Below are 68,480 nucleotides of genomic sequence, written 5' to 3'. Positions count from 1 at the left end.
TTACCCTCACATTTAACCTTTGAAGCATGTAAATGACACCCTCTTCTGTGCTCCAACCAAGGAAGTAACGGGAAGGCACTGAGGCTCTCCTCAATTTCTTAGCAGAAATGGAATATAGGACCTCAAAATCTAAAGCTCAGCTCTGTCAGACTTCAGTAAAGTACCTAGGTCCAGTCTTATCGAAGGGACGAGAGCACCAGGTAAGGAAAGGATTAAGCCAATTTCCTTTAACAGTTAAGGGGATTCTTAGCCATTACTGAATTTTGCAGACTGTGGATACCTGGATGTGGTGAAATACCTCGCTCTTTGTACCACCTCATAAAAGAAACTCAAGCAGCTAATACTCACTCCCTAACTTGGAAACTTAAAACTCAAAAGCCTTTAACCAGCTAAAACATGTTGGGAGCAAGCCCCCCAAAATCTGGCCATAAGCTGGCTGCAAAACTGGCCATAAACAAAATCTCTGCAGCACTGTGACACATTCATAATGGCCCTAACACCCAAGCTTGAAGGTTGTGGGTTTACAGGAATGAGGGCAAGGAACACCTGGCCCACCCAGGGCAGAAAACTGCTTAAAGCCATTCTTGAGTCACAAACAATAGCATGAGCGATTTATGCCTTAACGGCATGTTCCTGCTGCAGTTAACTAGCCCAACCTATTCCTTTAATTCAGCCCATTCCTTCGTTTCCCATAAGGGATACTTTTAGTTAATTTAATATCTATAGAAACAATGCTAATGATTGGTTTGCTGTTAATAAATATGTGTGTAAATCTCTGTTCAGGGCTCTCAGCTCTGAAGGCTGTGAGATCCCTGATTTCCCACTTCACACCTCTATATTTATGTGTGTGTGTCTTTAATTCCTCTAGCGCCGCTGGCTTAGGGTCTCCCTGACTGAGCTGGTCTCAGCAAAAACTAGTATTACTTAAAACACCAGTCCTCAGTCTTCTCATAGGGAAGGCATTTAATCTTTATGTATCAGAAAAAAAGGAAACGGCCCAGGGAATTTTAACTAAGGCTCGACGTCCCGCTCAAAAGCCAGTGGGTTACCTAAGCAAGGAACTTGACTTGGTGGTTAAAGGATGGCCAGCCTGCCTCCAAGAAGTTGCAGTGGTGGCTCTGCTTGTGCCAGAGGCCACCAAGTTAATCATGGGAAATAACTGTTTTTTTCGTTTGTTTGTTTTTTTGAGATGGAGTCTTGCTCTGTCACCAGGCTGGAGTGCAGTGGCATGATCTCGGCTCACTGCAACTTGTGCCTCCTGGATTCAAGTGATTCTTCTACCTCAGCCTCCTGAGTAGCTGGGACTACAGGCATGCACCACCATGCCCAGCTAATTTTAGTATTTTTAGTAGAGATGGGGTTTCACCATGTTGGCCAGAATAGTCTTGATTTCTTGACCTTGTGATCCACCTGCCTCAGCCTCCCAAAGTGCTGGGATTACAGGTGTAAGCCACCAAGCCCAGCCAGAAAATAACTGTTTAGACCCCACATAATATAGCAGGACTGCTATCCTCTAAGGTAAGTCTCCGGCTAACAGACAATCGCCTCCTCAAATATCAGGCTTTGCTGTTAAAGGGATTTACAGTCCAGTAAAAACCTGTTGTTGCCTGAACCCAGCCACGTTCTCCAAAAGTAAACTGGAGAAGCTGAACATGATTGTCAACAGAGAGTGATGCACACCAGTAAAAAAAAAAAATGATAAGGATCACTGTTTATATTATCTGTAAAGTTTTAATTAATGAAGAAGAATTTTCTGAAAGAGCACTCAGCTTAATTAAAAGTGGATACCCAAGTTATAGATGTACTTGAAACACCTTTATGTTTTTCTCTTCTTAGATCTTGTTTTTTCTGGAAAAGTTTTGTATCTCAGTCAACTGAATTACTTTTCTCCACTCTGTCTTGTCAATCTTTATGCATGCATGAAAGGCTCAAGGATGACTTCTGGTGGCCTTGGACTACTTGAGAAAACAGACAAGGTGCCACAGATTCAGTTTGGGGGAAATCTCTGTTTTCCTCATGGAACCCCAATAATTAGAGATGGATAAATCCCTCTCAAAATCTGTTTTTGCCTTCAAGCTATGCCTGTTTATTAGGCCCCAGAAACTACATGCTTTCATAGCCTTATTCTTAAAGGGCTCCACCCTGAGCTTCTGGATCTTCTTCTGTCTGTCTGTGTAGTCATATATGTGTTGTGTGATGTCTATAAAAAAGAGCTCTAATTGATTGGTTTATAAGCACTTAGATAAATGTGTTGTTGTTGTTGAGACAGGGTCTTACTCTGTCACCAGGCTGGAGTCCAGTAGTGCAATCTTGGCTCACTGCAACCTCTGCCTCCCAGGTTTAAGTGATTGCCCTGCCTCAGCCTCCCAAGTAGCTGGGATTATAGGCACACACCATCATGCCTGGCTAATTTTTTGCATTTTAGTAGAGACGGGAGTTCACCATATTGGCCAAGATGGTCTCAATCTCCTGACCTCGTGATCCACCCGCCTCAGCCTCCCAAAGTGCTGGGATTACGGGTGTGAGCCACCGCACCTGGCCGATCAAATATTTTTTGAAAGAATAGTAAAAACTGTAACTCCTCTTAGTTCATGTGACTTTAATCTTTAAAACTAAAACAGTCTTAGGGATTATTGGTAAAACACAAATATATTCAGGATGTAAATATGTGGTCTAAATTATGCAGGTCAGATACTAGGTTTGCTAAATGTTTTAAGATTGTACTGCTCCTTTGGCCTTTAAGAACTGTTCAACTTGCCTGCTTCACAATGGGTAAAGTCTGGGGACATATGGAAGTAACCACGCACCTAACTTATTCTGGAAGGAGTTAAACTTTATCTGCACCTAGCACATAATTAAAACAACTTATCAGGTTTTACATTAAAGTTAAAAATTGCTAAGAGGTAGGGCCAGGTGTGGTGGCTCACACCTGTAATCCTAAAACTTTGGGAAACTGAGGCAGATGGATCACGGGGTCAGGAGATTGAGACCATCCTGGCTAATGTGGTGAAACCCCATCTTTACTGAAAATACAAAAAATTAGCCTGGTGTGGTGGCACGTGCCTGTAGTCCCAGCTACTTGGGAGGCTGAGGCAGGATAATCGCTTGAATCTGGGAGGTGGAGGTTGCAGTGAACTGAGATTGTGCTACTGCACTCCAGCCTGGGTGACAGAGCAAGACTCCGTCTTAAAAAAAAAAATTGCTAAGAGTTACCATTATGACCTGTAATTGAGACTACTGAAATAGATTTACATGCAAGGTGTGTAAAAACAGCAAAATGTGTTTTTTATAAAAAATTATAAGAAGGCATGGCAATGTACATTTTGCCTAGGGATAAAGAATTTCTTAGTAGATAAAATACAGCTGAAGGTTTAAGCAAATTGGGGCAAAATTGCAAGAATTAATCTTGCAAAGGAAACTCTGTGTGAACATATTGACAAAATTCAAAAGGGTATTATATGATTTTCTGTAAATTGAGCATTGATATAAAAGCACAAGAAGTAATTCTCAATGCATGAATCTACTCTAGCAAAATTTGTAAAGGGTTATAAAAGGTTTGTGAAAATCTCACCTCATTGTCAAATTGGTTAAGATTGGATAGAACTGCCTATAAGGTTTCATTAAAAATTGTGGTTGACATTAATAGTACACCAATGTAAGGGTGAAATTTGGCTTTCTCTCTCTTGAACATGAAAGGACACAAAGATAGATGTGTACCCGCCCCCCACCCGCTACACCCTTGTTCTGCTCTCTAATCTTTGCACATACCAGAGATTTCGTAAGTTCTGTGAGTACCTGGTTTTCTGCACGTACCAGAGATTTTGTTTTGCACATACCAGAGATTTTGTAAGTTCTGAGGCGAGGTCACAAGACGTGTTTAAGTAAGATAAACTCTTGCTGCCATAAACCTGCTCTCCCGCCTCAAAGTTTGAACCAAAATATCAGAAATGGCAGGAACCAATCATAGTTAGCCAAATCGCCTTGTTCAAACACTAGCCAATCATATATCTGATTTGTATAATAACTCTATGCCCACTTTTCTTAGACTATATAACATTGTTCGGAGCTGAGTGGGGGAGCTCTCCTGCCCGTCTCGTTTCACGAGCGAGGGAGAGTTCCAGGTTCAAACCTGTAATAAAGATCCTTGCTGCTTAGCTTTGACTCTGGACTCTGGTGGTCTTCTTCGGGGAATAAACGGTCTGGGCATAACAAATGGGGGCTCGCCCGGGATTTCCCCCAAGCCCACCAGACCCCCAAGTCAACGGATCTTAATCTGTAGGTAAGCCGGCTTTGTCACTGTCTCTGTCTTTGTCTGTCTCCCTGAAATTTCGCGAAATCCGTAATCTGTAATCTGTATTGGTCTGTTCTGTAAGTGGCACGGTCTTGGCGGACGCGCTAGAAGACAGCCACTCGGGACTGGTGGGAGACGTTCCCCAGTGCCCATCTGGGGGCCTCCATCCTTGGTTGCCCCGTCTGACTCAGGTCGGAAGTCCGACACGCGCTCGCAAATGCTCATCGTTATTACTGTCTGTCCGTTATTGTTAAGTGTTAAGTGTAAGCCCAAAACGAAACATAAAACCTTTTCTTCCCCTTCCAGGACCGGACCTGTCGGATACTCCCCTCTGCTTCACACTCATTTTCGTCCCCCCCTTCTCTTTGTAGGAGCAGTCCAAAGATGGGCAACAACCAGAGCACGCCGCTCTCACTCCTTGTTACCAATTTTAAGGATGTGAAGGCTCGGGGGCGTAACTTAAGCATAGAACTAAAGAAGGGAAAGCTAGTTACTTTCTGCCGTTTGGAGTGGCCCTCTTTCGGTGTAGGGTGGCCCTCCGAAGGAACTTTCTGTCTCTCTATTATTACTAAGGTAAAAACTAAGATTTTCCTGCCAGGGCAGTCAGGACATCCTGATCAAATTCCTTATATTCTAGTGTGGCAGGATCTTGTGGAAAACCCACCACCCTGGATAACTCCATTCATCCCTGAGCCCTGCAAAGTCCTAGTAACGCGACCTACAAGACAAAAGACTCCCTCTGCTCCCTCGGCCCCTGTGCTGCCGGACAGCCAGGACCCCCTAACGTTAGAACCCACATTTCCCCCACCATATCCGCACCTTATCCCGCAGGACCCAGTCCCCCAGGGTGGTGCTTCCGTAGAGGGAAACCGAGAAGCGGAAGCAGCCGAGAGCGAAAAGTAACCTGGGGGGGCCGGCCGGCCGAACACGAGGCCGCGTACAGCGGGACCAAGCTTCCCGACTCCCTGACTCCACTGTAGCCCTGCCTCTCAGAGAAATAGGATCGCTCGATGATACCGGGCTCTCCCGTCTCATGTATTGGCCTTTTTCCACCAGTGATTTATACAATTGGAAGTCCCAAAATGCTCGGTTCTCAGATAATCCCAAAGATCTAACCTCGTTGTTAGACAGTGTCATGTTTACTCACCAGCCGACCTGGGATGACTGTCAACAGCTCCTCCGAATCCTGTTCACAATGGAGGAGCGGGAAAGAATCCAAGTTGAGGCCAGAAAACTGGTTCCAGGAGATGACGGCCAGCCAACTGCAAATCCTGACCTCATTAATGCGGCTTTCCCTTTGACCTGGCCCAGATGGGACTACAACACGGCAGAAGGTAGGGGACGACTGCTCATTTATCGCCAGACTCTAATGGCGGGTCTCCGGGCTGCAGCTCGCAAGCCCACCAATTTGGCTAAAGTATATTCTGTGTTACAAGGTAAGACAGAAAGCCCCGCTGTGTATTTAGAGAGATTAATGGAAGCCTTCAGACAGTTTACCCCTATGGACCCGGAAGCACCGGAAAATCAGGCAGCGGTAGTAATGTCCTTTGTAAACCAGGCAACACCAGATATTAAAAGAAAACTCCAGAAATTAGAAGGTTTAGAGGGAAAGCAGATTCAGGACCTCCTTCAGATGGCCCAGCGAGTTTATAATAATAGGGATACTCCAGAAGAAAAACAGTTCAAGGCAACCAAAGAAATGACCAAAGTCTTAGTAGCAGCTTTCCCCCAGGCAGGAAATGGCCAAAACAGAAAGCAGAAAAAGCAAGGCCCTAGGCAAGGATTAGAAAAAGATCAGTGTGCTTATTGCAAGGAACGTGGCCACTGGATTAAAGACTGCCCAAAGAAACGGAGACCAGCTAACCCTACCTCCGTACTCGTTACCCAGGACTCTGACTAGGGAGGACGGGGTTCGGACCCCCTCCCCGAACCCAGGGTAACTTTGCAAGTGGAGGGGTCCCCAGTTCGCTTCTTGGTCGATACTGGGGCGGAACGCTCAGTCCTAACCAAACCAATTGGAAAAATGTCTAAGAAAACATCCTGGGTGCACGGGGCCACAGGCATCAAAAAATACCCCTGGACAACCCAGAGGACTGTAGACTTAGGAACGGGAAAAGTCTCCCATTCCTTCCTAGTCATCCCAGAGAGCCCCTGCCCTCTACTAGGAAGGGACTTGCTGACAAAGATGGGGGCCCAAATCCACTGTGAGCCAGAAGGGCCCAAGATAACTGATTCCCAAAACAGGCCAATATCTATCCTGACTGTCACCTTAGAAGATGAGTACCGACTCCATCAAGAGCAAAAGCCCCCCGATCAGGGAATTGACTCTTGGCTCCAGCGTTTCCCTGAAGCATGGGCAGAAACTGGGGGCTTGGGGCTAGCTAAACATCGACCTGCCATATTTGTGGAAGTTAAGCCAGGGACGGACCCAGTTCGGGTTCGGCAATATCCTATGCCCCTGGAGGCAAGAGAAGGAATTACGCCCCATATCCGCCGACTCCTAGACCAGGGAATCCTACGGGCTTGCCACTCATCCTGGAATACTCCACTGTTACCTGTTCGTAAACCCAACAGTACGGACTACAGGCCAGTACAGGATTTAAGAGAAGTTAATAAAAGGGTCATGGACATACATCCCACTGTGCCCAATCCATACACCCTTCTGAGTGCCTTACATCCCAAAAAACAGTGGTATACCATTCTTGATCTAAAAGACGCTTTCTTCAGCCTTCCTCTGGCTCCCAAAAGTCAAGAACTCTTTGCATTTCAATGGACGGATCCTGAGAGGGGCATCAACGGTCAGCTAACATGGACCAGACTGCCACAAGGGTTCAAGAACTCGCCAACCTTGGCTGGGCGCGGTGGCTCAAGCCTGTAATCCCAGCACTTTGGGAGGCCGAGACGGGCGGATCACGAGGTCAGGAGATCGAGACCATCCTGGCTAACACAGTGAAACCCCGTCTCTACTAAAAATACAAAAACTTAGCCGGGCGAGGTGGCCGGCGCCTGTAGTCCCAGCTACTCGGGAGGCTGAGACAGGAGAATGGCGTGAACCCGGGAGGCGGAGCTTGCAGTGAGCTGAGATCTGGCCACTGCACTCCAGCCTGGGTGACAGAGCGAGACTCCGTCTCAAAAAAAAAAAAAAAAAAGAACTCGCCAACCCTGTTCGATGAAGCCCTTCATGAAGATCTGGGTGAGTACCGGCGGCAACACCCTGAAATAACTCTTTTGCAATATGTTGATGATCTCTTAATAGCGGCCAGGTCCCCGGAAACTTGTGTTCAAGGGACTGAGGACCTCCTGAAGACTCTGGGGGAGCTAGGCTACCGAGCCTCAGCAACAAAGGCTCAGATCTGCAAGTCGGAGGTAACTTATCTGGGGTACCTATTAAAAGGGGGGCAATTCTGGCTAACCAAAGCCCGAAAGGAAACAGTCCTATGCATCCCTAGACCCCAGTCAACACGGCAAGTGAGAGAATTCCTGGGGTCGGCAGGGTTCTGTAGGTTATGGATACCCGGATTTGCTGAGTTAGCCAAGCCCCTATACCAGGCAACAAAGGAACGGCAGCCCTTCAATTGGACGGAAGAGGCTGAGCTGGCCTTTCAGCAAATCAAAACTGCCTTGTTATCAGCCCCCGCGCTGGGGCTCCCTGATGTCTCCAAGCCCTTCCACTTATACGTGGATGAAAGTAAGGGTGTTGCAAAAGCCGTGTTAACACAGTACCTAGGCCCCTGGCAGAGGCCAGTTGCCTATTTGTCAAAAAAATTAGATTCAGTGGCTGCTGGCTGGCCACCCTGCCTCCAGATAATCGCGGCGACAGCCCTAATGGTCCGAGACGCTGATAAACTTATCATGGGGCAAGAGTTGCGCGTTATAACCCCGCATGCCATTGAAGGCGTCCTCCGGCAGCCGCGGGACCGATGGATGAGTAACGCCCGGCTCACCCACTATCAAGGACTGCTGTTAAACCCCCTCAGAATAACTTTTCTGCCCCCAACCTCTTTAAACCCTGCTTCACTGCTGCCAAATCCAGACTTGGACGCCGCGTCCCATGAGTGCACTGAGATACTGGCTCAGGTGCATGGGGTGCGGGAGGACCTGCAAGATCGTCCGCTCCCCGACACAGAACTCACCTGGCTCACTGATGGCAGCAGCTACGTCCACCAAGGCCAGCGGTATGCAGGAGCGGCTGTAACGTCAGAGACTGAGATACTTTTTCAGGATGGACAGAAGCGTTCCCAACTAAGAGAGAAACTGCTCAGGTTGTAGCAAAGAAAATTTTGGAAGAAATCCTCCCCAGGTATGGCTTTCCCGTCCAAATAGGGTCAGACAATGGACCAGCCTTTGTTGCTAAGGTAAGTCAGGATTTGGCTTCCATTCTGGGGGCAAATTGGAAATTACATTGTGCTTATAGGCCCCAAAGCTCAGGACAGGTAGAAAGGATGAATCGGACTCTGAAGGAGACCTTAACTAAATTGACCATGGAGACTGGCGCTAATTAGGTAGTACTTCTCCCCTACGCTCTGTTCCGGGCCCGAAATACCCCTTACAGACTAGGCCTCACACCATATGAAATCATGTATGGCAGACCCCCACCCCTGGTCCCCAGTCTAAAAGATGACTTACTCAAACCTGAAACTGAAAATGTCTCTGAGCTCCTGTTCTCCTTACAAGCCTTACAGAAAATTCACCAGGAAATTTGGCCCAGACTACGAGAACTGTACGAGGCAGGACCTCCGCCAACGCCTCATCCGTTCCAGCCGGGAGACTGGGTCCTAGTCAAGCGCCACTGGCAAGAAACTCTTCAACCCAGGTAGAAAGGACCACTGCAAGTACTCCTGACTACTCCCACCGCTCTCAAAGTAGAAGGCATCGCTTCGTGGATCCATTACACACACGTCAAACCAGTGGACCCAACATCCGACCTTCTCGAGCCGTCTGGAGCACCGGTTACATGGACTGTAGACAAAGCTAAGAACAATCCCTTAAAGCTAACCCTGCGCCGTCATCCCATAGCCGTAACCATGTCTAGCTTACCTATGCTTTTATGCCTTATGCATCTGACTCTCCTCACTGCTGCGCCGTCTAATCCCTATGTCTGGAGGTTCTGGCTCTATGAGAACAAAACTCACCCCGGGGAAACCCCCCAAGCGGGTAAACTGCTAGCTAGCGCAGACTGCCCCCCCTCAGGGTGTAATACTATAGTTTACCTCAATTTCACTAGGTTCCAGATTGCCCAACCAGCAATACCCATGATCTGTTTTGAATATGATCAAACTGAATATAATTGTAAAAATTATTGGTGGCACCAGAGTGCAGGTTGCCCATATAGCTACTGTAAGATGCACTCTGTCCGATACTGGAGAGAACGACAAGGGTGGTATTTTTACAAAACTGAGTCTCCCGTCACTTACACTTGGATAATTAGAGACCCATGGGACTCTCGGTGGACAACCCCACAACATGGGGGAGTATATTACTCATCAACTAGTACCTGGCCCAGTAGCCATTTATATCTGTGGAGAAGTCTAGTCCAGATTCAACCCTTAATCCACACACAAATCCACAGGCAAGAAACCAAGTTATCACAAGACTTGCAGCCCTTCTCCTGGCTAACTCTATTACGGGAAGGGCTAGCATTTGCCAACCTCACTGGTTTAGGCGACCTGTCATCTTGCTTTATGTGTGCAACCCTAGGAAGACCACCATTAACGGCTGTTCCTCTATCCTCCCCTCCCACAAACTATACAGGTTTTAACTCATCGATAGTCACGATACCCGATGTGGCCCTGTACCGTGACCCATACCAAAAGAAATACCCCTATTGTTATTCGGCATTTAGCAACAGCCTCTGTAACCAATCGGCTACATACCCTAATAGTCCCATATATGCTCCCCCTGGTGTGTTCTTCTGGTGTAATATGACTCTGTTAAAAACTCTGTCCAAAAGCATCTCTGACGGACAGTTGTGTATCCCTGTTACCCTAGTTCCCCGACTGACACTGCTAACCCCGGCAAAGTTCATAGGCTGGGCAGGGACCGCCCCAACTAAAACTGCGCGACATAGACGAGCAGTTTTTTTTTTTTTTTTTTTTTTTTTTTTTTTTGACGCGGAGTCTTGCTCTGTGCCCCAGGCTGGAGTGCAGTGGCGCGATCTCGGCTCACTGCAAGCTCCGCTCCCCCGGGTTCACGCCATTCTCCTGCCTCAGCCTCCCGAGTAGCTGGGACTACAGGCGCCCGCCACCTCGCCCGGCTAATTTTCTTGTATTTTTAGTAGAGACGGGGTTTCACCGTGTTAGCCAGGATGGTCTCGATCTCCTGACCTCATGATCCGCCCGTCTCGGCCTCCCAAAGTGCTGGGATTACAGGCTTGAGCCACCGTGCCCGGCCTGACGAGCAGTTTTTCTACCACTAATTGCCGGAATATCCTTAACCACCTCTGTCGTCGCAGCAGGGTTAGCAGGAGGGGCCCTACAACACTCCATGATAGAAAACGACAAGCTGTTACAACAATTCTCTGTTGCTATGGAAGACTCCGCCTATTCCCTAGCCTCCCTTCAGCGGCAGCTCACCTCCCTAGCACAGGTCACCCTTCAAAACCGCAGAGCCTTAGACTTACTCACGGCTGAGAAAGGAGGTACCTGTATGTTCCTCAAAGAAGAATGCTGTTTCTATATAAATGAGTCAGGGTTAGTTGAGGAAAGAGTCCAACGCCTACACGAACTAAGCTTAGAAATGAAAAAGCAACAATTCACTACAGCTGCTAACAATTGGTGGAGCTCTTCAATGTTTTCCCTTCTGGCACCCCTTTTAGGCCCCCTAATGTCTTTACTACTTCTATTCACTATAGGCCCCTGTGTGGTAAATAAAATTTTACAATTTGTCAGAGAAAGGTTTGACACCATCCAGCTAATGGTCCTCCGTAGCCATCACCAGCCTCTCCTGCACCCAGAAAGTGAGGCTATATTATAAGACTCTGGAAATCCAAGATTGGACATCCAGTTACTTATGAGAAGGGGGAAATGAAAGGACACAAAGATAGATGTGTACCCGCCCCCCACCCGCTACACCCTTGTTCTGCTCTCTAATCTTTGCACATACCAGAGATTTCGTAAGTTCTGTGAGTACCTGGTTTTCTGCACGTACCAGAGATTTTGTTTTGCACATACCAGAGATTTTGTAAGTTCTGAGGCGAGGTCACAAGACGTGTTTAAGTAAGATAAACTCTTGCTGCCATAAACCTGCTCTCCCGCCTCAAAGTTTGAACCAAAATATCAGAAATGGCAGGAACCAATCATAGTTAGCCAAATCGCCTTGTTCAAACACTAGCCAATCATATATCTGATTTGTATAATAACTCTATGCCCACTTTTCTTAAACTATATAACATTGTTCGGAGCTGAGTGGGGGAGCTCTCCTGCCCGTCTCGTTTCACGAGCGAGGGAGAGTTCCAGGTTCGAACCTGTAATAAAGATCCTTGCTGCTTAGCTTTGACTCTGGACTCTGGTGGTCTTCTTCGGGGAATAAACGGTCTGGGCATAACAAACACAATTTTCATGTAATAGTAACAGCTAATGAAAGGTTTTTGCTTTTTCAAATTTTTGAGTCATCATTTTGGCAAAATAAATAACATAGTAATCTGGAATTCTATTACATAACATCAAATATTTTAAGCCTGTTAACATATTTAACAGACTTCCACAAATCAATTGTCTTTCCTGACACCTAGCTTTTGGATGCTACAGAGGGCCCCCGGGGGCATCTAGAAAAGAGGTAAGCAGGATTATTTGACATGTTTAGTTACATGGGATTGCCAAAATGATGTCTAATCTTCTTCAGGTTATATTTCAGCAAATACTGTTAATATGCGTTCCAAAATTGCACAGGATTTTGAAAATTCTAATGTCAAAGTATATGCTATCAACCACAATTAAGGTTGTTATGTTAAGTTATTGTAAACCACAGAGATAACCAAATTTTTTGGTCAATCATGTTTTTGACTAACCACTCTGGACATTTTGTAATTTACAGACAATTGTTATCTTGTTTTAATCCTCTTCAAAATATGATTCATAATCAGATGTAGGACTTTAACATGTATTCTTAAATGCAGGTTTCTGATAACTGAAAAACATACAGGACTCATGAAAAGCTAAAATGTTTATAAATATCAAGCAGAACAACAGTTAACAGAATAGGCTGAACTAATAGAAAAACTGAAATAATATTTTTGACTTTCTCTTGGAACATTGCTGATCCTTGTTTTGTTTTTCAGAGTCAAGGAAACCTCTTTTGAGCTAGCTACAGCCTTTAACAATAGAGTAAGGTTTACTTCTGTGAACAAAATTTGGAACATGTTTGTTTCTCTCTGCCTTATTTGTTCTTTAAGGACCACTGCAACATGGTCTTGGGAATTATACTTCAAGAAGCCTATAAGGTTAAAGGATGTTTATACTCACAGTGATATAGGAATAGCACTGGGTGGTTGCAGGATGATGGAAAAGTTCAAACAATAAATAAAAACAAGAACTAGGCAAATAAACCACAGGATAACAGAAAACCCAAAATAAGAGAGAGAATGGCCAAAATCCCAGTGGGGATGACACGTCCATGACTCTTCTGGGCAAAATCAAATAAGAGAGAAAGGGGGCAGTAACCAGGTGCATCCGTGAATTTCCCTCCTTTTCCAGAATACGTAATAATTATTCCACTCTCTAATTAAAGAAACACTCAAAAAATAGGAATGCTGTGTGGTCACAGGAGAAGGGGGAAAACATCATGCTATTAAAACTAGCTACCCAAACAAGGGGACTGGGCTGATGAGACCTTAACAAACTGGACGGGCGCTAGGCTGCCCCATGATGCTAGATTTGACCCATTTCCTACCCCATACCTAATTATACACTTATCGTCGCATTAAATCACACATCCACCAGTGCCAGGCCAAGCCAAGCACGCCCACATTTAGTATAAAGATGGTTGGAACCCCAATTCTAAGAAATTTCCATCTTTTCCTAGAAAAACCTCATGATTATTCCACCCCCTAATTAGAAGAGCCCATAAAATTAGAAACCCAAACTCCATTGTGCATGACCCGCTCTCCCTCCTTCGTCCGCACTTCCCTCCTCTCTTGGGAAAAGTACACTCTTCTCAGAAATGTGTACTTTTCCTTCTCAATAAAAGCTTTTCGCCGTTAGCTTCATTTTGACTTGTCCCCGAATTCTTTCTCGCAATGGTGTCAAGAAGCTGGGCTCCGGAAGTGGGGGGGTCTCACGGCCCCTGGAGACCTTCCCGAGCCCTGGGCAACACCAGTCCTCCCAGAGGACGCAGACGTCCCACAGAGGGAACCCCATGAGCACGTCCCGGGAGTGGCTCCACACAGGAACGGGGATCCAGATCGACGCCAGTCCCAGGGACAGTGCCTGGGGTCAGGGTGGAGGATGACGCAGTAACCAGGCGTAAGATTTTACTGGTACATGGGAATGTCACTGGGTCACTCAGAGGAGGCAAGCAGGGAACCTCGAGGCAGGGCCCCCTTTATCAAACTCGCTCACCTGGGTGCCTGGGCGAGTGCTCACAGCCTGCTTGTAGGGACGTTGAGGCATCCGAACAATAGGAAGTTTTAAAAATGTACAATCCAGTGTGTACACTTGCTTCACTAAGATCATCTGAGATATACACAATCATGGTGTGCATCATAAAAATGGAAAAAGAGCCAAGCCTGGCCCGTCACCGGACAAGACTACATTACCCAGAAGGTAGTGGGGCGACGCGTGCGCCGGACCAACGTCGGCACAGGAACAGGCGTGACAGGCGGCCGCGACACAGGGGCGGGACTTCTGGCCTCGCTGGCTTGGACGTTTGCGGGGTGGTGCGTTGGTCCTCACTCTCGGAACTGTGCTGGGAAGGATGGTGGGGAGACTGGGGCTCACCCGCACCGTTGTAGGACCCTGGGTAGGGTGTTGAGTCCGTGGGAGCTGCCCCACGCGGCCTCGTCCTGCCAACGGTCGGATGGCAGAGGCGAAGGACGCAGCGCAGGTGAGCAGATGGGCTCGGCTCCCGCGGCCAGCCGGCCTCAGCGTGCCGGGCCCGACGAGCGGGAGCACGGCGTTTCGGGGTCCTCCGCAGTGCAGTCCCTGCCGTTGCTTCTCAGAGGCCTAGAACGGGGTCGAGCGGCCCCGAGTCCGGAATGCAGCCCCGGGGTGGCGTGGGGAGCGTCCCCGTTTCTGGGGTGCGGCGTTGGGGTGTGCAATAGGGCTTTTAGGGACCCGGAACACCTCACAGGTAAGAGGAGCGACCGCGGTCCTCCTTGTGACTTCCAGCCGTGTCCTTTCCCGGGCCTGCGACCTTGAACAAGTCCCGTTACTGTCCTCGTCCTTCATTTTTGCACGCGGAAAGTAGATTTACTCTTTTCCCCCCTGGGTTGAGGAAGCTTGAACGGCTCCCTGGGTGATGTGTGTGTGTCCGTTGCAGTGCACAGCACGGTCCGGGGACGTCGCTCAGGATGTTGTTTCCGGAGATGCTCCCTGGGCCTGTGCTAGGTTTGGAGACTCAACCCCAGCAGGAGTCTGACCCTCTGGCCTCCTTGGCCTCCTGTCTCTACAAAACGAAGGGCAGCGGCTGAAGGAGGTGGGAGGAGCGTTTTTGCAGTTGCTGCTATGCCAGGGCAGAAAAGGTGGTAGGGCAGGCTGCGGAATTTGTCTTTCAGTTTGGGGCAAGTGACGCTGGGTTGCAACTAACTATATTTTCCTGTTTAAGACATTTAGTTACAGGTGAAAAACGAGTCCATTAAAATGTTCAGAGGTGATGGTATGTAGGATGTGGTGTCCCTTTGGAGATAACACATGAGGCCCAGGGTTACTCTCTAGCAGTCACCCTGATGACTTTCATGATAGCCCAGATTACTGTCAGCTCCTGTCGTAGTTGTTGATTTCTCATCCACATCTCCCTCCCTCGCTTTATTTCCGACTCCCTCTGGTGTCCACTGCTTAAAGAGGCCTCGTCTGTTGCACTGTTTAAAGCTGACCAATCTCTTTGGTCTCCTTGCTCTGTTTTCTTGTCATCGGAATCTTTAAGGCCATCTGACATTGCCTTACTCATTTATTTAGTTGCCTGTTTACGATCTTTTTCCCACCCTGGAATGTGAGTGCCTATTGCTTCCTGCTCCCAAGACTCAGAACAGCCAGGCTTAAGTACATACATTGTACTTAATAAATGGTTGTTGATTGAATAGGCCTCTCTTTCAGGGACTCCCATCACATTTCCAATAAATCCGCCCCCTCCCGCCAGCATGGTCCGCAAGGCTCTGCTTGGTCTGCCCTTTTGACCATATCTTCCTTCTCCTCTTCCATTCTCCCCTTTCTCACTGCATTCATCCAGGGAGTCCTGAGCTTGCCAAGTTCTTTCCCATTTTTCAGCCTTTGCCCTTGCACTTCCCTTTGGCTAGGACATTGTTCTCAGGTCTCTGCAGGGCTGCCCCTCCACACCCATCCTGGCAGTGCTGGCTCTAGCACCCCTCACTCCCACCTGCCTGCCCTCTGGCAGCTTGGTGAGGTGTTTTAGTGGTGCTCAAATGCTGCTTTTGCTTTTTAAACATGAAGCTGTGTGTGACTTCTAAAGCTCCCTGAGCCTTTGGTTGCTGGCTGTGAAATGGAAGTGATAACGACATTTACCTCTGGGCCTGTCAGGGATTAATAAAGTTCCCAAACACATCAGGCACTTACATGTGCTAGGCACACCACTGATTGCCTAAGTAAACATTTTCTGTTTAGTTCTTAGAGCTGCCTGCTGAGGTGGGAATAATTATTGTGTTGATTCGGAAATCGATCCTTAGGGAGATCATGTGACATCATCATGGTCACATAGCTGGCAAGTGTCAGATTTATTTGCTTTACCACAGCTAAGGAAGGTTTAGCTTGACAGGGACACAGTGAGGACCAGAGGACTTAGTGAAGGGGGTCTGCACCTCCACACCTGTGGGTATTTCTCACAAGGTGGAGACGAGAGACTGAGAAAAGAAATAAGACACAAAGTATAGAGGAAGAAAAGTGGGCCCAGGGGACCGGCGCTCAGCATACGGAGGACCCACACTGGCACCAGTCTCTGAGTTCCCTCAGTATTTATTGATCACTGTCTCTATCATCTCGGTGAGGGGGATGTGGCGGGACTATAGGGTAATGGTGGGGAGAGGGCCAGCAGGAAAACATGTGAGTAAAGGACTCTGTGTTATAAATAAGTTTAAGGAAAGGTGCTGTGTCTGGATGTGCACATAGGCCAGATTTACGTTTGACTTTACACAAACATCTCAATGTAGTAAAGAGCAGTATTGCCGCCAGCATGTCTCACCTCCAGCCATAAGGCGGTCTTCTATCTCAGTAAATAGAATGTACTATCAGGTTTTACACTGAGAGACATTCCATTCCCAGAGACAGGCAGGAGACAGATGCCTTCCTCTTATCTCATCTGCAAAGAGGCCTTCCTCTTTCATTCCTCCTCCTCAGCACAGACCCTTTATGAGTGTCGGGTTCGGGGACAGTCAGGTCTTTCCCTTCTTGTGAGGCCATATCTCAGGCTGTCTCAGTGAGGGGAGACCTTGGACAATACCCAGGCTTTCTTGGGCAGAGGTCCCTGCAGCCTTCTGCAGTGCATTGTGTTCCTGGGTACTTGAGACTGGAGAATGGTGACGACTTTTACCAAGCATACTGCCTGCAAACACATTTTTAACAAAGCACATCCTGCACAGCCCTAAATCCATTAAACCTTGAATCAATACAGCACATGTTTCTGCAAGCACAGGGTTGGGGCTAGGGTTACAGATTAACAGCATCTCAAGGCAGAATAATTTTTCTTAGTACAGATCAAAATAGAATTTCATATGTCTTCCTTTTTCTGCATAGACACAGCAACAGTCTGATCTATCTTTCTTTCCGCCACACTTAGCTGCTGCTGTTGCTCTTACCATGGCTGGATTAGTATCAGTCATTTTCCTCCATTCTTTTAATATGCCAGAGCACTTACTCTCTGCTTCCCATAGTCCTCATGGGATTGCCATTGTTTGTGTCATCTTCAACAGCTTCCCATAGAAGGCATTTCTCTCAGGCACAATTGTGTTATGTCAAAAGGCAGTATCTGCCTCCCCTTTGAGTCCTGCACGGAAGTCAGCTCTAAGGAGACCTAGTTGATTCAGACCTGGATCTCTCTGCACATTGACTAGAGACTGAGTGACAGGTTCTGATCTTATCCGACAACACAAGGCCAATAGCATTACTTCTGTTGAACTTTCCAGATGTTGGTGACCTTCAAGGATGTGGCTGTGACCTTTACGCAGGAGGAGTGGAGACAGCTGGACCTGACCCAGAGGACCCTGTACCGAGAGGTGATGCTGGAGACCTGTGGGCTCCTGGTTTCACTAGGTAATGGCTCACCTCTCATCCCTGAGGAGGACCCTAATCTTCTTCTTGATTCTTGGTCAGGCAAAAAGGTCACTGGAACTGCCCACCTTTCTCTTCACAGACCCTGCAATTTTCTGGTCCCACCTCTTCCTGACTAGTCTCCCTTTGTCTGCATCAGAGATTGTTGGGGTAGAAAAAGTCCTTTTAACACAAACCCTCACTCCAGTGCTCGGCCCATTCTGAGGTCCTTAATCCAGATTGCATAAGAAGGAAACTGGTTGGCCATCCTGGTGGGGTCAGCTGTGGCCACAGCCCTGTTAAGCAGAGGCCATGGGGGTTGGGCTGTTCTTAGAGAAGGAGGTGAGTCAGGCAGCCCCCCAGAAGACATTTGTCCTCAGTGCCCCTCGGATATCTTCCTAAGAAGTATAATCTGTAAAAAGGCATGTGGGTGCCTGCATGGCCATCAGTTGTTTTCTGATGCTGGATACCCATGCTGTGTTGATCCAGAAGGTGTTTTTAGAGGGTACACAGGAATGTCCTCAAATGGCATGGGTTGATACCCTGATGAAGCCATTCCTTTTACTTTCTTTGTCCAGCATGCTAATTGTTGTCATAAAAGTCTCAGATTGGCTGGGTGCATTGGCTCACGCCTATAATCCCAGCACTTTGGGAGGCCGAGGCAGGTGGATCACGAGGTCAGGAGTTCGATACCAATCTGGCCAAGATGGTAAAACCCCGTCTCTACTAAAAATACAAAAATTAGCCGGGCACGGTGGTACGCGCCTGTAATACCAGCTGCTCTGGAGTTTGAGGCAGGAGAATTGCTTGAACCCAGGAGGCAGAGGTTGCAGAGAGCCGACATCACACCATTGCACCCCAGCCTGGGTGACTGAGCAAGACTCCATCTCAAAAAAAAAAATAAAATAAAAAAATAAAGTCTCAGATCAGCGCTCAGTCTTTCATTTTCCTTTCACTGCCCCAGTGCAGTTCATTTCTTTTTTTAACAGAGGGGACAGCCTCCAACTCAGCCCTGAGAAAGGTACATGGGCTTGCTGGGACTTAGTGGCATTGTTTTGATTTTGTTGTGATTGCAGACTTCTATTTGTAGGAAGTGAAATTGACTTTCTCATTTACCACAGCAAAACAAGGATCCCTTTTAGAATACAATATTTAACAAAAATGGGTCAGGATAAAGAAGTTATTAGAAGTGATGGCACACTCCAAGTTCATTTGGGAAGGTAGATATCAATCCATAGATGACAGCTGAAATAAGTTCTAGAAAGAAAAATGAGGAGAATTTAGGAATAAATAAGCAGAACATCATAACCTATTGTGGGTGTTCCAAAGAGGGCATCTCAGGAAGTGACAGTGGAGCTGAGACCTGAAAGTTGAGTAGGAGTTAGCTGGATGGAAGGAGGTAGAGGAGGGGAATGGTGTTCCAGGTGGAGGAACCAGTGTGTGAAAAGTGACAGGGAGCTCAGCTCATGTCACTTTGGCTCATGGAGAGCCAAAGGATCATCTGATTCACTTTTCCCACAGCCCTGTCCCAGAACTCAAAGCCAGGCACATAGCACACATTGGTGGACCTTACTGTGACATGTCTGAAGGAATCCTGGGCTATGGTTCAGAATCTCCCAGTTGGGTATTTCTGTGGGTCCTTGTACCTCAATCATTGGTTTTCCATACAGAATCCTGTCTTTTACTCACCACATCTAGTGGAAAGCATTTGGCTGCATATAACAGAAAACCAGATCAAACTGGCTTCACCTGGAAGGAAATTCACCAACTCGCCTGATGAGAAGCCCGAGGTGTGGTTGGCTCCAGGCTTGTTCAGTGCCGCAGCCCCGTGATGCCATCAAGGATGTCAGAGTTCTTTGTTCCTTCTTCTTGGTTCAGGCTTCTGTATTGTCCTCAGGCTGGCTCCTCACAGGGATGCTGGATGCTGCAGCCTTGACTGGGGCAGCCGGCCCCCATGGTCAGCCCCTCCACCCACCTTGGAATAAATGCTTTCTTTTCACAATGAGAATCCAGCTTTGGTCACCTGCCTAATGAAGACTCTTGCATTTACCAATTTATTTCAACCAGTGGTTTTTCTTTTCCTTTTTTTTTTTTTTTTTTTTTTTTTTTTTGAGATGGAGTCTTGCTCTGTCATTCAGGCTGGAGTGCAGTGGTATAATCTCAGCTCATTGCAGCCTCTGCCTCCTAGGCTCAAACAATCCTCCTAACCTCATCCCCTTGAGTAGCTAGGACCATAGGTACACACCACCATACCTGGCTAATGTTTTATATTTTTGGTAGAGATGGGGTTTCACCATGTTGGCCAGGCTGGTTTCAAACTCCTGGTCTCAAGTGATCCTCCTGCCTTGGCCTCCTAAAGTGCTGGGATTACAGCATGAGCCACCATGTCCAGCCTCAGCCAGTGGTTTTCAGCTCCATCTGGGTCCCAGAATTTTGGGGGGCACATTTTGAAAGTACTGATGCCCAGGTCTCACATGAAGAAATTGTGTTTCATTTGGTTTGAGGTTGGAATCAGGCATCCCCAAGTGGTTCTGAAAGCATGAGGTGTTTGAGAAGCAATGATTTAGATTCGTTAGAAAATGCCTTCTTAGGCCAGGTGCAGTGGCACTTTGGGAGGCTGAGGCAGGAGGATCACTTGAGGCCAGGCACTCGAGACCAGCCTGACCAACATTGTGAAACCCAGTCTCTATTAAAAATACAAAAATTAGCCAGGTGTGGTTTTGCATGCCTGTAATCCCTGCTACTCGGGTTGGCTGAGGCACGAGAATCCCCTGAACCTGGAAGGCAGAGGTTGCAGTGCGCCGAGCACTGCACTCCAGCCTAGGCAATAGAATGAGACTCTGTTTCAAAAAAAGAAAGAAAGAAAATGCCTTCTGGAGGAAGCGACTCACCTTTGCAGTTTCCCATGGCTGTCAAAGTGTTGTGTGCCTGAACAATGTTGGCTTCCATAGACGGAGATCATGGGCAGTGGGTGTTGTGTAGACAGATAGCACTACCCTCCGTGGCAGTTGTAGCCCAACAATGGGATTTGTACCTGTCTTTATCTCCTTGGCTGCTATAATAAAATGTCATGGATTGAGTGGTTTAAGCAGCCAGAGTTTATTTTCTTATGCTTCTGGAGGCTGGGAAGTCCAAGATCAAGGTGTCGGCAAGTTTGATTCCTAATGAGACTTCTCTTCCTGACTTGCAGATGGCTGCCTTGCTGTGTTCTTACATGGTGGAGGGACACAGGATAGATCTCTCTCCCTCTCCTCCTGTTTTTATAAGGCCATAATCCTGTCAGATTAAGGCTCCACCCTTATAGCCTCATTTAATCTTAATTACCTTCTAAAGATCCTGTCTCCATATTCAGTCACGTTGGGTGTTAGGGCTTCAACGTACGACTTTTATGGGGAACACAGTTCACTCACTTGATTTTCAGGTCTCACATCAGCATTTTGCTTACTTTGGTAGCAGCTTCATTCATGTCTGGCCCCTGTCTTGAAGTCCTAGGCAGGATGGAGAGACTTTCATTTTCTCATTAGATTACCTCTATTCTATTTCTTTTGCTATCAACAGGGCATCGGGTTCCCAAACCAGAGTTGGTCCACCTGCTAGAGCATGGGCAGGAGCTATGGACAGTGAAGAGAGGCCTCTCACACCCCACCTGTGCAGGTAAGCAGCCACCAGCTGGTCAGGTGGAGTCATGGCAGTCTTCAGAATGTGAGGGCACCACCACCTCTGAATTTCTGTGTGAAACTGCTCCTTGTGGCCTCCTGGGGGCCTGGTTGTTTCTGACTCACTTTGGGGTATAGTGTCCATCATCAGGTGAGCACTGAGCCACACAATTATTCAGAGACACAGTTACCTTCTGCTGTGAACAGGAATCTTTATGGTTGCTCTCGCTCAATCGAGCTGGTAGAAGGCGAACAAGAAGGGGAGAAGTCATACCCCGTTGTACACATATTTTGCAACCACATAATCTTGACAAGAACTAGGCGTTTGGCCACCTGGATGCTCAGGACTGACAAATGTGACTTGGCTGTGTGCCCATGGAAAAGAATTAATGGATTTGGTTTACATCACCTCAGGCTCCTCTACTCAAAAAAAATCAGAGTGATATAATTTCTGTGTCACTGAGTTGTTAGAGGATGTAGAGATAACGCATGACACTGCTTAGTTCTTGGTCCAAAGGATCAACAAATGTCAGCTAGTTGGTATTATGCATGAACAGTTTTAATCATCATAAATGTAGTGTCACACATTTCTTTCTGGACTCAGAGAAAGGGGATTTTCCTCCCCTTGATATTACTGTCGGCATTATGCCCTGAATCCCACTCTTTTCCACCTTCTCCATCCACTCATGCATCCTCCAGTTAGACCATCAGAGACTCAGAAGCAGCCCTTTGCCCCATGTCTTCCTGCCCCTCTTGTCTTGAAAAACACCAATGTGACATTTGGACTTCCCTGCCCTACATATGTGCTGATGAGTGTAGCTGGAGTCATCTGCCTTGTGGATTTGTATCACCACTGAGTCATGGGCTCTCCCCTTGGGCTTCTTGGCCAGCCCCATCTGCAACCCTGTGTTCCAAATACCCCCCTTCCCTTTCCTCAATCCCACATCTCCACTTCAGTGTCTCAGAGGCACCTTTAGCTCCTGATGCCTAAAAAGACACTCAGTTCAGAGAATGTCTTACTATCCAAGCAGGTTAGAAGGCTGGAAACATGCCACATAGCTCCTGGACTCCACCTAACTTCATCAAACCCAGCATCCATTCATCCCTAGTCCTGCTCATTTTAAATGATCCATATCTCCTGAGTCCATCACCTCCACTGCTTTTCTTGGCTCCTTCACCAGCACCCTAGTCCAGGCTCTCGTCATCTTTTGCCTGAGCCTTACCAGAGGCTCCGAACACGTCTCCCCGCATCTGCCCCATTCCTCTGGGCAGCTCTTGTCCCTGCACCAGCTCCTGCAGCCACTCAGATGTGTTTCAGATTTTCAGCACTTCCCCAGCAGCTGATGTTTCAGTATATAATTAATTTCATGTTAAAAATAGGATGTGTGTTTAATGTTCTTAAAGATTCATCTGCGCAGTCTCATACCTGGCTTCTCTTGTCCTCTGTGGAGGAGATCTTACCTCTAGTCACGGTCAGTGTCTTTGCCAGTGGCTGCATCACACCTGTTGTGTTCTCAGGGAACTTGCTTTTTAAAAAAATCTCTGCTTTGTCTGTGCCTTCAATTTCTCTATATTCAACATAGAAAGTGTGCTCAATACAAAACCAGAAAGTGAATATAAGTTTAAACAAAAAAAACAAAGTGTAGTCAAATTGCTTACACTTGGGGGAAACAGACAAAATGCTTTTTCACTTACAATACCCTGTAACTTGTGTTGGCCCCACTTGTAAAGCCGAGCTTCTTGGAGTTGTCTCATGTTTGGAAGAGATGTTTACACTTGACTTTAATATTTTTCTGTTTAAAATTTCTCAAACTAAAAAAAAAAAATCTTACGTACACAATAATAAGTACAAATTTGAAGGGCTCAGCTTAAATTTTTACATTTCTACAAATTGAATTCTTCATCTAGGTCAAAATTTACAATATTTCCAGCGCCTTGGCAGTTTCTGTCACCCTGTCTTTGTCAGTAGCTCCTCCTGCAGTGGGAGCCACCGTTTAGACTCTCTCCCTAGGGATTAGTTTTTAATGTTGTGAATGGGCATAATTGGAGCCCCAAAGCATTTTCTCTTTTGCGTATTTCTTCTTTTCACCATCATTGTGTCCATGAGCTGGGTTTATCCTGTATGCTGTGTACGATAACATTGTGTGAAAACATCAGGATCTATTTCTTCACTCTCCTATTGGTTGGCATGGGTATTTTTTACATTATTTGGAGATTATGAAGAATGCTGCTATGAATACTATTTTCCATAATATTTAGTGGATATGAACACTCATTTCTGTTGCATATACACCCAGGAGACGACTGGTGGAGTCAAGAGACAGATCTGTGTTTAGATTTAAGTCAAACCCCCAAATATTTTTCCACAGTAGCCGCACCATTTCCCATCCCCACTAGCCAGATATGAGACTGCTGCTGCACTCGGGTCTTCTAAGCATGTGATGTTCGCTACTTTATGAAGCACAGCTGCCACGTTCTTCAGATCACAGCAGTGAAGTTGTTCTTGCTCGTGTCACTTCCTTTACCCAAATTGCCCAGTGTAGCAATGAGAATAATAATAAGGGTAATGTCCCACAATTTTTTTTTTTTTTTTTTGAGACGGAGTCTCGCTCTGTCGCCCAGGCTAGAGTGCAGTGATGCGATCTTGGCTCACTGCAAGCTCCACCTCCCGGGTTCACGCCATTCTCCTGCCTCAGCCTCCCAAGTAGCTGGGACTACAGGCACCCGCCACCACGCCTGGCTAATTTTTTGTATTTTTAGTAGAGATGGGGTTTCACCATGTTAGCCAGAATGGTCTCGATCTCCTGACCTCGTGCTGACCTCGTGATCTGCCTGCCTCGGCCTCCCAAAGTGCTGGAATTATAGGCATGAGCCATCGCGCCCGGCCAATGTCCCACAATTTAATGAACACTTGTGCTGCATCAAGAACTGTGCATTTTCTCATTTAACTTCATGACTCTTAGTTGAGGAATTTGAGACCTGGTGGAGAAAGTCATCCTCCAGTATCAACCCACTTGACAGACGCAGGATTTGAACTGAGTCATTCTGTCTCCGGTACCCTCTTGTCCGCCATGCACTGTGCCTCCTGACACAGCAGAAACTTGTCAGATCTTATCATTGCTAGGCCTTTTGTACCATTTGTTCCTGTGTGTCCTTCTATCCCTTTTGTGCTGGATCTTCATTCTCTTCCTCCAACTCTAATCACCCTTTTATATTGGTTTCACCAGGCATCTGGTGCCCAAAGGGTGAATCAACCCATTTTTACTTCCTCATCTTCAACCCATTTCCCACTTCCTCTCTCTCGCAATGATTCTGGCTTCTCTTGTAGGACTCAGCTTATGGGACACCTCCTCTAGAAAGCCTTCCATGATCTCTTTTTCTTTCCAATCTTGTTAAGTGCCACTTCCTTAAACTCTCATAGCACCAAAAGGCTTCAGTTCTTTTTCTTTTTCGAGACAGAGTTTCACTCTTGTTGCCCAGACTGGAATGCAGTGGTGCAATCTCAGCCTCCTGGGTTCAAGCGATTCTCCTGTCTCAGCCTCACAAGTAGCTGGGATTACAGTCACGCACCACCATGCCCAGCTAATTTTTAATTTATGTGGGTACATAGGTGTACACATATTTGGGGCACATAAGATATTTTTATTTAGGCATACAATGCATAATAATCACATCAAGGTAAAGGAAGTATCTGTCACCTCAAGCATTTATCCCTTCTCTGTGTTACAAACAATCCAGTTATACCCTTAGTTATTTTAAAGTATGCAATAAATTATTGTTGACTATAGCCACCCTGTTGTGCTATCAAATACCAGGTCTTACTCATTCTTTCCTAACTTTATTTTGGTACCCATTAACCATCCTCACTTCCTCCCTACTCCACCCTACTGCCCTTCCCAGTTTCTGGTAACCATCTTTCTACTCTCTCTCTCCATGATTTCAATTGTTTTGATTTTTAGTTCCGTCCATGTTGTCGCAAATGATAGGATCTCCTTTTTTATGGCCAAATAGTACCCCATTGTATATACACACCACATTTTCTTTGTCCATTCATTGTTGATGGACCCTTAAATTGTTTCCAAATCTTGGCTATTGTGCATAGTACTGTAGTAAAACATGGGAGTGCAGATATCTCTGGGAGTGCAGATATCTCTTTGATGGACTGATTTTTTTTTTTTTCTTTTGGATATATACCTCCACTGGGATTGCTGGATCATATGGTGGCTCTATTTTTAGTTTTTTGAGGAATCTCCAAACTGTTCTCCATGGTAGTTGTAGTAATTTAAAAATCCCACCAACAGTGTATGAGGGTTCCCTTTTTTCCGCATCCTTGCCACCATTTGTCATTGCCTGTCTTTTGGATAAAAGCCATTTTAACTGGGATGAGATGATATCTCATTGTAGTTTTGATTTGCATTTCTTTGATGGTCAGTTATGTTGAGCAGTTTTTCATATACCTGTTTGCCATTTGTATGTATTCTTTTGAGAAATGTGTATTCAGATCTTTTGCCCATTTTTAAATCGGATTCTTAGATTTTTTCCTATAGAGTTGTTTAAGCTCCTTATATATTCTGGTTATTGATCCCTTGTCAGATGGATGTAAGGGTTCAATTCTGGAAGCAAATGCCCCTCAGACAATGTCATCAAAACTCTATTATCTCTTCCTTACTCTGAACTGTAAAGAGGAATGTCTTTACTCCAGATCCTCTGTCCCCTGGTCCAGCCTGATCTCCAGATTTTCCCTTTAATGGTGTCAAGGATACAAGAACCATAAGAAGTATTTGGTAGCCTGGGTTAGAGATGTAAAAATGCAGCAGTTATCATAGGCACTGTTTTCATCTTCATTTTCCTACTGAAGTGGTTATTTTGTGTTTTTCTATATTTAATCACTAAAAGACCCCTCCTTTGTTTGTTGATGCCCTTCAGGTGACAGAACGCAAGTTCATACCAGAGAGCCAACCACTTACCCGCCAGTCTTATCTGAGTGGGCCTTTCTCCGGGGAAGCCTGACTGTGGCATCTTCAACCTCAAGTGACTCGAGGTTGGGGAGATCTAGGGATAAGGAAGGGCTTTTGGGAATGACACCAGAGACAGACCTCCACAAGGAGACCCATCCTGGGAAAGCGAGCCTTGAAGGTGAAGGTTTGGGGACAGATGATGGTCTGCACTCCAGGGCATTACAAGAATGGTTATCAGCAGATGTTCTCCATGAATGTGACTCACAGCAACCAGGGAAAGACGCCTTGATTCATGCAGGGACAAATGCCTACAAATGCAAGCAGTGTGGGAAAGGTTTTAACAGGAAGTGGTATCTTGTTCGACATCAGAGGGTTCACACTGGAATGAAACCCTACGAATGCAACGCGTGTGGGAAAGCCTTTAGCCAGAGCTCAACTCTCATTCGGCACTACCTCATCCACACTGGGGAGAAACCATACAAGTGCCTTGAGTGTGGAAAGGCCTTCAAACGCAGGTCGTACCTCATGCAGCACCATCCAATCCACACTGGAGAGAAACCCTATGAGTGCAGTCAATGTCGAAAGGCCTTCACCCACCGGTCTACTTTCATTCGCCATAACAGGACCCACACCGGAGAAAAACCCTTTGAGTGCAAAGAATGTAAGAAAGCCTTTAGCAATAGGGCCCACCTAATTCAACACTACATCATCCACACTGGAGAGAAACCCTATGATTGCATGGCGTGTGGCAAGGCCTTCAGATGCAGCTCAGAACTCATACAGCACCAGCGGATTCACACTGGGGAGAAGCCCTATGAATGCACCCAGTGTGGGAAGGCCTTTCACCGGAGCACATACCTCATTCAGCACTCTGTCATCCACACTGGGGAGATGCCCTACAAGTGTATCGAGTGTGGAAAGGCCTTCAAACGCAGGTCACACCTTCTGCAGCACCAAAGAGTCCATACATGAGAGAACCCTATTGTTGCAATGAATATAGCAAAGCCTTCACCCACTGTCCTTATTTTATCATTCATAATGGGACCCACACTGGAGGAAGAAGTCCTTCGAGTGCAAAGAATGTCAGGAAACTTCATTTTTTTCCTCAGCTCTTTAACTAACACACGAGCAGTCACTTTGGAGAGAAACCCTGTGAATACAGTGAATGTAAGGATCCCTTCAGTCACCACTCAGTTCTCACTGCAGAAGGATTCATGCCAGAGGGAAATGTGGAAGGCACTCCATCAACATCAGAGGACTCAGGCTGGAGAAACATTCCAAATATAACTCTTAAGGACAGTCTTTGGCCAGAGGAAAAATCTTACTATCCGAGCATCATAATGAAAAGTTACTACATAATTGTCATTGATGTGAGAAAACTTTCTGTGACCAGTTTCTCACTTACTTGTCCTATAAAGAGCCATGCTGGAATTTGACCCACCTCGGGATTTTCTCTATGAACTTATGAAAACCTTCGGTCACAGGTATCTTCTTGCTTTATGTCCTTACAGACTTCCCTGTAAGATCAGTTTTATTTTTTGGTAGGGGAATGTTTGAGAGGTAAAGGGGTTTTATTCCCCCCCCCCCTTTTTTTTTTTTTTAACATACATTCACTGCCATCCTTTGTCAGAGTTGGACAGTGAGGGCAGCTCTTCAAACATTTCTTGGAAGCTGCCTTTGATCCAGACCTCTCTGGGAGGATATCTATGAGGAGAGTAATTCTTTGTGAGAAATATGAAGGCTTATGTCATGAGATTCTTGAATTTACAAGAAATTAGAATACTGAGAATGTCTTCATGTGACACTTCTATTTTATATCTAGGGTGAGAAGAACCCATGTACAGATGGCCACATTAAAATGTGCACCACTTAAGACTGTTTAAGGCTTTGATTTTTTAAAATAAACATTATTTTTTAAGAGATAGGGACTTGCTCTGTCACCTAGGCTAGAGTGCAGTGGAATGATCATAGCTCCCTGTAACCTCGAACTCCTGGGCTCAAATGGTCCTCTTGCCTCAAGTTTCTGAGTAGCTTGGGATACAGGCATGCACCACTATGCCTGGCTAATTTTTGTAATTTTAGTAGAGACAGGGTTTTACCATGTTGGCTGGGCTGGTCTGGAATTCCTGGCCTCAAGTGATCCACCTGCCTTGGCCTCTCAAAGTGCTGGGATTACAAGTGTGAGTCACTGCAACCGGCCTTAAATTATTTTGTATAGATGGGCTCTTGCTGTGTTCCCCAGATTTGTCTCAAACTGCTAGACTCAAGTGATCATCCTGCCTCAGCCTCCTGAAGTGTTGGGATTATAGGTGTGAGCCACCACACCTAGCCTAATAAAGTTTCAGATGCTCAGCACTCTCACATTTTCCTGATTCCATTCTATTTGTTGTCTTTATTTTCTCTGGCAACATAGTGATCACTTTGTACTTGCTTGGCCCTTTCAGGTGAGTCCTAATTCTTTCTGGTATTTCTCAGGTTCTTTAATCCTGTGTAGAGAGGTATTTTCAGGTCTCCCTTAGCATATTTCTAGGAATTGAATTACAGCTAAAACAGGCAAAATAAAACACACAACTAAGATGAATCCATGGTAAACCCAGTAAACCCAACAAAACAACATGGCATCTCATTGTCTGATCTTGTAAACATTTGTGTGAAGTTTTACTACAAAATAAAGTGCCTAGCATTTTAACAGGTGAATCAGGACATATGTGTGCAGGTTTACGTGAGTTTCAATAGTTAACCACCAGGACCTTATTCCCTTGGTGCTAGCATTGAACATGGTAATTAGTTTTGTTTTGTTTTGAGATGGAGTCTCACTTTGTTGCCTAGGCTGGAGTGCAGTGGTGCGATCTTGGCTCATCGCAACCTCTGCCTCCCGGGTTCAAGCAATTCTCCTGCCTCAGCCTCCCGAGAAGCTGGGACTACAGGCATGTACCACCGTGCCCCAGCTAAGTTTTGTATTTTTAGTAGAGACAGGGTTTTGCCATGTTGCCCAGGCTGGTCTCAAACTCTTGACCTCAGGTGATCCACCCACCTCAGCCTCCCAGAATCCTGGGATTACAGGTGTGAGCCACAGCACTTAGCCTGAATATGGTAATTTGAAATTCCTTTTGTGAGATTTTCTTTTAGTTTTCAAGCTACATGAGACAATGTTAGGTTAAAACATGTATTGTGTGAAAAACAGAAAATTATTTTCTCACTTTGAGCTTTCCTCACAAACTTTTAAAGCACTGCATATGTATTTCATGTTTTCATAGTGGGCATGTACCTTTTACTGTGGTCCTTTTGCACATACTATAAATACAATTCTTGGTGAGTTAAGAGTTCTCTGTTTTTGTTTTTTTCAGGACAGAGTGCACAGTTTCCTTTCCTCTGGGAAGGAGAGTTGACTCTTGAGGACCACCACCCTCCTGCATCCTCTCTTTGGAAGGCTGCATGTATTGTAGCTGTGGCTGTACTTGTACCTAAGGCTCTGGGTTCAAGAGAGTTGGAGAAATCCCTCTAGAAACATATTGGCTGTCATCAAAGGGTTCTTTCCAGGCCTGAGGACCTAGGCCCCAGTTTGTCCCAAAGCAGGAGTGACGTTTTCCATGGGATAAAGGACAGCCTGGGGTTTTTCTTAGCTTTCAACTCTTTCTGTACAGTCTTAAAGTGTTTGGTAAAAGGATCTACTATGAACTTGCTGCTGTGATAGGCAAGAATCTCATGAGACACCTGTCATTTAGCTCCATGGCCACTCACTGTTGTGTTCATATTTGGAAGAGTAGGATGCAGTGGATGGCTGGGCTATGGGTCCTACCCTTGAGCAGGGAAGGAACTTACTGTCTAGTATAGGAAAAACACATGAGAACAGGTGCAATATGTTGACCTAAACTTGTTTAGCACCCATTTTTAAGTCAGTAAAAGTTATGAACTTCTGTATGTTTTCCACAAATACTCAGTTTATGACTGAGGTAAAAAAAATTTTTTTTTTTTTTTTTGAGACGGAGTTTCACTCTTGTTGCCCAGGCTGGAGTGCAGTGGTGCCATCTCAGCTCATGGCAACTTCTGCCTCCCGAGTTCAAGGGATTCTCCTGCCTCAGCCTCCTGCGTAGCTGTGATTATAGGCGCCCACCACCACGCCCGGCTAAGTTTTTTGTATTTTTAGTAGAGACGGGGTTTCACCATGTTGGCCAGACTGGTCTTGAATTCCTGACCTCAGGTAGTCCACCCGCCTCAGTCTCCCAAAGTGCTGGGATTACAGGCGTGAGCCACTGTGCCCGGCGGAGGTAAAGGTAAAACATGTTTTCTTGTTCATGTTTGTTATTGTAACTTTGTTACATTTAATGAACAAATTAGATAAAAAGCACTATGCTCTTATGGTGCTTAATCTGTGAGAAATGATTGTGGGGGTGGGACTAGTTATGACCATTCACAGTTGGTGCACTTCAATTAGTCTCACAGAGGAAATGTGGACGGTGAATTCACTTGGCAAGTCAGTCATGCAAAGACGAATTAGAAATCTTAATGTTTGTAAGCAGACAAAAAATGTGTCTGGAAGGATTCTCACCCAGTTAAATGGTATTTGCTCCTTGGGTGTAGAGGGAGGGAAGGGATGGGGCAGAGGGGAGTGTCAGAGTGAACATTCACTTTAACTTCATGCACACGTGGAAATGTTTGAAATGTTCACAGTAAATTTTATAATTTCAGAAAAACCACTTAAGGTTGAAAAGAGAAATTTAAGAAATCGCTGATGGAATAAAAACATAACAGAACTAGAACATTGAAGGAAATGAAAGCAGGAAGGAAAGCACCAGAAGTGATTTGGAAGAGAAAGTCTAAAATGAATGTGAACAACAGAGTGATCAGAAGAGTATAGAGAATTAATAGTTTCTTTAAACAAGCCATCTCACAATGGAAGCCTGTTTATCTTGAAATTGCTGTGATTACTATTCACTCTGCCTTTGAAAGAACTGCAGAAATTAATAGGGCAATATTAAGTGTTTGTGTCTCCAAAAAAGATGTTAAGAGTCGTTACCCTCAGAACCTCAGGTAATCATGTTAATTAATCCATTAGGTTAGTTCCTAATTGAATATAACTGTGTCCTTACAAAAATGGGAAATTTGGGCCTGGTGGGGTGGCTCACGCCTGTAATCCCAGCACTTTGGGAGGTGGAGGCGGGTGGATCACGAGATCAGGGGATCGAGACCATCCTGGCTAACAGGGTGAAACCCCATCTCTACTAAAAATACAAAAAATTAGCCGGACGTGGTGGCAGGCGCTTGTAGTCCCAGCTACACAGGAGGCTGAGGCATGAGAATCACTTGAACCCGGGAGGCGGAGGTTGCAGTGAGCCGAGATCGTGCCACTGCACTCCATCCAGCCTGGGCGACAGACTCCATCTCAAAAAAAAAAAAAAAAAAAAGGGAACTTTGGTCACAGAGGCAGATGTACAGAGGGAAGACAATGTGAAGACACAGGAAGAACATCGTCAAGTCAAGGAACACATGGGGCTACCAGAAACAGAGAAAAGCATGGAACGTGTTCTAGTAAGAAGTGTCTGGGTTGTTTGGGGTTTTTTTCTTTGGTTTGGAGTTTTGTGGTGTTAAATTATTACTTTTTTGAGACGGAGTCTTGCTCTGTTGCCCAGGCTGGAGTGCAGTGGCACGATCTTGGCTCACTGCAAGCTCCGCCTCCCGGGTTCACGCCATTCTCCTGCCTCAGCCTCCCGAGTAGCTGGGACTACAGGCGCCTGCCACCACGCCCAGCTAATTTTTTGTATTTTTAGTACAGACGGGGTTTTACCGTGTTAGCCAGGATGATCTCGATCTCCTGACCTCGAGATCTGCCCGCCTCAGCCTCCCAAAGTGCTGGGATTACAGGCGTGAGCCACTGTGCCCGGCTGGTATTATTTTTAAATTATCATGTTTTATTGAATTGTAGATCTCACAATTCTTTTTGTCTATCTTTTTCACTCAAAATACAACAAAATATAGTCTATCCTCTATTTCATGGGCTTACCTCTAGCCAATGGTTTTTAACTGCCATGTAATGTTTTACATCATGAAGCTTTCATCCTTTATTCAAATCTTGTGATTATGGACATGTACTTCCTCCATTCTCCTGCTATGGAATATATTACCACTAGCTTAATTCAACCTTAAAAATAAGGTCATCAGTGTTATGTTCTAAATAAACTTATGGACATACATGAAAAATGTACCTTGGAGCTGAATAGCTAGGTCATATGGTGATCCAGTATGTAACTGGAATTACGTTATAGGTTGCCCTTTCCTCTCCCATAAGATGGACAGAAGTGTTTCTGTATCACTGTGTCCCAGACAATATTTAGAATTACCCAGCTTTCCAGTTTTTCTTACTTTAGAAGTTTAAAGTAATATACAGTATTATCTGCTGTTTCTCAGATTGAAATATGTTTGAGCATTAATTCATATCCTTTTATTCCCTTTTGTTTTTCTTCTGTCAATAGTCTACTCATATATTGGCCTGTCTTTATTTGTATCTTAACTTTTTATTGTGTATTTGTTTATGGTGGGGTACTTTATTGATGATTAATAAGATTTTCAAGTATATGGGCTAGTCCCTGGATACTATTGACACTGTATTTATCTACAGTCTCTTGTTAGTATCTAACTTTGGTTCTGAAGTTTATGGAATGGAAGTATTTAAATGGAATTTAATTTAAAGATTAAATTTAAAGAATTTAAAGATTAAATATATTAATTTTAATATTTTTGACTTGTTTTGACTTGTTAAATTAATATAATATATTTATAATAAAATTAATATATTTAATCTTTAAATTCTTTAAATTTAATCTTTAAATTAAATTCCATTTAAATACTTCCATTCCATAAACTTCAGAACCAAAGTTAGATACTAACAAGAGACTGTAGATAAATACAGTGTCAATAGTATCCAGGGACTAGCCCATATACTTGAAAATCTTATTAATCATCAATAAAGTACCCCACCATAAACAAATACACAATAAAAAGTTAAGATACAAATAAAGACAGGCCAATATATGAGTAGACTATTGACAGAAGAAAAACAAAAGGGAATAAAAGGATATGAATTAATGCTCAAACATATTTCAATCTGAGAAACAGCAGATAATACTGTATATTACTTTAAACTTCTAAAGTAAGAAAAACTGGAAAGCTGGGTAATTCTAAATATTTTGACTATTTTTGACTTGTTAGGATTTTTGAATACTCAGGCATAACTCACAAAATTATGCTACTGGCTTTAAAATTAGTTTTACATTGATTCTTAGAGTATCTTAATCATTAGTAGGATTAAATCCATTGATTCTTAGAGCCTCTTAATTATTAGTAGGATTAAATCCAAAGTACACATAGTGAAGATAATTTTAAAACTATTTAAAATGGTAAATTTACCTATTAAAGATGAAGCATGAGAATGGAGCAGGAAGTGTCACATAGTTCCACTTCTGTATGGATTTGCTCAGAGAAACCCCTGAGAATGAGACTGATGAGAATAATGGCATAAAGAGTTTGGCAGACAAGCTGTATAAGTGGGAATAACAAGGGCAAATTTTCTTGTCTGGTTAGCTCTTTTAAAAAACAAAGAAAATGATCTTGTAAAGATAATTGGAATTTGGGAAAATAACAAAAATTAAGTATGCGTACGGGGTGGCAAAGCAAAATAAGAACTCTTTCAATGTGTTAAGGTCACAGTAACAGCAGAGAAATAAATACTCTAGACTGACATAGAAATTCTAATATTGCAACTAATTTACAAAATAAATACCTTACGTAATATCAGTTGAATAACAATCTTTCCAAGGTTTCTATAATTACACAATTTTTTATTTTTTATTTTTATTTATTTTTTTTCCGAGATGGGAGTCCTGCTCTGTCGCCCAGGCTGGAATGTAGTGGCAATATCTCAGCTCACTGCAGCCTCCGTCTCCCAGGTTCAAGCAATCCTCCCACCTAAGCCTCCTGAGTAGCTGGGACTACAGGCACCCACCACCATGCCCAGCTACTTTTTGTATTTTTAGTAGAGATGGGGTTTTGCCACGTTGGCCAGGCTGGTCTCAAACTCCTGACCTCAGGTGATCTGACCCACCTTGGCTTCCCAAAGTGCTAGGATTACAGGCGTGAGCCACCACGCCCAGCCGAGGAATGCATTTTTTTTAAATAGCACCAAAATAACAGTAAAAGAACACACAGACAAATTAGACTTCATCAAAATTAAGAACATTTTATTTGGAAGACTGAATGAAATAAGGTGAATGAAAAGACGCAAAATAGAATATATACACACATATTTCTTTTCTTTTTTTTTTTTTTTGAGACAAAGTGTCACTCTGTCACCCAGGCTGGAGTGCAATGGCGTGACCTCGGCTCACTGCAACCTCCGCCTTCCAGGTTCAAGTGATCCTCCTGCCTCAGCCTCCTGCATAGCTGGGATTACAGATCCACACCACCACGCCCGGCTATTTTTGTATTTTTAGTAGAGACTGGAGTTCACTATGTTGGCCAGGCTGGTCTCGAACTCCTGACCTCGGGTGATCTACCTGCCTTGGCCTCCCAGGCATGAGCCACTGCACCCGGCCTATACACACATATTTCTAAGACAAGATACTGAGATTACATGAATATCAAAACCCATTAATTAGGCAATAAACCATACAAACAATTCTTAAAAAGAAGGTTTTGTGTATAAAAACTGCACCTCAATGTTTTAAGATAAATGGTTCCACACAAAAATATGCATCTACCTCTCCTTTTGGAAAACCAGACTATAGGGTAACACAATATTTACTTAAGGATTCATCTCCTCACAAGTTAGGAAGGACAGCCTTCTCAGCAGTGGCAATAAATGGGAAGTAATAAAGGTAATTTCTAACTGGCATAACAGATCTGGGTGAATCACAAAAACCACATATCTGGAAGGCAAGGTGTATATTCTCTCAAATCCTGCTTTCCTGCTCATGCAGCAATCATCTCAAACAGAGTACAGAAGTTATGGGAGTCCACAAAATCTTTAGATGACTTATGCTGATGATGTGTGCTGCCAAAGGAGAATCAAAGGTCTGAGGTCCTGAGAATTTCTATATACTCCCAAACCATGAAGCCATAGTAACATAGACAGTTTTGGATGCACCTTTGGATGGGACACATCCACTCTTCTTGGCTACAATATTTTCCACTCTCTGTTTATCACACCTACCTGTCTGGGCCAATTACTGTTCTTACCTGGCCCCAGTAGGTCTTACAACCAGTGACCTGCCTACCAATTCTGTCCTTCAGTGCCCATGACTACAATGAAGGACCTGGGAAATAAGATGCCATGAACAGTGCTAGGAAATACGGAGCATCACTGCAAATAAACAATTCATGCAGACCCCAGCACTTGAGTTTGTCACAAATGCCTCTTCTCAGGGAGACCTCTGGAGCTACAAATAAATCTGGCATAAAATCGACACCATGATTAGGACCACACAGCTCTGTTCTCTTTCCTAGGAGACCTTGGAAACCAATAAAAATTAAGACACATAGGACTAAACTATTTTCTGATCTCATACTATGTCCCTAGGGGCACATAAAGTTGGAGCTGTTCACTCTTCACATTGGCAGAACATATACATCAGCACATGGTGAGACCCCCCATTGTCCCTCTTGGGTAATGTGGGGGAGGGAATATCCCACTATGGCAATCACATAAAAAAAAAACCTATGAAGAAGGTAAACCTCCATGGGCTACAATAATCCAGATTGCTCTTCTTCGTCAAATTTGGGTTTTGTCTATGCCTTGAACAGTTCAGCAAAATGGAAGAGGACCCTCAATAGGCTTTTATTATATTACTCCTTTCAGAATTTGGTGAGCACAGTGGTCTGCATTCCTTGAGCACATGTGAGTGACTGATGAAAAATGTGAGGATATGCCACATGGTAGTGTCTGTTGTAACACTGGGCAGATTAGAAAGTACAAGTAATAATCTCTGGAAAGTTTCCCAAGTACTTGGACCTTGTAGTGAATCTTTCAACTACTGATACGCAGATATATGAGGTTTAATTTCTGTCGGATCCCTTGAAAAGTCGGCTCTCTGGTGTGTTATGGTGAATAAGACAATGGCACATGTCAACAATTGCTAGGGCTCTTCTGTTGTATGTACTTTCTGGTGCCTGACAAGGGAGTATCTTTTGTTGAAGGCTTTCCCACATTTACCACATTCATACGGCTTTTCTCCAGTGTGGATTCGCTGATGCTCAACAAGTTTGTTTTTATAGATAAAGGCCTTCTCACATGCAGTGCAGTTATAAGGCCTCTCTCCACTGTGAACTTTCTGGTGTTGAATGAGGCTGGTGCGGTGTCTAAAGCATTTCCCACATTCACTGCACTCACAGGGCTTTTCTCCAGTGTGAACTTTCTGGTGCTCAAGAAGTCTTTTTTGGTGGCTGAAGACTTTTCCACATTCATTGCAATCATAAAGTTGTTCTCTAGTATGGATTCTTTGGTGCTGAAGAAGTTTAACCTCAAGGTAGAAGCCTTTCCCACATTCACTGCATTCATAAGGCCTTTCTCTAGTGTGGATTTTGTGATGCTTAAGAAGTGTTTGTTTGGAGATGAAGGCTTTCCCACAGTCACTGCATTCATAAGCCCTTTCTCCAGTGTGAATTCTCTGGTGTCGCATGTAGTCAGATGAGCGGATAAATGATTTCCCGCATATGATACACACATAAGGCTTTTCTCCAGTATGAATTCTCTGGTGCTCAAGAAGTCTTTTTTTGTGAATGAATGCTTTCCCACACTCTTTGCACTCATAAGGCCTTTCTCCTGTGTGGATTCTCTGGTGATCAAGAAGTGACTGTTTGTATATGAAGGATTTCCCACATTCACTGCACTGATAAGCCCTTTCTCCAGTGTGAACTCTCTGGTGTCGAATGCGGTCATAGGAATGAATAAAAGATTTCCCACATTCAATACATACATAAGGCCTCTCTCCAGTATGGATTCTCTGCTGGTGCCCAACAAATGTTTGTTTGTGGCGGAATGATTTCCCACATACGTTGCACACATAAGGCTTTTCTCCATTATGGGTTCTCTGGTGTTCCACAAGTGAGTATTTGGAGCTCAAGGATTTCCCACATTCGATGCACACATAAGACCTTTCTCTAGTGTGAATTCTCTGCTGGTGCCCAACGAGTGTTTGTTTATGGAGGAATGATTTCCCACATATACTGCACACATAAGGCTTTTCTGCATTATGGGTTCTCTGGTGTTCAACAAATGAATATTTAGAGTTCAAGGATTTCCCATATTCCCTAAGCTTATAAGCTTTTTCTCCAGTGTGGACTCTCTGATGCTCAGTAACATGAACTTTCTCATTGAAAACTTGCTCACATTTGTAACGTCTTTGTTGAAAGATTTCCCTGCTTCTATGTGCATACTCTTCTCTGCTGTGGGTGGTCTGGTGTTGAAGAAGGCCCAGGATGGTTGGAAAATCCTTCTCAACATCTTTGCATGGGAAGAGATTGTCTGACAGAGGAATTTTGCAGCTATTCAGAAGGAAGGCACTGCTCTCCTCCTTTCTGATGTGTTTCTCTCCGCTGTCCTGGTTCTGGTGCAGTTGCAGGTTAGAACCAAATGAAAACCATTTCCCACTGGCCGCAGAAGTATAAGGCTTCTGCCAGAGAAGTGTTCCCTGGTGCTCAGTGAGGTACAAAATGTCTTTCATGACCAGGATACACATCTCACAAGAATGAGCGTTTGGGATGGAAGGACCTGGCTTTGGAGTCCTGGCCTGTGACACTCCTTGTGCAGAAATAGTGTGCTCAGAAGGGGCCTCCTCAGTCTCTATTCCATGCAAACACCCTAAAAGCATAAAAATGCAAGTGAAGTATATGCAGACTTTGGTGGAAGGGAACAGCTCCATTACAAATACCTATGGAACAGGGACGGATGAGTCCACGATTTGTTTTTTTTGTTGTTGTTTTGTTTTGTTTTTTTTGAGAGTCTTGCTCTGTCACCCAGATGGGAGTGCAGTTGCAGTCACATCTCACTGCAGCCTTGACCTTCCAGGCTCCAGTGACACTCCCACCTCAGCCTCCCAAGTAGTTGGGACTACAGGCATATACCACCATGCCTGGCTAATTTTTTAGAATTTTTTGTGGAGATAGGGATCTCATTATGTTGCCAAGGCTGGTCTCAAATTCCTCAGCTCAAGTGATCCTCCCACCTCAGCTTCCCCAAGTGCTAGGATTATAGGCATGAGCCATCGCACCCAGGCTATGGGTTTGTTTTCAGGACAAGGGAGCTGTTGTCAGGTCAAGGAACATAATACTTGTAGTATTAGGGCTCTGAAGGTTACCATGTAGGGGAAGACCCATAACCAGCAGGAGAACAAGGAATTGGGTACCGTGGTGGGAAGAGGCAGGGGGGCATACAACTCCCTTCTCTGTCAATGGTTTTCAATAGGACGTTGTCTGATGGGAGACAGGGGAGACCTGCACAGAATGTGTGTCACCCCAGGAAAATGCAATTACAACTGGATAGCTGATGTTTGAGAGCTTAAGTAGATAGTCTTTGATTTACAATGGTTGAACTTATGATTTTTCCACTTTATGATGATACAAAAGTGATGTGCATTCAGTAGAAACCATACTTTGAATTTTGAACTTTTCCCAGGCTAGTGATAGGCAGTGTGTATACCCTTGTGATGCAGTGGTAGCAAGCTGCAGCTCTCAGTAAGCCAAGCAATCACAAGGCTGAACAACTGAGACTCTACTGTGTTGCTAAGCTAGGATGTCTAATAAGTTGGGTGTATTAAATGCATTTCTGACTTACGATATTCTCAACTCACAATGGGTTTACCAAGATATAACCCCATTATGAGCTGAGGAACATCTGTATCTGCACAGCTCATAATATTAAATACATTAGGTATAGGCTAATGTTGGAGAACACTGCAGAATAGGAACAGGAGAGGTGGAGAACAGAGGTAGGAGACAATCACAGTAGAAATGACAAGTAGGCAAATTGTCAAGCAGGCAGAGAAAAGAGAAAAATGAGGTATGGCCATGAGCCCTGGCACCAAAATAGTGGGGAACATAGGACATCTGTCTGGTATGATTTGAGTTCAGCCCTGAAATCATGACCTCCCACTGCTCCTAGTCACAGGTCCCAAACCTCGTTAACCCCCCTTGCTATGGCTAAAGACTTCACTACCCTTTCAGGAACACAGGCCTTTCCCCTGTCCCCAGCTTAAGTCAGGAGACTATCTCAGTCCTGGAAGGCAGAAGCAATCCTAAGGGAAAAACAGGGAGGTGGATCAACGACACTGGCCCAGAGTGCCCCAACCCATGACAGACTACAGGAGGGAAACTTATTACAAAAAAACCCTTGGGAGTGGGTGTTGCTGTCATAGTCTAGGGTTCCCTACAAATAGCAACCATGTAAGTACCTATAATTCCTGAGAAAGGCAGGTCCAAAGACATGTCTACTAAAGGCAGGGGGAGAACCTGTAACACAGGTCCACCACAGAAGTGAACCTTAGCAAGGAGTGGCAAAACCAAGTGGTATCGGTTGGGCAAGTTACAAGAGTCTGAACCCAAACTCTTAACTGAAAGGCTTCAGGACAGTAGATGTTGGGGCAGAAAAAACCCAGCCTGGCAACCACAGCGCCTATGTCTTCCACAGGTCAAGAACCAAGGAAAGAAGCAGGGCCCATGTCCAACTCTGGGAAAGACAGGAAACTCCTGGAAAAAGGGGAAGAGCAAAGTCCAACAGAGGTCGATGGTGTGGTTTTAAGAGATCTTACCCACTGAGGCCATAAGCGAAAAGTTCTCCAGCATCACGTCATGATACAGGCACCTCTGAGCTTCATCAAGGAGGCCCCACTCCTCCTGGGAGAAGTACACAGCAATATCCTCAAAGGTCACATGGCCCTGCATGATGGGGGCAGGTGAGATCATGCGCAGACTCAATCCCCAGGAATCCCAGTAAATCTCCCTCCTCCCTAGTTCTCCAACTCAGGGGAGATACCAGGTCCTTATAGTATCTCCCTCTGAGCCTTACATCATGGAATCTTATCCATGCTCCTGCTGGTTCATCTCGCTGGAGACCCAGATATACTGAAACCTGTGCTTACTGTCTTGGCTTAAAGTGCCAGTACAAGGATCCTGAGTACAGCCATACTCCCTCCCAGTTGCACACCATTCATGGGAACACATCTCCAGATCATGGCTGCCACACCTTGAACTCCACCGCCCTCAGCATCCATGACACAGGCACTTCACTGGCTTCTCCACATGCCACTCTGCTCAAGGGGCCCAGGCAGCACTGGCTAAATGCAACACGGATCCAGCACCACCACACATCTTTGTTAGACCCAAGCCAGAGGCAGTCTCAGGACTGTTATGAAGACTTCCCCACCTGGCCTGGCTCTTTGTTCCAATTTCAGCCACTCAGACCTTGTGTGAGCTCAGGCTGCTGAAGTCCACTTCCTCCTCAGTGTTGCCTGTGCTGCCCCCACACCCATCACATCTTTCCTCTCTCCACCTATACTCAGTCAAAGCCTGGGCCCCAGCTGCTCCCACCACAGGCTGAATGACTCTCCCAGTCAATCTCATTTGCTCTTAACCTAATCTGTCCCCCTGTCTGAAACGACTCAGGCCCCACCAAGAGTTACCAACAAAAGTCTGAGCCAGCAGAAGGGAGAAAAAGCACCAGCCCTGACCTTGGTGTCATTTGACCTCCATTACTGCTTTGCCTCTGAATGAATCTCTTAACCATTCCCCATTTAAAGACTGTGCCAGCAGCTGGACACCCGTTTCATCCTACCCCCACACATCCATGGTTACTACTCTTCTTTATCGGTCTTAGTGATGGTTCCCACCTCTAGGTGACCATGCAAGAGACCCAGTCGTTAGAGAATACTCTCTACATCCTTCCTCACTGATGGGATTGCCACTATGACCTGAAGGGTGTTCCTCTTAAATTTGCCATGGTCCACAGGCCAGCCACTGGCTGATGGATAGCTTTCACTTGGATCCGTTCCCTGAACTCCACGTGTCTGTCTCTTGCTGTGCACCTGACACCACCACCAAGAAGTCCCAACATGAGACTCCACATTGTGAAGGCCTAACTCCTGGACTCTGGTTTCCGATTCTGCATGTAAGGAGCTTGGAAGTGGCCACTCTATCACAATAGCAATTAAAGAGTTAAACAGACTAAGAAATGGACAGTTCTTCTAGGATCCACACAGGAAAGATAAGGGCACACCACTGCCCCCAAGATTGGAGAGATAAACAAGGGAATACAGGGGAATCAAGGCTCACAGGAGCAGCAACTCATGAAAGGAACCATAGTGCAAACCAGTGCCAGGTTAAGAAAACCCAACCTATAATACATAAATTGCTGTAAGCTCTGTGTAGACAATTCTGTGAGCTGAAAATTCAAGAGGCACTTATCACTATAAGGGGCCCCCACAATCTTGCAATATTTACCTCCAGAAACTTAACCAAGTTCTTATGGTGAATACTGGGGGAAAAAAAAATCCCCTTGTGCTTCCACCAGAGAGGGGAAAATGAATCATTTAATATGCCATAGCAATGTGTTCCTCTAAACAAAGCCTGCCCTTGGGAGACAACAGTTAACCAAAGTCCAACCTACAGAGGTTATTATCAGAGCCTAATCTATCTGGGGGAACAGAAATAACCAACTACAACCCACTCTAGTAATCCTCTTCCACATAATGGGAGAGAAAAAGCATAACAAAACACTATTTAGAAACACATGAGAATTTCAGTCAAGAGAAACAGGCTCACTAAAACAGAGACCTAACGGCAGGACTTAAAATGCTTGCCCTGCCCGCTGACACACCTCACCACTACATTATTAAAGGCTTATTTACAGCAATTCCTTTTACTGAGCTCATCGTGTCTAGCTATCGAGAAAACATCACAGGCACTTTGGGAGGCCGAGGCGGGTGGATCACTTGAGGTCAGGAGTTCGAGATCAGCCTGGCCAATGTGGAGAAACCCTGTTTCTACTAAAAATACAAAAATTAGCTGGGCGTGGTGGCGGGCGTCTGTAATCCCAGCTACTCGGGAGGTTGAGGCCATTTCCAAAAAGATGTAAGAATCCTTAGCACATACATGCCTGACCACAGGGCATCAAACTACATGAGGCAAAAACAGACAGATCTTCAAGGAGAAACAGATCAATCCACCATCATAATTGAAGTCTTCCACACCCTTTTCTATCTGTTACTGACAGATACAGTAGGCAGAAAACCAATAAACTTAGCTGAATTCAACAACACCATCAATCAACTGGACATAATCACCATCTTTAGATTACTTTGTCCAACAAGAACAGAATACGCACTGTTCTCAAGCTCACATGGAATAGTCAACGAGACAGACCACATTCTGGGCCTGTTTTATAAATCTTTAAAACTTCCTATTTTCCTGATGCTTCAACATCCCCAATACATGATGAGCAACCCACCCCGGTGACCACGTACCCAGCATGCTAAGACTGGTCCCTGTCACAACCTCCCCTTTCTTTCCTCCTTTGACTGTGACTGAATGACATTCAGACACACTAGGAAAGGCGCCTGCCCACAGGTCCTTGCTCTCCCTGTTCACTCCCTGCCTGCTTGGTTGAGTCCACTCCCTGAGAACTCCTTCCATATGGCTCCATGCATGGTTTGCTGTGCCACCCTCTATGACGACCTATGAATGTAACAAATCCTTCACGCTTCTCAGAGTTTCATTTCCATGGCAGTGCTGGAATGATCCTAGAGACCCCACGAAGGGCACTTATTCCCCAGTTTACAATACACAGTCATAAAATACCTCTTAATACATTTAATAGAAATAATACAATGCTCTGTGATCACAATGGAATTCAACTAGAAAGCAGTAAAGCTGGCAAATCCCAAAATACCTGGGAGATGTAAACAAGACTTAATGCATGGAACAAAGAAGAAATACTCAAGATAAATTTAAAAATATTTTTAACTAAATGACAATGAAAACACAACTTAGAATTTGTGAGATGCAGTGGAAGCAGTGCTTAGAATAAAATTTATAGCACTGAATACATATACAGCCGTCCCCGCTCTTAGCCACTATTTTGTTTTCCATGGTTTCACTCACCAGTGGTCAACTGTGGTCCGAAAATATTACATGGATAATTCCAGAAAAAAACAACTCAAAAGTTATAAATGACGTGCTTTTCTGAGTAGTGTGATAAAATCTTACACTGTCCGACACTGTTCTGCCCAAGACGTGAATCATCCCTTTGTCCAGTAGATCCACGCTGAATACATTACCTGCCTGTTAGTCACTATGTGGCCATCTTGGTTATCATATCAACTGTCTCATTATCACAGTGCTTGTGTTCAAGTAACCCTTTATTTTACTTAATACCCCCAAAGTGCAAGAGCAATAATACCAGCCATTCAGATATGTAAAAGACAACCTGTAAAGTACTTCCTGTAAGTGAAAAGGTGGGAGTTTTTATTTTTTATTTTTGAGACAGAATCTCGCACTGTTGCCCAGGCTGGAGTGCAGTGGCGCCACCTTGGCTCACTGCAAGCTCCGCCTCCCGGGTTCATGCCATTCTCCTGCCTCAGCCTCCTGAGAAGCTGGGACTACAGGTGCCTGCCACCACGCCCGGCTGATTTTTTTTGTATTTTTAGTAGAGACAGGGTTTCACCATGTTAGCCAGGATGGTCTCGATCTCCTGACCTCGTGATCCACCCGCCTTGGCCTCCCAAAGTGCTAGGATTACAGGCGTGAGCCACTGTGCCTGGCCTATAATTCTTAACAAGAAAAAAAAAAATTGTACTCTGAGTTTGCTAAGATCTACAAAAAGGACAAATCATGTATCTGTGAGATTGTAAAGAAGGAAAAGGAAACTCATATTCTGTCACAGCTCAAACTGTAAAAGTTTTGGCCACAGTGCATGGAGACCTGCAGTTCCCTATATATGCCCATATCATTCTCATCTCTAAGCATTTGGACATGCTGGAGACTATGCCCAGGAAACCTTTCATCACTTCATCCTATTGGATGCAGAAATGAGAACATCTCTGCATAACTGCTGACCCTGATTAATCATCCTGGGCCTGAGGTGACCCCAGGGACCCAACACGAAGGAAAAAGAGTCCCAGGACATCAGTGTCACCTGCGTCTGTGGGTCAGAACCATGGCTTTAGGGAACAGGGTCAGTGAAGACCTGGGACTTCTTCCACTTACCTGTGATGGTTTCACAAACTCTTCTGTTGCCATGGGAATCTGTAGGAAGAAGGAGGCTATGAATAAAGGTGTTCAAGGTGGCATTTACAAAGGTAAGTTGCTCTTGCCAACTGTGTGACACTAGACAAAGACCTACCCTCTCTGAGGTTGCCTTCATCTATAAAATGGAAACACTTAATGGTGGCTATCTCGTAGTGCTATTGTAGGCATCAAACTCATTCATACGTATCCAATACTAAGATTTAGTTAGTACTGACTATGGCATTAAGATTTCTGTAAACATTTTTTAAAACTCTGGTGTTTCTTACTTGCCATTTAAGTCTTTATGTGAATGTGGTATCTTTTCAAATTATTAGAGGCTTCTGTGATTCCTTGACAATAAATACATAGTGTCTTTTCCCACACCATTCTCTGATTCTGATACCAACTAGGTGTCCTACAATCCAATCCTATTCTAACACTACCTACCTGGGAGTTGCATCTAAACCAACAGGTTTAAGGGCTCAGTCATACAAAACTGTCCTCACTTCATACGCCAATTGCAAGCCAATGTCCAGACCACTGTAATTTTCTCCACTTGGCTACAAATTTGGGGGCTGCCATGACCTCTCTCCTTAGGTTCAATAATTTGCTAGAACCACTTACAGAACTCAGGAAAATGCTTTACTTATGTTTACCAGTTTATGATAATGGATGTAACTCAGGAACAGCCAAATGGAAGAGATGCATATGGCAAGGTACTGGGGAGGGGGGTAAAGCAGAATATACTTCCATGCTCTCTTATGTCACTCTCCCAGCATTTCCAAGCGTTCACAACCTTGAAGCTTCCAGAACCGTTAAAGATTTTATATAACCTAATCTCCAGATCTCTGTACCCCTCCCTGGAGGCCAGAGGTACGACTTCAAGTTCAAATTCTATAATCACTTGATTTGTCTGGTGACTGACTCCACCCCGTCTGTACACCCTAAGCCATCTCATAAAACTCAAGTGTAGTCTTCCCTTATCAGCTGTTTTGCTATTTGCAGTTTCAGTTACCCACATTCAACTTCAGTGTGAAAATTATAAGTAGTAAATTTCAACTTCAGCCTGAAAATAGTAATATTAAAATTCTAATATTAAATATTAAAATTCTAGAAATAAACAATTCAAGTTTTAAATAGTGCACCATTCTTTATTTATTCATTTATTTTTGAGACGGAGTCTTGCTGTGTCGCCCAGGCTGGAGTGCAGTGGCTTGATCTCAGCTCACTGCATGCTCCGCCTCCTGGGTTCATGCCATTCTCCTGCCTAAGCTTCCCGAGTAGCTGGGACTACAGGCGCCTGCCACTATGCCCGGCTAATTTTTTGTAGTTTTAGTAGAGACAGGGTTTCACCGTGTTGGCCAGGATGGTCTTGATCTCCGGACCTCGTGATCCACCAAGTGCTGGGATTACAGGTGTGATCCACCACGCCCAGCCAATAGTGCACCATTCTAAGTAGCGTGAGGAAATCTCACTCTTTCGAGTTTAGTCCCTTCTTCAATATAAGAAGGGTGAATAGTACAGTAACATATTTAGAGAGATACCACATTCACATAACGTTTTTTATAATTTAATTTTTGGTTTTTTATTGTCTCAACTGCAGTTACATAACTTTTATTAACTTATAAAGTATAATTGTTCTATATTATTTCCAGTTATTTACTGTTCATCTCTTATAGTGCCTAATTTATAAACTGGATTTTATTATAGGTATGTAGTCTAGGAAGAAACATAGTATATACATGTTGGGTACTATCTGCAGTTTCAAGCCTCCAGTGGGGGTCTTGAAAAGTATCCTCTGAGGACACGGGGGAACTACTGTTCAGACATTCATTGTTCAACTACTAAATGGTATAGCCTATTGTTCCTAGGCTACAAACCTGTACAGCAAGTTACTATACTAAATACTGTCAGCAACTGTAACACAGTGATAATTATTTGTGCATTTAAACATTTACAAACTTAGAAAATGCAATTTGCCTCCTGATCAGAAAGAAATAAAATGAAAAGGTACAGTAAAAATATGGTATCATAATCTTATGAGACTAGCGTCATTGATGTGGTCAACATTGTTATGTGGTACATGACTTATCACAAGACACTTTTCACTGAGGAAATTACAAGGATTTTAGGAATTCCGTGCCAGGAAAGCATGACAAAAAGCAAACATATGGCCAGGCGCGGTGGCTCAAGCCTGTAATCCCAGCACTTTGGGAGGCCGAGACGGGCGGATCACGAGGTCAGGAGATCGAGACCATCCTGGCTAACACAGTGAAACCCCGTCTCTACTAAAAAATACAAAAAAATAGCCGGGTGAGGTGGCGGGCGCCTGTAGTCCCAGCTACTCGGGAGGCTGAGGCAGGAGAATGGCGCAAACCCGGGAGGCGGAGCTTGCAGTGAGCTGAGATCCGGCCACAGCACTCCAGCCTGGGCGACAGCGCGAGACTCCCTCTCAAAAAAAAAAAAAAAAAAAAAAAGCAAACATATTTATTAGTGGCATTTTAATCAGTTAATTGCTTGCATAAATTTAATCCGTTGAATCTATACAGTCTAAACTTGTATTTTCCTGGGAGAGCTGCTCTTGCTGGGCTTGGGCTGCTCCGCTAGTCTGGCTGATCTTTTTCTGGCTCCACACAGAGTGAACAGCTCACCCAGTCTTCTGAATGGTGACTACACAGTGTCCCACCCTCAAATCCATCCTATGCAGTGTGTATTCCTTACACATTCCCTCTGGAAGTACCTCTGGAACCCCTTGGCCCTCCTATATGCAGGCAGCCTCGCAAGGCCGACCCACACTTCCCCAGCCTCAGCCCTCCCTCTCTTCATCTCAAAGTAAAACCTTAAGATTTCCCGTTTAAATTTAAGGCTTGACCTGAGTCTAGGCCCCAGCCTGTCACCATTTACACATCACTGAGTCAGTCTCCTCCCACGAAATTTCTACTTATGATTCCAACTGCCCATGTAACAACTTCACTCTGTGGCAGTTTAGAAACACCACGTCCAAAATTCAACTCCTACTATCTCCCTGAAATCTGCTCACCCACCAGATTTGTCAACTCTTGCAGGTGTTCAGGTAAAAGAAAAACTTGGGTTCATACTTCACTCCCACTTTTGCTCACAAGCACAAATGATGCAACAGAAAATCCTGCTGGCTTTACCTTTAAGATCTACCAAGATTCTTATTACTTAGGTCCCTTCAGCCACCCGTCTGATGAAGAATCCACCATAATCCTCCTGGAGTCTACCACAGCAGTCTCCTCACCAAAATCTCTGCGTCCATCCTCATCACTCCGTAACAGTCTGTTCTCTCCACTCATGGCCTTTGAAATATTTTTTCAGACCCTCACTCAGATCGTGTTCTCCTTTAGTTCACAACCCTCCGTGGCTCCCAACGACTCAGAATTAAAACCCGGCTTCTCAGGCTGCCATGGCAGCCGTGCCTTCTCCTCATTCTCTCTGCTCCCTGCAGACACCGGTCGGCCCCCAGATTTCCGAATGCTCGCGAACCCGGCGCACCTCCCAGGCTCTGAGCATGCAGCTCCCACCATATGCAACGCTCTCCCTTCTTCACCTCACCGCCCGTCAGCTCTGAGGACCCCACCCAGAACGCCTCGCTGTCAAGGGCCCTGAACTGCAGAGGCCCGCGCAGGTGACCCCAATCCGGGGCTTGAGGACCCGGGTGAGGATCCGAGGACGCCGCTCTCACCTGCGGTGTATTCACAAGCGCTGCCGCAGCCATGGGACTCTGGGCGGGGCGGGGCCTGGAGACGCGCGCGGTAAAGCCCGGGATCCGGTGGGCGTGCGGTGGCAAATCGCTGGGCGACGCTCAGACCGAGACCAGGCCAGCTCCTCTGCAGGCGGACACCACCTCCACCGGTTTCCGGCTCCAGTTACCTGGCCCGGGCCCAGCCAGCCGGAACCGCCTACCGGCGGACGCACTCCCGTGCAGCCAAAATGACCACCACCGGAAAGACGCCGGAAGATTCCGGCGTATTGCGCCCCTACGCAGGTGCCTCTTTCCTGGGCAACGATTGGTCCAAGGCCCCGGCACGCTCGGCGCACAGTATTCTGGGTGGTGTAGTTCCTACCACGCCGCAGTCCGCGGCGCCCTGAGAACGTAATCCGAGAGGGTGAGGACAAAGGAAAAAACCCGTCGAACTAGGATCAGCAAAGCCTATTACATACATATGATAAAAGAATACGATTTGATATTCATTTCTCAACACGAAAGTTGACATATATTGCATTCAGTACATTAAAAATGTTGACAATTGAGAATTGAAGCAGTCCTTAAATTTTTTTTTTTTTTTAAATGTAGAGACTATAAACCAAAAATAAAATTCAAAGGCCTCCCAACTATCTGAATGGATCCCTCCTCTCAGCATTATAGAGTTAACCTGAAAATCTAGTTGAGGCCATGATGGAAGAGGGGGTTGGACATGCCTCATTCTACCCCTACAGCAATAACATCAACATAGACCTTAAGTCTGATACCAAACATTTACAATCTATTTCTCTGAAACGTGCTACCTGCAGGCTTCATCTGTATGATAAAATCTTGGTCTCCAACCAGGGTGATCACTAACAGTGGGGTCAGCATCCCCTTATCCCACACGTTTGTGTTTATTCTGTTTTTTGGCCCCAGATGTTAGTGGCTTGAATTACATAATGTATCTGGTATCATAAGTGGAACTGAAATGAGATTGCAAAAACATTATATCTTCTTTTTCTTTTTTCCTTTTTTTTTTTTTTTTTTTGAGGCAGAGTCTCACTCTGTCACCCAGGCTGGAGTGCAGTGGCGCAATCTCTGCTCACTGCAACCTCCACCTCTCAGGTTCAAGCGATTCTCCTGCCTCAGCCTCCTGAGTAGCTGGGAATACAGGTGCGTGCCACCACACCCGGATAATTTTTGTATTTTTAGTAGAGACAGGGTTTCACCATGTTGGCCAGGCTGGTCTCAAACTGGCCTCAAGTGATCCGCCTGCCTTAAAGTGCTGGGATTACAAGCATGAGCCACCACTCCTGGCCTTTTTTCCCCATATTTAGCAATTAGCTTTTGTTGCTACCCATTGTCTTCATTTCATTTTAGTTTTTGTTTATAATTTTGACATTTTATAATTACTTGAAAAAGGTTAGAAAAATTACCATTTAGATTGGAGTCATATTAAATAAGATGCCTATATTGTAAAAATATCTTTATGAATGTAATCTTTGGCTTTAGTTTTTCTCCACTATATTTATTTCTGATCTTTTTTTTTTTTTTTTTTTGAGATGGAGTTTCGCCCTTGTTGCCCAGGTTGGAGTGCAATGGCACGATCTCGGCTCACCGCGACCTCAACCTCCCAGGTTCAAGCGATTCTCCTGCCTCAGCCTCCTTAGTAGCTGGGATTACAGGCATGTGCCACCATGCCCGGCTAATTTTGTATTTTTAGTAGAGACAGGGTTTCTCCATGTTGGTCAGGCTGGTCTCGAACTCCCAACCTCAGGAGATCCGCCCACCTCAACCTCCCAAAGTGCTGGGATTACAGGCGTAAACCACTGTGCCCAGCCATGATCCTTGTATTTTAAGAGTTTTATGTGCCGGGCACAGTGGTTCACGCCTGTAATCCCAGCACTTTGGGAGGCCGAGGTGGGTGGATCACGAGGTCAAGAGATGGAGACCATCCTGGCTAACACGGTGAGAACCTGTCTCTAATAAAAATACAAAAAATTAGCCGGGCGTGGTGGCGGGCGCCTATAGTCCCAGCTACTCAGGAGGCTGAGGCAGGAGAATGGCGTGAACCCGGGAGGCAAATGTTGCAGTGAGCCGAGATCCTGCCACTGCACTCCAGCCTGGGCAACAGAGCAAGACTCCGTCTCAAAAAAAAAAAAAGAGTTTTACATTGTGCTTCTATATTTCCTTAAAATTACCTAATTTTAGTGTAATATTGCCAACTTTTAAGAGGCTTATTTTTTCAATGTATCAATAGCAATACATTTTGCCAAAACACGATTATGGACATGACTTTTACATGTTTTTGTGTATATTTTTGCCTTGTATATACCCATATAATTTTTAATTGAAAATGTATATAGACATAATCAATGATTTACATGCAGCTGTAAAAAATAATACTAAAAGATCCTGTGTATACATTATATTACCTAGTTTCTTCCAGGATAACATTTGCAAGACTATATTATAAAATCAAAACAAAGATATTGATAATGATCCTTTCCAATGTTCTCAGATTTCATTACTTTTACTTATATTTAGGGGTGTGTGTGTGTTCACATATGTGTCTAAGTTTTAAAACCACATGAAGGCTTTTTTAAAAACATCTTGCCTGCATTGGCAATCATGCTGACACACAATCAAACTCACTTTTTTGTTCATTCCATCTTTCATTGCATGGATTTTTTAAATTTCACCTTGATTTAATGTTGTAAAAAAATTATGTACAGGCTGAGTGCTGTGGCTGAGCACTGTGGCTCATACCTGTAATCCCAGCACTTTGGGTGGCCAAGGTGGGCGGATCACGATGTCAAGAGATGGAGACCATGTTGGCCAACATGGTGAAACCCCATCTCCACTAAGATACAAAAAATTAGTGGGGCGTGGTGGTGCGCGCCTGTAGTCCCAACTACTCGGGAGGCTGAGGCAGGAGAATCACTTGAACCTGGGAGGCAGAGGTTGCAGTGAGCTGAGATTGTGCCACTGCACTGCAGCCTGGCAACAGAGCAAAACTCTGTCTCAAAACAAAACAAAACAAAGAAAACGATATTTAAATTTGTGAAAACACAAAGGTATAACAGAAGAAAATTGTATAAAGTATCAGTTCTGTCCCCTTTGTCTATCAGCACTCTGTCCTTTTATATGTTTTTACTTGCTTCAAAAAATATGTACACAATTCTAGAATGTGAATTTTTCAATGTGAAATATACCCTGGAGAAACTCCATTAAGTCAGTTCTGCAATAATGCAATGTACGCATTCTTGAAAAACATGGAATTATGCAAAATACAAAATAAAATCACAGGACTTATGGAGACACAAAATATCATCTGTGAAAGATAAAATATAGAAGTATAATAAGACAACACAATTTTACACATGTAAAACATTTAATAAATAACTAATATGATAAATATGGCACTTTACATATAAAGGCTGAATTTTGCCTGTGAAAGTGGGAGTCAAGGGTTGCAGCTTGTGAGTTACTGTGAAGTGGTGGTAGGAGAATTACATAAAATCAGATGGAAAGTGTAACACTAATATGGATGGGTTTAGCTCACACCATTGGGTGAACTGATGTTACCAGTAGATTTTCAAATTGTGTTCTTATATGAGTTTTTATATTCCTACATAACTTATTTTAGCTGGGTACAGTTTTCTGCATTCATCTCTTTCCTTCAGACAAAGCAACGAGGAACAATCACAAATTTTGTGTTGTGTTCAAGGTGTTTCCTAATTTTTCAATGGTGTTGGAAAAATCCTGAAACAATACTGATGGGACAGATATACAGAGATCTTTACTAATCTCTAAAGATGTGGCGATCTGTTGTGCAGTTTTGCTCTCATTCATTCACCCAGACTCTTGTAGATGGACACTGAGGCTATTTCCAATGCAGTTTTTCAGGAACTGCCTTTGGGCAAGTATCCATAAAGTGTCAATGCTCAATTAAAGTGGGAAATATGCAATAGGATAAGCACAGAAAAGTACTCTCCATGGTGATGGTAAGACATCTATTTTTTTTTCCCCTACTTATTCTTCTGACTTCAACTGAAATCAACACATCCTAGGTATCGAGGCAATTGAGTTTGAAAAGTTGAAATCTTCCTTGCATAGACTGGAATTGGGATCCTGGGAAATTCCTCACTCCTTTGTCTTTACAGCTTCCCTTTGCTCACTGGACAGAAGTTGAGACCCACAGACCTGATTCTCAACCAACTGACCTAAGGCAACTGCTTGGTCCTTTCCTACAAAGGGATACCTCAAATAATGGAGGCCTTTGCGTCAAAATATTTCCTAGATGATGCAGGGTGTAAACTTTCTTTTATTATTACAGACTAGTCACAGGGGTTTCCTTCAGCAGTATCTGCCTCCTCAATGGCTTCCAAGCCATTAAGTTCAACCCCAGGATATGGAGGTGATGGACCTCAAGATTAGATCCCCAAAGGTCATTGGCTTCTCTTGTTTCTTGTACTGGATTTTGCATCTCTTGATGAACACATGTATTCTTAAAATAGTGACTGGTCCATTGAACAGGAAAAACCTTAATGAAGAAACAAATTATAGAGTCTGTTCCTGTGCAATTCAAGACAGATTTGACTTATTCTATGCAATCACATATTTTTCCCCTGACTTTGTGAGTTTGGTTTTCATGGTCTGGGCCAGTGGCTCCAAGGTCTTTGTCCTGCACAGGCACAAGCAGCGAGTCCAACACATTCACAATCACAGACTCTCCTCCGGACTTTTCCATGAGGCCAGAGTCACATACACTACCCTAATCCTGGTCTGCTCCTTGTTCACCTTTCAATCTATAGCGTGTTAACTTTAGGATGACTTCAGCTGCAATCCCAGGCCACTGAATGGTGAACATCTCTGTGCCAGTGCTTTCATGTTTCACAGCATTCAACCCCTTTGTGCTCATCAGCAGTGACACCTGGGTCTCTCAATTCTGCTTTGCCTGTAGGACCAAGACAAATTGATTTTGTAATCTGATTACACTGCTATGAGTCTGTTTTCTTCATGGCATGTAATCATTCATTTCAATATTTGTTAACATGTAGCAAAATATTAAATGGTAGAAATTTTGGATGCAATGGCAAATAGCACCAGTTATATTCCTGCCCACATGGGGGACCTTATAATAGAACTAAAAATGACTATCTCAATTATACAAAGATTATCCAATCTAATTATGTTAGGATCTTCAGAAGAGAAGTTCAGGAAATTTTAAAATAGTGTTACAGAAGTAAAATTTTAACTTTAGAGAATTATTAGAAATCTCTCACTTTTATGAGGATACATGGAACATTTTTAAAAATACATATTTTGAAACATAATTGGGTCCAATTCTCTCTGACAGAGGGAAAATCACCTAGAATGATCCCATACGGCCTTAAGGAGTTGGAAGAAATTGTATGTGTTTGGAATGTAGAGAGATAGTAGAGTAGCAGAATATGAATCTAGAAAGGAAGTTTGTAGGTGCACTCTTAGGACAGACTGAGAAATCTGAGCATTTGTTTAAAGAAACTGACAAATCCATGAGCTAGTTCAATCTGGATTAAAATATCAGTTGACATTAAAAATTATTTTTAGGCCGGGCACGGTGGCTCAAGCCTGTAATCCCAGCACTTTGGGAGGCCGAGACGGGCGGATTACAAGGTCAGAAGATCGAGACCATCCTGGCTAACACGGTGAAACCCCTTCTCTACTAAAAAATACAAAAAACTAGCCGGGCGAGGTGGCGGGCGCCTGTAGTCCCAGCTACTCGGGAGGCTGAGGCAGGAGAATGGCGGGAACCCGGGAGGCGGAGCTTGCAGTGAGCTGAGATCCGGCCACTGCACTCCAGCCTGGGCAACAGAGTGAGACTCCGTCTCATTAAAAAAAAAAAAAAAAAAAAATTATTTTAAAAAATATTTAATTTAAAAGTTTGTTTAGTTAATAATACCTTAAATTTTATAGATTGTTTATTAGTTAATCTTTCCAGGAAAAGCATTATTACTTTCTAATGGCTGGCTTTAAGTTTCTAATATTTACAAAATGTTTTCCTCAGTTTGTTTTACACAAATGACCAAATTCAAAAGAGAAAAAAAGCTCTTTGTTGAAAGTTCTATTTTCTGCTAGTACATTCATCATATTCTTGTTTACTTATAGCATTTTCATTTTATATTTTAATACGTGAAAATTCCTGGTGAATTGTGCAAGTTCCTTGTATTTATCTATATAACTTCTGTAATTAGAATCTGTATTATGAAATGTCAATACCGTTACTTTTTATAGCAAATTTACGAGCCCTTAAATCTTACTTAATTCAATCCCAGCACTTTGGGAGGCCAAGGCTGGCAGATTCCTTGAGATTGGGAGCTCAGCACCAGCCTGGCCAACATGGTGAAACCTTGTCTACTAAAAATACAAAAATTAGCCGGGCGTGGTGCCATGCACCTGTAATCCCAGTTACTCGGGAGTCTGAAGCAGGATAATCACTTCTACCTGGGAAGCGGAGGTTTTAGTGAGCAGAGATGGTGCCAATGCACTTCTGCCTGAGCAACAGAGTGAGACTCCATCTCAAAAAAATAAATGAATGAGGGCTGGGCGCGGTGGCTCACACCTGTAATCCCAGCACTTTGGGAGGCCGATGCGGGCAGATCACAAGGTCAGGAGATCGAGACCATCCTGGCTAACACGGTGAAACCCCGTCTCTACTAAAAATACAAAAAATTAGCCGGGTGTTGTGGTGGGCACCTGTAGTCCCAGCTACTTGGGAGGCTGAGGCAGGAGAATGGCGTGAACCGGGGAGGCAGAGCTTGCAGTGAGCCGAGAGAGCGCCACTGTACTCCAGCCTGGGCAACAGAGGGAGACTCTGTCTCAAAAATAAACAAACAAATAAATAAATCTTACTTCATTCAACCTTTGTCACATTTATTCTTACTTGTGTTTTTCTAAAAGTTCACATATACTTAAATATCGCTTTCATTTATTTTTAAAAAGAAATCTGGCCGGGCGCGGTGGCTCACGCCTGTAATCCCAGCACTTTGGGAGGCCGAAGTGGGCGGATCACGAGGTCAGGAGATCGAGGCCATCCTGGCTAACACCGTGAAACCCCGCCTCTACTAAAAAATACAAAACAAAATTAGCTGGGCATGGTGGCGGGTGCCTGTAGTCCCAACTACTCGGGAGGCTGAGGCAGGAGAATGGCATGAACCCGGGAGGTGGAGCTTGCAGTGAGCCGAAATAAAAGAGGACACGAACAAGTGGAAGAACATACCATGCTCATGGATAGGAAGAATCAATATTGTGAAACTGCCCAAGGTAATTTATAGATTCAATGCCATCCCCATCAAGCTACCAATGACTTTCTTCACAGAATTGGAAAAAACTGCTTTAAAGTTCATATGGAACCAAAAAAGAGCCCGCACTGCCAAGACAATCCTAAGTCAAAAGAACAAAGTTGGAGGCATCACGCTACCTGACTTCAAACTATACTACAAGGCTACAGTAACCAAAACAGCATGGTACTGGTACCAAAACAGAGATATAGACCAATGGAACAGAACAGAGCCCTCAGAAATAATACCACACATCTACAGCCATCTGATCTTTGACAAAGCTGACAAAGACAAGAAATGGGGAAAGGATTCCCTATTTAATAAATGGTGCTGGGAAAATTGGCTAGCCATAAGTAGAAAGCTGAAACTGGATCCCTTCCTTACTCCTTATATGAAAATTAATTCACGATGGATTAGAGACTTAAATATTAGACCTAATACCATTAAAACCCTAGAAGAAAACCTACGTAATACCATTCAGGACATAGGCATGGGCAAGGACTTCATGTCTAAAACACCAAAAGCAACGGCAACAAAAGCCAAAATTGACAAATGGGATCTAATTAAACTAAAGAGCTTCTGCACAGCAAAAGAAACTACCATCAGAGTGAACAGGCAACCTACAGAATGGGAGAAAATTTTTGCAATCTACTCATCTGACAAAGGGCTAATATTCAGAACCTACAAAGAACTCAAACAAATTTATAAGAAAAAAACAAACAATCCCATCAAAAAGTGGGCAAAGGATATGAACAGACATTTCTCAAAAGACATTCATACAGCCAACAGACACATGAAAAAGTGCTCATCACTGGCCATCAGAGAAATGCAAATCAAAACCACAATGAGATACTATCTCACACCAGTTAGAATGGCAATCATTAAAAAGTCAGGAAACAACAGGTGCTGGAGAGGATGTGGAGAAATAGGAACACTTTTACACTGTTGGTGGGATTGTAAACTAGTTCAACCATTGTGGAAAACAGTATGGTGATTCCTCAAGGATCTAGAACTAGAAATACCATATGACCCAGCCATCCCATTACTGGGTATATACCCAAAGGATTATAAATCATGCTGCTATAAAGACACATGCACACGTATGTTTATTGCGGCACTATTCACAATAGCAAAGACTTGGAATCAACCCAAATGTCCATCAGTGACAGACTGGATTAAGAAAATGTGGCACATATACACCATGGAATACTATGCAGCCATAAAAAAGGATGAGTTCGTGTCCTTTGTAGGGACATGGATGTAGCTGGAAACTATCATTCTCAGCAAACTATTGCAAGAACAGAAAACCAAACACTGCATGTTCTCACTCATAGGTGGGAATTGAACAATGAGATCACTTGGACACGGGAAGGGGAACATCACACCGGGGCCTATTGTGGGGAGGGGGGAGGGGGGAGGCATGGCATTGGGAGTTATACCTGATGTAAATGATGAGTTGATGGGTGCAGCACACCAACATTGCACATGTATACATATGTAACAAACCTGCACTTTGTGCACATGTACCCTAGAACATGTATAATAAAAAAAAATTTTTTTTAATGGGAAATGATGAATGTTGACATTTGTGTTATTCCTAATGTTGGGGAAAATCAGCTTATCAAATATTTGATCACATATATGTCAAATGTGCTGTTAGCTGTTTTTCATAGATGTGCAGCAATAGGTGGAGAAAATCACTGTCTTGTTCTAGTTTGCAGAGTTTATCATAACCTAGTTTTGAATTTTGTAAAATGCTTTTATTACATTTTTGAGATTTTTATTTTAGTCTGTTAACATAGATTACACTAAGAGAGTTTAAACTATTGGATCAAACTTGTATTCTTGATAAACCTCACCAGGTTATGATTTATTATTGTTTGTATATGGAGGGATTCAATTTGCTAAATGTCTTTTTGTTTTGTTTTAGCATGAGTGCAAGTTTATTTAAAAAGGCTTTACAACAAGAAAGAAAGAGAAGTATGCTTGGAAGAGACCCCAGTGAGGCGATTTAAAGGACGAGTGCCTCAATTTGATAAAATTTTGTTAAGGCTCTGTCTATATTCATGTGGTGATTGGTCTAGTTTTGTTTAATGTCATTGTCTCTTTGGTGTCCTGTTAATGCTAACTTTCATATAGTTCAGAAGTGTTTGAACCTTTCTGTTTTTGGAAGAGTCTGTATATAATTGGTACGATTTCTTCCTTTAATATTTCATAAAAGTTCTTACATGTTTTAGGAATGACCCTCAGTTGATGCCATCAAGAAAAAGGAACCTCAGTCCTACAACCACAAAGAACTTAAATATGCTAACTACTCAAAATAAGCAAGAAACAGATTCTCCGTGAAACTCTAGAAAGGAACACAATCATGACAACACTTTGATTTTAACCCAGTGATGTCTCTATTATACTTATGACCTAAAGAACTGTAAGATAATATATTTGTATTGTTTAAACTGTAGGTTTGTGGTGATTTGTCAGGACAGCAATAGAAAGCTAATACATCAACATTATTCTGTGAGCATCCTTTACTTTCCAATGCAGTATTTCCTCGACTCATGTTGTACCTTTTCTGCCACAATCAGAAAACAGCCTCTTCTCTAAGGAGTTCTGGTTCCCTTTATTAAAAAATTATACAAACCAATAACTGGGCATTAAATATGCTCAAAGCTACTGGAATGCCACTGCTTGCTAGGATATCTCACAAAAGATAGGGAGTATGTACACATTATCTATTTAAATTGAATTCTTTATCTACATAAATTGAATTCTTTTTTTGTAGGTTAAACCTACAAATATTTCAGAAGTTGGTTATTTAAAAAGATTCTTAAGACTACAGTAGCATACTCATGTAAGGGTTTTATTTATAGGCAAAGATATGGTATAGTATGAGAATATAACACCAAATGCATATTGAATAAAATAACAAATGGATAAACTGGGCTTCATAAAATTAAGACAATCTGCTTTAGGAAAGATACTGTTAAGAACTGAAAACAAGGTCAAGCATGGTGGCTCATGCCTGTACCCTGGCACTTTGGGAGTCTGAGGCAGGATGACCACTTGAGGCCAGGAGTTAAGAGACTAGTCTATGTAACATAGCAAGACCGCGCCTCTAAATTTTAAAAAAGAAAACAAAAGCCACAGACAATGAAAAAATATTCCCAACGCTTATATCAAATAAGGAATTTGTCTTCAGAAATGTTAAGAACTTGCAACCAACCAAATGTTTTAAAAAACAGGCAAAAAATACCAACAGACATTTTACTAACGAAGATATATGAGTGACAAATAACCACATTAAAAAAAGCTGAAAACTAAGTCATTGGAAAAACACAAATTAAGAACTACAATGAAATACTACTGCATATTTAGTAAAATGGCTAAAATGAATGGCCTATGATTTCCATATATATAAACTGTCAGTAATGTGAAGAAATGGAAAACCTAATATATTCCAGGAGGAAATATGAAATGCTAACCATTTAGAACACAATTTGGCAACTAAAATTTCAAACATTTGGATCCACTTACAGAATAACTGAAGAGCTTTGCAGCCCTGTTACACAGCCAAAAGGGTGAAAATTATAAAAACACAATTCAGTCTCTGGAAATGGTCACAAGGGTGTACGGCAAATAAATATTTATTAAAGAAGATCTAACATTCATAAGAACAGCAAAAGTCAGTCACATCTGAACCAAGACCACTCCTTTCCTCCCCCAACTCCAAACTCAGCGAGATAAAAACTCCATTCGACTGCTGCAGCCAAGAATACAGGGCTCCCTCTCTCTGGAGCTCCAAGGCAGAGGGCTATCTTCTCAGGAAGGACAATCTGTCAGGAATTCTCATCCTGCCTCCAGTGTGCATATTTAGATGAATGACATTCAATTGCCAGCTCCCTCATAAAGATTATCCTCAGAGTTTCTGGGTTTTTTGTTTATTTGTTTGTTTGAGACGAAGTCTCGCTCGGTCACCCAGGCTGGAGTGCAGTGGCGTGATCTTGGCTCCATGCAATCTCTGCCTCCCAGGTTCAAGTGAATCTCCTGCCTCAGCCTCCTAAGTAGCTGGGACTACAGGTGCCTGCCACCACACCTGGTTTTTGTTTTCTGTTTTTCTTTTTTTGAGACGGAGTCTCGCTCTGTCACCCACGCTGGAGTGCAGTGGTGCGATCTCGGCTCACTGCAAATTCCACCTCCTGGGTTCACGTCATTCTCCTGCCTCAGCCTCCTGAGTAGCTAGGACTATGGGTGCCTGCCACCACGCCTGGTAATTTTTTGTATTTTTAGCAGAGACAGGGTTTCATCGTGTTAACCAGGATGGTCTCGATGTTCTGACCTTGTGATCCGCCTGCTTCAGCCTCCCAAAGTGGTAAGATTAACAGGTGTGAGTCACCGTGCCTGGCAAGGTGAATCATATTGAATCAGTGACAGTCTAAGGCCTTTCTCCAGTCTAAACTTTCTGGTGTTGAATAAGGTTAGGCCTTTGGCTGAGGCCTTTCTCCATATTCACTACATTGTCCACTCTGTGAACTGTCTGTCCAGTGTTGAATGAGTTTAGAAGTGTAGCTAATGGATTTCCATTTGTTACCTTCAAGACTTTTTTCCCCTGTGAACTTTCTGGTGTTGAATGAGGTTGAAATGCTGGCTGAAGGATTTCCCACAATCACTGTATTTCTCCAGTGTGAATCCTTCGATGTTTAACAAGACTGGAGCTGTGGCGAAAAAATTTCCCACATTCCCTGCACTCATAAGGCTTTGCTCCAGTGTGAACCCTCTGATGTTTAACCAGGCTGGAATTCTCACTAAAGAATCTCCCACATTCATTGCACTTAAAAGGCTTTTCTCCAGTGTGAACTTTTCGATGTTGCATGAGGCTTGAACTTTGGCTAAAAAACTTCCCACATTCGCTGCACTCATAAGGCCTTTCTCCAGTGTGAACACGCCAATGATTGATAAGGCTGGACTTGTGGCTATAGAATTTTCCACATTCACTGCACTTATAAGGTCTTTCTCCAGTGTGAACTCTCTGATGTTTCATGAGGCTGGAGTTGAAACTAAACAATTTTCCACATTCACTGCACTCATAAGGCCTTACTCCAGTGTGGATTCTGTGATGCTGAACAAGTGTGGAATTATGCCTGAAAGCTTTTCCACATTCACTGCATGTAAAAGGCTTTTCTCCAGTGTGAACTCTCTGATGTTGAATGAGGTCAGCATTACGGCTAAAGGATTTTCCACAGTCACTACACCCATAAGGCCTTTCTCCAGTGTGAACTATTTGGTGTATAAAAAGGTTGGACTTATGGCTAAATAACTTCCCACATTCACTGCATTCATAAGGCTTTTCCCCAGTGTGTAGTCTCTGGTGCTGAACAAGTAAATATTTCTGACCAAAGTCTTTCCCACATTCACTGCATTTGTAATACCTTTTTCCAGCATGAAAGGCCTCCCTACTTTTGGAGCTCCTATGTGACTTCTCTCCCGTGTGAGTCATCTGGTGCTTGAGAACACCTGAGCTGGTCAGGAGGTCCTTCCCAACTTCTCTGCTTTGCAAGGACTTCTCTGACAGGTGGACTCTGCAACTCCTCAAAACTGGGACCCTGCCCTCTTGTCTTTTTAAGGGTTTCTCTCCATAGTGCTTCTGGTGTTGCTGAACGTTTGAACTGCACAGTCCTACAGAAGCACTCTGCTCAGGGGCCTCCTCGGCCTCGGCTCCATGCCAACAACCTGAAAGAAGAGAAATGTTGATGAAGTAAACGTAGTCTTTGGTGTGAGGAGGCAGCACTCTCACAAATGTGTTTGACACACCCAGTAATTAGTGCCTGGGACTGCTGGCAGAATGAGGGGGCTAGCGCTTGGTGGGGAAGGGCCTGCTGTGCAGTGCTGAACCTGGCTAGATCACGGATTTGGGGAGGCCTCATGAGCACCAAAGATGCAAGGATGGGGTGTAGCACAGGGAGGAGAGGCAGAGTCCCAAACAAAATCCACTGCAAATGGCTTTCCACAGGACTTTGGCTGCTGGAGACACAGGAACATGGCACAGAAGGTTATGTCCAGGTCCAGAAAAAATCAACTGCAAGATGGGCGCGGTGACTCATGCCTGTAATCCCAGCATTTTGGGAGGTCAAGGCAGGTGGATCATAAGGTCAGGAGATCGAGACCATTCAGGCTAACATGGTGAAACCCAGTCTCTACTAAAAATACAAAAAATTAGCCAGGCATGGTGGCAGTAGTCCCAGCTACTCAGGAGGCTGAGGCAGGAAAATGGCATGAACTTGATAGGAGGAGCTTGCAGTGAGCCAAGATCAAGCCACTGCACTCCAACCTGGGCAACAGAGTGAGACTCCGTCTCAAAAAAAAAAAAAACCAACTGGAAAGAAATAGTTGGTGTCCAAGCGCTATGCAAGGATAAGCTCCTACCTCACCATACATTCAGTGAAAGCCACTGCTGAAAGGTGCTGCTGAGGATTGGGTGAAACATGGAGGACAGAGAGGTGGGGAATGGCCCTGGGTCAAATATCAGAATAGATATAAATGGGTGACTGAGGAAGAAAAGATAGAAATCAGCGATGACCCCTTGCCTTGGTATCAAAATATCTGGGCCCACTGCAAAGACTCCTGGTATGATATGAACCCATCCCCGAGTTCATACCTCCCTGAGCTCCACCCACCAAGTACCTTTTGGTAAGGCTGAAGTCATAACTTCCCAAGCAGGCATGAAGGGCTCCTCCCATGACTCCAGCTGGGTGATTTCATGGGTCTTGGAAGATGCAAGTCCTAAGGAAAACAACAGGTGAGTGGCAGCACTGAGCCAGAATGACCTATCCCATCATGGACCACAGGAAAGAAAACAACATAGTACAGAAAGAACCTTGGAGGAGGGTCTTACAGGAACAAACATGTCAAACAGCAATCACATTGGCGACTCAATTGCTGGCACAGACAGACACCCAGGTATGTTGGCTGGAGGAGGCAGGCAGAACGTAGGGGAATAGAATTACCACAGATCTGCACAGTGTCACCAGGCCACAGAGAGGCCACCAGGGTTAAGTTCCATCAAGTTGACTGCAAGACTCGTGACCCCCAAACTCTTTCCTGCACAGCTCTGGGGCAGCTCGGGGAGAGAAGATGGTAGTATACACAGCACAGGCCAATTACAATAGCTACTTCAGGATACTGGAGAAGGAATGAGTGCCCACAATTCAGCTTTGGGAAGAACAGACCTGTCACTAGGAAAAGGAGGAAGAGATGAGCCCAGCCCAGGATGCTGGGGTGGGCTGTGAGAAACTTACCCAGAGAGGCCAGAAGTGAAAAGTTCTCCAGCATCACATTGCGGTAGAGGAGCCTCTGAGTCTCATCAAGCAATCTCCATTCCTCCTGGGAGAAGTAGACAGCCACGTCCTCAAAGGTCACACAGCCCTGCTAAGATGGAGAGAGTTGAGTTTATCTGTGGCCTCCTTACTGGGGAATTTAGGCATCCCCCTAAACATCCACCCCTGCTCACCCTCTTCCTCAATCCCCATCTCAAAGGAGAGACCCTGCCCCAGAACCACTGATGCCCACTCTCTCCTCATGTTCCCACTAAGCAAGCACAGGCAGGTAGGCAGATATAGTCCATTTCAGCTCTGGGCATGGTATGCAGACTCCTACTCTTCTCTTGTCAGACAACTGACCTTGGATTCCAAGATTGTTTACCAAATACAATCAAATTTGTGTAGTGTTCTCCCTGAAGTCCCCAATACAAGGTCCCTGGGGACATCTGTTTATACTCATTAGAATGTACACATACTCTATACCACAACCACTGCCCCCTATACCACCTTATGTACATCCCCTAGTGTCACTACATTCTAGTCTACACATGGCATCCAGAGGGCACTTACCAAATGCAATCAGAACACCATCCCATCCTAGACCTCCAATGGCACTGACTGCCAGGGGCAACCCTCAGCCTCACTTTGAAGGCCTCCCTACCTGGCTCGTTTTGTTGCTTCACCTTCAGCTACTTGGAATTGCACACATATTTGGACTCCTTTGGCACTCTTCCATATCTGTGTTGAGAAGCTGTCCCTTCCCAATGTCAGCCTTCCTCTGACTCTCATTAGAATCGCAGGCCAGGCCGGGTGTGGTGGCTCACGCCTGTAATCCCACCACTTTCAGAGGCCGAGGCAGGTGGATCACCTGAGGTCAGGAGTTCGAGACCAGCCTGACCAACATGGAGAAACCCCATCTCCACAAAAAATACACAATTAGCTGGGCATGTTGGCACATGCCTGTAATCCCAGGTACTCGGGAGGCTGAGGCAGGAGAACAGCTTGAACCCGGGAGGCGGAGGTTGCTGTGAGCCAAGATCTTGCCATTGCACTCTAGCCTGGGCAACAAGAGTGAAATTCCATCTCAAAAAAAATAATAATAAATAAATAAAAATTAAAATTAAAAAAAAGAAGCCCAAGTCTCCCAAACCAGGCCCAGCAATTCTCCCAGATGACCTCATTTGATCTTGAGCTAATCCAGCAGCCTGAGAAGCTCCCCAGGTCCCAGGTAAGAACAAAAGCCTTGTGATCCCACAGTTGGATGAATAAGCAGCAGTGCCTGCCTTCCTGTCATCTTACGTCATTATAGCTTCATCTTCATGTCCATCTCATGTTTACCCCCACAGGAACTTTGGTCACCAACCAGACCCTCCTCACCACTACATCCCCTTCCCCATGGCCACCATTCTCCCTCATGTCCTTGTGAAGCCTACCACTCCCATCCAGGTATCCAAGCAAGAGAATCAGTTCTTTGCCCCTATTCTCCCTTATTACCTAAAGGCATTACCAATAGGACCTCAAGACGCTCCCTCCTAAATCTGCTCCACTACCCCATTTGGTGCAAACACCAACTGTATAGTGTGTATTTCCAATCTGAACCCTTCACCTGAATTCCAGACTTCTCTATCCTGGTGCCCAATGAATCCACTCAAGGGTCTCTGGAACATCTCATATCAACATGGCCAAAACCTAACTTAATTATTCCCACTGAAAACTACTCTTACCATTAACCTCTTTCTCTTACCCTACACTTTAGAAAATCTGCTCATATCTACTTAAAAAACACAGACTCCAGGCCGGGCGCGGTGGCTCACACCTGTAATCCCAGCACTTTGGGAGGCCGAGGCAGGCAGAGCACGAGGTCAGGAGATCCGAGACCATCCTGGTTAACACGGTGAAACCTCATCTCTACTAAAAATACAAAAAAGAAAATTAGCCAGGCGTGGTGGTGGGTGCCTGTAGTCCCAGCTACTCCGGAGGCTGAGGCAGGAGAATGGCCTGAACCCAGGAGGCAGAGCTTGCAGGGAGTCGAGATTGCGCCACTGCATTCCAGCCTGGGCGACAGTGTGAGACTCCGTCTCAAAAAAAAAAAAAAAAAAAAAAAAAGACTGGGCCATAATCCCTGCATAGCCTTCCCCATTTCCATCCTTCCTGATATTCAGGAATAAACAAACAAACAAAAATACAAGAATAGAGGCCCAGGTCCTCAGCCAACCACTTCAGGTCTGCCTTATACCTGCTGATGCTTCCGCCAGACATAATGGAGATCTAAGGTTGCCTAAGCATTTCCAGCTCAAACTTAAATCCATGTATTTTCTCATGTTGATCACTATGCCTTCTAAACCTCCTGTCATTGGTTGCCAGAAATGAGAACCTCTCCATATAACATATTATCTGTGCCAGGTGTGGTGGCTCATGCCTAAAATCCCAGCAGTTTGGGAGGCAGAGGCATGCAGATAACCTGAGATCGGGAGTTCGAGACCAGCCTGACCAACATGGAGAAACCCCGTCTCTACTAAAAATACAAAATTAGCCAGGTATGACAGCATGTGCCTGTAATCCCAGCTACTCAGGAGGCTCAGACAGGAAAATCGCTTGAATTCAAGAGGCGGAAGTTGCAATGAGCCGAGATCACGCCATTGCACTCTAGTCTGGGCAACAAGAGCTAAATTCCAGGCCAGGCGCGGTGGCTCACGCCTGTAATCCCAGCACTTTGGGAGGCCGAGGCGGGCGGATCACGAGGTCAGGAGATCGAGACCATCCTGGCTAACACGGTGAAACCCCGTCTCTACTAAAAATGCAAAAAATTAGCCGGGCGAGGCGGCGGGCGCCTGTAGTCCCAGCTACTCGGGAGGCTGAGGCAGGAGAATGGCGTGAACCCGGGAGGCGGAGCTTGCAGTGAGCCGAGATCGCGCCATTGCACTCCAGCCTGGGCGACTAAGCGAGACTCTGTCTCAAAAAAAAAAAAAAAAAAAAAAAAAAAAAAAAAAAAAAAAAAAAAGAGCTAAATTCCACTTCAAAAATAAATAAATAAATAATAATAATATATAGTCTGGACTCAGGACCCTGACTGTACAACTGTTTTCCAGGGAACTCAAATGGAAGGGTAGGGATAATAGCAAGCAAGGAGTCTCAAGACACTACGATTCTGAAGACCATGTAGGTAGGAGTTGAGCAGGGTGAGGACCTGAGAAATCCTCCATTTACCTCCTCATGGTATGTAAATAACTCTGCAGTCACAAGAACCTATGGAAAATCAAGGCAATGAGAACCAGACAGTGACGTTGCCAAAGGATCATCCAAGCCCCCTCATCTAGCCTGGAGTCAGGTGTGCCTGAGTATCTATAATCTGGGCTTTGGTTCTTAGTGATGCCTCTTACCTGTTGTGTGCCCTTGGAAAAATGCTCAACTTCCCTGTGCCTTGGTGTTGCCATCTGCAACACAGCAATAATAATGGTATTCACTCAATAGGACTATTGTTTGTATCAAACTCATTCTTATGTGTCTAGGACTAAGTATCAACTCCTACTGTACACATAATTAATGCCTCTGTCAACATTTTCAGTGCAAATAAACTGGCAGGTTTTAAAAATATGGGTTTCTGCCTGGGCACAGTGGCTCAAGCCTGTAATCCCAACTTTGGGAGGCTGAGGTGGGCAGATCAAAACGGCAGAATTCTGAGAAAGAAGAAAGAAAGAAAGGAAAGAGGAAAGAAAGAAAGGAAAGAAAGAAAGAAGGAAAGAAGGAAAGAGAAAGAAAGAAAATGTGGGTTTCCTTTTGGCAACCTGGCTGCCTGCTATATACTCCCCTGAAGGCAATCCTGCTGAGAGCCCTTCTACTGGAGCAGTTGATCATCCCTCCTGTGCTGATGGCTAGGGAAACTTAGGCACCAAAGGGGCTGCTCCACCAGCCTGGCTGACCTTTCCTTTTCTTCATACGGACTGGACATGAGGAACTGCTGAGCCTAGAGTGGCAAACCTATATACTACCCAACACTGCAGTCTCCATCCAGTCCTGGGTCTTCATACTCTATAACCCTCCATTCCTGCAGGCACCAGACAGAACCACTTTAGACCGCAAAACCCCAGGCTGTAGAGGCTGCCCCGGCCTACAGGCCCATTTCTCCCTTCCCTCACCTCAGGGACCATCTGAAAGAAAACCTTAAGATTCTCCCTCCTAAATAGGAGCCCCAGGCCTTCCAGCTGCCCATGTGGACACGATACCTCCACTCTGGGACTTCTCAGGAAACCATGCCCAAAACCTACTCCCTGCACAGCCTTCCCCATCTCCATCCTTCCTGATATTCAGGAACAAACAAAAATACAAATAAAAATCCAGAATGGCTCTTCATTCCCTACTTTCTTTCATAGTCACATGTGATGCAACAGGAATTTCCGCCTGTTCAGTTTTTGAAATCCATCCAAGATCTGATCACTTCCCCGCCTCTATGGCCCAGTCCCAGTAGACTCTCCACTAATCTACTGAATTTACCTACTCACATGTCTGTCTTCACCCGCCTCACCCCCATCCCAGTCTGTTTTGCCTTGAGAGGCCTTTGGCAAACTTAGAGAAACAGATCGTGTCACTCTTCTGTCTCCAGCCCTCCGCGGCCACTGTGGCGCCCTCAGGATGAAAGCGCAGCTCCTCGGGCCGTCGCTCCACACGCGACTCGTCCCTTCCCAAGCTGCCTACTACGGACACCAGGAGGCCTCAAGTTCGGGACTCGCTGAGTGCGCCTCACACCTTTGCGTGCCGGACCCCATGCCCTCCATTCCCACCCCATCACACTGCGTGTCAGAAACGGGACCCCGCCCACGAACGCCCCACAGTTCTGCACCCGGGGACCTGAGCAGGCGGCCCTCACAGGGCTTTAGGATTCGGGGGAGGCCGGGAGGACGCGGCGCTCACCTGAGCGGGGTCCCTTAGCGCGGCCCCCGCCATCCGAGCCTGTGGGTAGAGCGGGCGGGGAGGCAACAACCGAGGAGAGGGCCCGGGTCACCCTGGGCGCCGCCACCGAGCCTCAGACCCGCCTCTGAGCGGTGAGAACAGAACGCCGAGCCACCGCGCTGGTTGCCTCAGCGCACAATCAGCTTCCACCAGGCTGAGTTCTCCTGACAGCAGCGAAACTGTCCGCCCAGAGGAGACGCCGGAAGTCCCGCCCAGTGCGCGACGCACGTTCGGTCAGGCCTCTTTTCATTGGCCAAGCATCGCGGCTCCGGGCGCGGCGGCTTCTGGGCAGTGTAGTTCCCATGGCGCCAAACTTAGAGGAAGTGGGCGTAACTTCGGAGATGGAGATTGGAGATGATAGATGATGACGGAGATGGAGATGGAGATGATGGTGGAGATGGAGATGAAGATGGAGATGAAGATGGAGATGATGATGGAGATGGAGATGATGATGAAGATGGGGATGATGGAGAAGATGGAGATGATGGAGTAGGAAATGGAGAATGGAGGAGAAATGAGTGTCGAGAACTCTCGGACTCATCTGGAGCCTGTTGTAATTGGAGATGGGACTGGATTTCAGTTTCCTACCGCTGATACTCCAATCC

General features: G+C 44.7%; 3 protein-coding genes across 4 annotated transcripts; 1 reads left to right on the top strand and 2 right to left on the bottom strand.

Annotated features, from left to right (window-relative positions):
* The first annotated feature begins 14,123 nt into the window (after positions 1-14,123).
* ZNF550 (zinc finger protein 550) lies at positions 14,124-32,491 on the top strand. 2 transcript variants are annotated; one of them, XR_007721449.1, is made up of 5 exons: positions 14,124-14,329; positions 17,577-17,703; positions 21,259-21,354; positions 26,283-27,798; positions 29,662-32,491. XR_007721449.1 is itself a non-coding variant. In XM_050768683.1 (4 exons), exons 1-4 carry the CDS (start codon positions 14,303-14,305, stop codon positions 27,284-27,286), a joined length of 1,254 nt encoding a protein of 417 aa, XP_050624640.1. In that variant the 5' UTR covers positions 14,132-14,302; the 3' UTR covers positions 27,287-32,491. The 2 variants fall into 2 exon arrangements, 1 of the variants encoding a protein (XP_050624640.1); XM_050768683.1 differs by having other exon boundaries at positions 14,132-14,329; positions 26,283-32,491.
* Positions 32,492-34,531: 2,040 nt separating this feature from the next.
* ZNF549 (zinc finger protein 549) lies at positions 34,532-48,592 on the bottom strand. Its single transcript, XM_050768601.1, has 4 exons — positions 48,288-48,592; positions 44,561-44,599; positions 40,111-40,237; positions 34,532-38,165 (listed from the first exon to the last, which is right to left on the bottom strand). Exons 1-4 carry the CDS (start codon positions 48,318-48,320, stop codon positions 36,442-36,444), a joined length of 1,923 nt encoding a protein of 640 aa, XP_050624558.1. The 5' UTR covers positions 48,321-48,592; the 3' UTR covers positions 34,532-36,441.
* A 10,649-nt stretch (positions 48,593-59,241) lies between these two features.
* Positions 59,242-68,179, bottom strand: LOC126941696 (zinc finger protein 773-like). Its single transcript, XM_050768362.1, is given in 10 exon segments — positions 59,242-60,290; positions 60,292-61,342; positions 62,294-62,392; positions 62,908-63,037; positions 66,309-66,362; positions 66,957-66,973; positions 67,515-67,619; positions 67,717-67,773; positions 67,837-67,875; positions 68,104-68,179. Coding segments are annotated over 10 exon segments (1,713 nt in total). The 3' UTR covers positions 59,242-60,205.
* Positions 68,180-68,480: the final 301 nt, after the last annotated feature.

The sequence above is a fragment of the Macaca thibetana genome, chromosome 19 (assembly GCF_024542745.1).
Source record: "Macaca thibetana thibetana isolate TM-01 chromosome 19, ASM2454274v1, whole genome shotgun sequence".
Lineage (NCBI taxonomy): Eukaryota > Metazoa > Chordata > Mammalia > Primates > Cercopithecidae > Macaca > Macaca thibetana.
This window is presented reverse-complemented; position numbering and strand designations above follow the sequence as displayed.

Excerpts from the sequence above, each read along its gene's own strand:
- ZNF550 (XM_050768683.1), top strand. The coding sequence starts at position 14,303 with ATGGCAGAGGCGAAGGACGCAGCGCAG. Across the intron at positions 14,330-17,576 it reads AGGCGAAGGACGCAGCGCAG|ATGTTGGTGACCTTCAAGGA; the intron begins GTGAGCAGATGG and ends TGAACTTTCCAG. Across the intron at positions 21,355-26,282 it reads CTCACACCCCACCTGTGCAG|GTGACAGAACGCAAGTTCAT; the intron begins GTAAGCAGCCAC and ends GATGCCCTTCAG.
- ZNF549 (XM_050768601.1), bottom strand. The coding sequence starts at position 48,320 with ATGGCTGCGGCAGCGCTTGTGAATACACCGCAG. Across the intron at positions 40,238-44,560 it reads AGTTTGTGAAACCATCACAG|GGCCATGTGACCTTTGAGGA; the intron begins GTAAGTGGAAGA and ends CCCATCATGCAG. Across the intron at positions 38,166-40,110 it reads TTCGCTTATGGCCTCAGTGG|GGTGTTTGCATGGAATAGAG; the intron begins GTAAGATCTCTT and ends TTATGCTTTTAG.